This window comes from Choloepus didactylus, chromosome 3 (assembly GCF_015220235.1).
Source record: "Choloepus didactylus isolate mChoDid1 chromosome 3, mChoDid1.pri, whole genome shotgun sequence".
NCBI lineage: Eukaryota > Metazoa > Chordata > Mammalia > Pilosa > Megalonychidae > Choloepus > Choloepus didactylus.
The window spans coordinates 35170669-35242757 of record NC_051309.1 but is presented as its reverse complement, the minus strand read 5'-3'; positions in this window follow the sequence as shown (position 1 = coordinate 35242757).

Genomic DNA, 72089 nt, shown 5'->3' with positions numbered 1-72089 from the left:
ACTTCATCTCCAAGGATCTCCAAGCATTAGCAAGCATCTGGGTCTGTGTTGGCTCTTGGCTCCTCTCTTAAATACTCCAGTGAACTGATCAAGACCCACCCTGAATGGGCAGGGCCACACCTCCATGGAAATAATCTAATCAAAAGTATCACCCACAGTTGGGTGAGTCACATCTCCATGGAAACACTCAATCAAAAGATTCCACCTGAATCAAAAAACTAATAAATCTGCCCTAAGATTGCATTAAAGAACATGGCTTTTGGGGGACGTAATAGATCCAAACCGACACATCCCTGATAACCACTTTTGTTACATTTATGAAGAGTAAGATGAAATCTTTACATGCAGAAACACCAACTGTCATTTCCATATTCTGGGAAATATTCAGTTTGGTATTTTTACAACTGTAATGGCTTATTAAGAATAGACTGTCATGCATTTTACCCTTAGCCTCAGAGTTGTTCAAGTTTGCTAGAACTGCCATTATGCGAAATACTAGAAACAGATTAGCTTATATAAAGGGGATTTATTAGGTTATAAATTTATAATTCTAAGGCCATAAAAGTGTCCAAAACTAAGACATCAATAAGACGATATCTTCACTGGCTGATGGTGTCCAGAACACCTGTCAGCTGAGAAGGCATGTGGCTAGTGTCTGCTTGTCTTTTGCAGCTGGGTTCTGGTTTCAAAATGGCTTTCTCTAAAATGTCTCTGGACTTCTGTCTCTCTTACTTTCTCCAGGGCAAACTCTTGGCTTCACCTCTTAGCTTACCATTTCCAAACATCTTTCTTTCTGCATCTCCAAGCATCTGTGTCAGCTCCTGAGAGTTCTTAAGGACTCCAGTAAAGTAATCAAGACCAATCCTGAATGGGTGGGGTCACACCTCCATGGAAATAATCTAATCAAAAGATTCCACCCACAATAAGTCTGCCCCCACAAGATTGCATTAATAAAACATCATCTTTCCTGGGCTACATAACAGTTTAAAACTGGCACAGAGATCAAGAGTAGGTTTGGTTCTAAAATTCATTTTCCTTAGGCCTTCTTCTCCCATCATCAATGGTGAATGGAGAGCTACACAATATACCAACTTGATTCCTGAAGTCTCAATTCTCCCAAAAGGCAGAGTTACCCAGCATACTTGGTCTAGGACCAAGCCTCCCAAAACTTGCAACTTCATCAACAGAGATGAAGAAGAGGAAAAAGAAGCCCATCACTGTCTGCCATTCAATACAACTTTATGCATACACACCAAACTGTCTGAATTCAGCAGAACTTATCTCATTAAATCCTTTATTGCTGTTGACATTGGTCAACATTAGAATCTGCAGTCTTTCAGGTCAGCTATGCCCCTCATGCTTAGCTGCATAAGTCTTTGTAATCTCTCATGTCATTCTCTTCCAGCTCCTAAAAACTTCCATGGACATTTTGAAATTTAGAATATATCAAAAAAATCTCACACCCTGATCTTTTCTGAACCTTCTCACCACCTTTTTGTTCTAATAAAAATGTTATGCACCTCTGAGGTCTCTGCTTTCCCTGTAGGCCTCTCAAGTGATAGTTATTTTTCCTCCCACAGTTCTCACATCAAAGAACCTGAGATATTATCCATGAATGCTTTGTTCCACATTCCTTCTTTTAAGACTATTCTCCTTTTCTCATCCCTGACACTCCCAGCTTTGAAACAACTATTATCTATGTATATCATATACTATTCTTCACTGTTACTATTATATAACAACTGCCTAGACACACTGAAACTTTTGTATGTTTTTTTAAGCCCCTATTCTTGGTTGCCTTCTATAATTCTTTATCTGTGTTATTTTTTTATTATATACATGTATATATATATATATATATATATATATAGAGAGAGAGAGAGAGAGAGAGAGAACAATATATAGATGTCACTTCCAATATTTTGAATTCTTAATTCTTTGAACTCATTTCCTCTTATTAACTTCTAAGCTAGCTTAATACTCATGCAAATTACATACACTGTAATAATCATGGCTAGGAGCAACCAGGAACATGTTAGTGGGGTGGTGTGGAGCTGTATGTACTCCAGAAAAACATGTTCTTAAATTGAATCTATTCCTATAAGTGTGAACCAATGGTAAGTAGGACATTTGATGAGGTTTCTTCAGTTAAGGTGCTGCCCAATCCAATCAGGATGGATCTTAATCCTATTACTGAGGTCCTTTATAAGCAGAATAAAATTCAGAAAAAAAAAAAATATGCTACAGAGGGAGCGGCCAGAAGCTGGAGGTCAACAGAAGAGAAGAAAGAGGCCAGGAGAGGCCAACATATGCAGTGACATGTGACAGAGGGGCCCAGGACCAAAGGCCATTGGCAGCCAGCTGTGGAACACCAGTCTTCAGGAAGGAAGCATTGCTATGTTGATAACTTTATTTGGACATTATACTAGCCTCAAAACTGTGAGCTCATAAATCCCCATTGTTTAAGAAAACCTATTGCATGGAATTTGCTGAACAGCCAAGGAAACTCAAACTGTCAGTCAACTGGTCTGGGAGAGTAAAAGCCTGACTTTTAATATTTGCTTATTTCCATGATGCAAATTCTCCAACCGTGGCTGATCTTAACTCACTATGTGTGCCGGTTTGAGTGTATTGTGTTCCCCAAATGCCATTAACTTTGTGGTCTTGTGTGGGGCAGAAGTTTTTGGTGCTGGTTGGATTTGCTTGAAATGTGCCCCACCCAGCTGTCGGTGATAATTTTGATGAGATGTTCCCATGGAGGCTTGGCCCCACCCATTCGGGGTGGGCCTTGATAGGTGGAGCTATATAAATGAGCTGACTCAAAGAAGAAAGAGAGTGCAGCTGGGAGTGATGTTTTGAAGAGGAGCAAGCTTGCTAGACAGGAACGTCCTGGGAGAAAGCCGTTTTGAGGCCAGAGCTTTGGAGCAGATGCCAGCTGCCTTCCTAGCTAACAGAGGTTTCCGGAGGCCATTGGCCATCCTCCGGTGAGGGTACCCGATTGCTGAGGTGTTACCTTGGACGTTTTGTGGCCTTAAGACTGTAACTGTGTAGTGAAATAAACCCCCGTTTTATAAAAGCCTATCCATCTCTGGTGTTTTGCATTCTGCAGCATTAGCAAACTAGAACAGATTTTGGTACCAGAAGTGGGGTGCTTTTGCTGCTGAGTTTGCAAATACCAAACATGTTGGAACGGCTTTTCAAATGGATAAGGGGAAGATTCTGGAATAATTGTGAGGAGCTTGACAGAAAAGGCCAAAACTGCTTTAAAGAGACTGTTTGTGGAAATATGGACTCTAAAGATACTTCTGATGAGGCCTTGAACACAAATGATGAATGTGTTGTTGCAAACTGGAAGAAAGATGATCCTTGTTTTAAAGTGGCACAGAATTTGGCAAAATTGAGTCCTGGTGTCAGATGGAAGGAAGAATCTGGAAGCAACAACATGGAATACTTAGCTGAGGAGATCTCCAGACTATGTGTGGAGGACGTATCCTGGCTTCTCCCTGCAGCTTATAGTAAAATGCGAGCAGAGAGAGATAAACTTAGAACTGAACTCTTGGGTTCCAAGAAACTAGAAGCTGATGGCTTGGAAAATTACGAGCTTCCAGGGGGTGGAATCCCAGAAGCTACAGCCCAACGTGAGGATGTAACCAAACATGGAACCCAGCCACCATTTCAGTACAAGCCAGGATTGGAGATGGAATTATACAGAAAGGATTTGTGGAAAGTCCTATTGTCTGATGGCTTTGACCCCTGCATGCTTCATGCTAAGCCAACAGAATTTTTGTGAGATCTTTATAGACAGAGCCATTGCCGGTCTGTACTGGAGGAGACAGACAAGGAAAAAATTAAAGGAAAAATCTCTTCAAAGACAGAGCCATGGAGGTTGAGGTCTGGAGTCAGGAGGTCTCGGGCTGGGAGAGCGGAGCAGCCCACATGCATGGAAAGGGTGAGTTTGCCCTGGAGGTCGAGGGCGGGCTTTCTGCCTCGATGCTCTGGAAGAGTTTTGCCACCCGAGGTCCCAAAGAGGGTGGAGCACATTTCCAGGGAATTGGAGAGAGCCTGGCTGCCACCCCACTGTTCTGAAGGGGTTTAGCGTGTGCCCCGGAGATGGAAAGGAATCTGGGAGCTGCCCCAATGTTTGAGGGGGGTGGGGCCACGAAGGTGGTATCCCCAATGTGTGGATATGTTGGAGCACTCACCCAAGCATTTGGAGAGAAAACGGCTGCCAAAAAGGCCCTTGGAAAGGGTTAGGCTCCCGCTCTCTCAAGCCCCAAGGATGCAACATTGTTCTGTAAATGACTTTCAGACTTTGAAATCTAATGGAGTTTGTCCTGTGGGTTTTAGGAACTGTTTTGCTCCTGTTAACCCTGTTTTCCTTACTGTTTCTCCTTATGGCAATGGAAATGTTTATCCTATGAATGTCTGTCCTTTGTATATTGGGAGCACATAACTTGTTCTAAGTTCACAGATACACAGCTAAAGGAAAATTATGCCTTAGGACTGGCCATGCCTATAATTGATTTTGTTGGGATCTTGTACTTAACTATTGTTACTGAAATGATTTAAGTTTTTGTGATATTGTGATGAAATGAATGTATTTTGTATTTGGAAAGATAATGTCATTTTGGGTTCCAGGGGGTGGAATGTGCCGGTTTGAGTGTATTGTGTTCCCCAAATGCCATTATCTTTGTTGTCTTGTGTGGGGCAGAAGTTTTTGGTGTTGGTTGGATTTGCTTGAAATGTGCCCCACCCAGCTGTCGGTGATAATTTTGATGAGATGTTCCCATGGAGGCTTGGCCCCACCCATTCGGGGTGGGCCTTGATAGGTGGAGCTATATAAATGAGCTGACTCAAAGAAGAAAGAGAGTGCAGCTGGGAGTGATGTTTTGAAGAGGAGCAAGCTTGCTAGAGAGGAACGTCCTGGGAGAAAGCCATTTTGAGGCCGGAGCTTTGGAGCAGATGCCAGCTGCCTTCCTAGCTAACAGAGGTTTCCGGAGGCCATTGGTCATCCTCGGGTGAGGGTACCCGATTGCTGAGGTGTTACCTTGGATGCTTTGTGGCCTTAAGACTGTAACTGTGTAGTGAAATAAACCCCCGTTTTATAAAAGCCTATCCATCTCTGGTGTTTTGCATTCTGCAGCATTAGCAAACTAGAACACTATGTTTAGCGATCAGTTCCAAAATACCTGGAAATTTAAAATTAGTCCTTAAAAGTTGGTTATGGCTGGCTTTAGCACACCACTATAGCTACCTTTAATCTCAGATTCATCCATCCTAATTCCTAACCACTGCCTCCTATTTGTCCAACTGACTTACTTGGTACCCAAATCCAACAATTTGTTGAGATCGTCAATATATTTATGTCACCATTATTTTACTCTTCTCCATCTCTCAATGTGAATCAACTTAATGTGCTAATTCTTAGTCATTATCTAATTTAGTCAACATTTGACATGGTTGATCACTGCTTCATGCTTTATTAACTCCCATCACTATTCTTCCAAGATTATATACTTGTGTTTTTTTAGTTTTTTTTTTATGTTTCTTTTTTCTTTTCATAACACGTAGATTTCTCATTTTCAGCAATTTTACTGGCTTCTCCTAGTTGCCTCAATTCCTTAATTTTGGAGTGTAATAGGGATTATTCCTTTGTTCTCTTCTCTTCTCTGTATAAGCTCAGTTCCTTGGTGATCTCATCTACTATCAGAAATTTAAATGGAATTTATATGTCAAAGACTCAAAAATTGCACTCTCTAGGTAAGACATCTCTTCTCAATTCTAGTCTTCTATGTCCCACCACCTATTCAATATTCCCAATTAAATATTTAAAAGATATTTCAAAATTAGCATGGCAAAATGGAATTCCTCAGTTGAGGGAAGCTCTACTGTTGTTTAGGCCAACATGCTTGATGTCACTTATGACTCCTTTCACTCAAATTCCATATCCAATTCATCAGGAAAACAGGTTGGGTCTACCTTCAAATGTATCTATAATCAGCACTCTTTTCACCATCCATACTGCTTCTGCCTTAATCCAACATATGTTATCTTTTATTTGACTAGGAATACATTCATCATTATATCTTCATGCTTTGTACAGTGCCTAATCAGTAGTAAGTGTTCAATAAGTGAACACATGGATGAATAAAAGAGTAAGTATATATTTATTCTTTCTCACATTACAGTAAAGTTTCATAACATTTTATTGCTTGGCAGAAAATTTCTCTGAAAATTCTTGTTCCTGATATATTCAGTCTTCCCCAGAAAACTGAAAGCTGTTTTCATGCCACTGCATTTTCTTCCTAAAAACCAAACATCAACACCCTGCTTGAAAAAGAAAAAGTAATTTTCAAATTACCCAGAAGCTTTTTTCTGCCTTTATACACTCACCAGGGGTATTTCTTGTATTCCTAATTAGCTAGATAATTCAACTATCAATCAAATGTCTCATTTTTCCTTGCTCTGCCCCTCATGTTACTTTTTCATTATTTCAACTCTTTATCTCTTTCCCTTATTTACTGCTCTGACAGCTCTATATCACACTTAAATATCAAATTTCATCATATAGTCTTACCATGTCTTCTCTACCTCTCTTTTCTATATTTACTTACTTCCTTTTCATAACATCACATTGTCATTTCCCTATACTAAAATAGGCTTATAAAACTTTAATAATACCAAATACCTGAGTGTATTTGGCAGTCATTCAGAATATATTATGAGGAATCAAATGCCTATATTTGAAAGGAAGCAATGTGGAATCTAGAAAAAGGACAAAGGAGGGAAAGCAAGGGCATTGGGCCAGAGAGGGGGAACAAAAATTATCTTGACCTGACCTAAAATGTAACCAAAGAACTTGTATAAAATCAACTAAATCCACGTAATTCTCATCTCTAAGGAATAAAAAGTGATAAGAAGCAATTTAACAACTCTTTTAAGCATGGTAAAAGATGTGGAATAGTCCCTTGAAACATGGAAGATTTATGAAGACCATGTTTTTTAGCAGGACCAAACAGTCTGAATGATACGCTCAGGAATCAGATATCTGCTGAAAGAACATAAGTCATTTTCATTGCATTTTCTTTTCCTCTATAAAATTGCTATATCTTCCCGTCCCTTCTCCTATAAACTTTAAATGGGTATTTGTTAGAATAAGACAAAATCTTCCACAGGAAAGGCAAGTCTTACTTATGATGATAAAAATGTGGAACAGTACAACAAAACTTGTTTCCATCCTAGAAAGAAAAATTACTCATTCTTTGAATCATTCGCCAAGGGCTGAGTTGTACTATTTTTCTGCCTCAGCATTATTCCTCTCTGTCAATGTTTTAGTGCAAAACACTACAGATCATGCACTAGAGAGTCTATTAAAAGCTGCAGTAGCACCCAGAGGTGCGTGGAAAATGAATTATCAACAGAGTTTTACTAGAGATGTACTGTATTTATCATTTATTCCTATTTTGAGTTACAGAAAATTTTTAAAGATTGTGTGATATTTTCTATTCTTCTATATTCATTCACATGGGGTAGAAAAAAATTGGGTTAATGTTAATTTCCATAACAGGAATCATTCTTAGGAGAACAAAGTTGACCATTTAAAACCCCTTAGATATTGTCATATTAATACAAACACGAGCATGCATCAATGTTGGAAGAGTGTGCGTAAACAATTTTCAGAGGTTCTTTGTTTGCTGTTTTACATTTTTTTAAGTTTGCTGTCCTGATCCAATTCCTTTGGCATCTTTATTTCCTAATGTGCCTGTTGTGTTTTTCTTTATCTCATAAATTTTTCTTATTCTCTTTCAAATCTGTGTTTTCATTCATATATAGTTTTGATTGGCTAACTTATGAAAATCCTTTTTTAAATGAGGCCATCACTTATTTATCTCATTTTCTCTAGACTTTTTTAAACACCTAGTTAGAATGATCTATTGTCTTGTTTATTCTTCCATATTAAAAAAAATCTTAAAGTGTCTTTATATTTTACTTTCCATTGATTGTAACCTTTTCTTGTTAAGGATATTATGTACAGTTTTATTTTTAATACCTCTTACTATGCTGATATTGATGATTAAATGTTTGATTGGTATTTGTGAATCATTCAACAAATATTTAGAGGATCTAATATATACAAAGAAATGTACACACTCGTGATACAGAAGTGAAGAAGATAGCTGGATGGATTAAATTCTTTCCCTTTGGAGCTTACATTCTTGGTGTGAGACATAGGTGGTGGAAATAATAATCAGCACAAAACAAAATGCATGAATAAGATAATTATGATTTATTTTATGAAGAAATCAGACATGGTGTTAGGAAAAATAATAAGAAAACCATACCTCTTCAAGGAGATAGACATCTGGCATAATACCTGAATGAAGGCAGGCTTTGAGCCTGGTGGAATTGACAGGCACAAGGACCATAAAGTGTTAATCTCTGAATAGAGAGTATGCTTGGCATGTTTAAAGAGCAAATAGGGAGGCCAAGTGAATGGACAATAATGAGCAAATTAGATAGTATTGGACATGAGATTGAAGGGTTTGTTAGGGACTAAATCACACAGCATTCAGATCTTGGGAAGGATGCTGAATGTTTATTTAAGTGTAGTTGAAAGACACTGGAGTATTTAGAATGTGAGGATTACATCATCTGATTTATGGTTTAAAAGGATCTTCCTGGCTGCTGTGGCAATGGGCAGTGGGGAAGCCAGAGAGAACTGTGTTGCATTCTATGTAAGAATTATTAGTTGTTTGAGCAAGAACATTGTCAGTAAAGGTGATGAAAGATAGATTCAGGATAGGTGGTCAGATGCAGGATATATTTTGAAGGTAGATCAATAGGATTTATAGATGGATAGTTGTTAGTAACAAAGGAAAATGCAATCTGTAATGACTTATAGCAATACACAAGAGCAGTTATGCTAATATTTGTGCCATTTACAGATATGGGAAATACTTTGGAAGTAACAGATTCATATTTATTGAGAGTTATATTTGTGTGATAAATATAGTTAAGAAATGTCTATGAAACATGAATATAAAAAGGTCAGATAGGAGGTTGAATATACTACTCTTGATCTCTTGCAAAGTGCTAAGAATTAGAGATTTGAAATTTGGAGTCTTTATCATATATATATAGTCTTTAAAAGTTTTAAAACAAGGTCATATCAGATAAAGAAGAAATAATATAGAATAAAAAGTGGCCCTGCCTGTATCTCTAAGCCAACTCGGAAAATTAACTCACTACCTCCTTGCTATGTGGGATATGATTTCCAGGGGTGTAAGTCTCCCTGGCATTGTGGGACATGACTCCCAGGGATAAGCCTGGCCCTGACATCATGGGATTGAGAAGGCCTTCTTGACCAAAAGGGGGAAAAGCAATGAAACAAAATAAACTTTCAGCAGCTAAAAGATCTCAAATTGAGTCAGGAAGTCATTCTGGAGGTTATTCTTATGCATTATATGGATATTCCTTTTTAGTTTCTAGTGTATTTGAATAGCTGGAAGGAAATACCTGAACCTGTTGAACTGTAATCTAGTGGACTTGATTCTTGATGATGATTGTATGACTACATAGCTTTTCTTGTGTGATGATGTAATTGTGTAAACCTGATGACTGATGCTCACTTTAACCAGTGTATGGGCAACTGAGTAATAAAATAAAGACAAAAAACATGAATAATCAGGGGGATAAGGGGTATGGGATGTTTTGGGTGTTCTTTCTAATTTTATTTTTTTTCTTTATTTTGGAGTAATGAAAAAGTTCTAAAATTGTGCGATGAAGGCAAAACTATATTATGATACTGTGAGCAATTAAATGTATACTTTGGATGGATTATATGGTGTGTAAATATATCTCAATGATGAATTGAAAAAAAAGAAAAAAAAGTGGCCATGGGAGTCTCCATGTTTATAATTATGTGAGAAGGAAAGGTATCAGAATATGAAATTTATAAGAAAAAGGCAACTGTATAGGAAGAAAACTAGGTTGATATGGTTGAACCGAAGAGCATAATGTAGTTCAAGAAGAAGGCTATAGCATTCCAGAAAGGGTAAGTTGAGGATAGCTATATGCTATTTGTGAATTTGATTAAAGGTATTTCCAGGGAGCACTGCAGATCAACACTCAGTTAGAATGCATTACAGAAAATATAGACGAGGATAAGGAGAAAACAAGGAGAATGGAATGATGCTTCTGCTGTGTGTTTAAGATGAGGATTATGGCATGGGAATGATCCAGCAGAGCAGATAATGAAAACTATAGCCCACAGGCCACTACCAATTTTTATTGGAGTACAGCCATGTCCATTCATCTATGTTATATATGGTTGCTTTTGTGCTACAATAACAGAGTTGAATAGTTGAAACAGAGATTGTATGGATTGCATAGCCTAAAATATGCTGACCCTGCAGTAGAGGACGAAATGATAATTCAAAAAGAGAAAGAGGATAATTACAGGAGATTTGCTCTTAAGAAATTGAGAAGTGATTGGATTTAGGAAACAAGTAGAAGTGTTGATTTCATAGATCATGGGCATTTTTTCCCATTATAATGTAAAGAAATTACAGAATATAGTCAGAGATTTAGGAAGCAAGGTGTATTTTATGGTATAAAAATGACAGGTCAACCTGGCAATTGCCACTTCTGGCCAAAATGTAATTAGAATTTGTCAATACAATTGCTACTGCAAATAAAAAGAAGAGCACTTTATTAACAGTATAACAATTTGTGAATTAGGGAACACCAAGTAAAAGCAGGTGTTCAAAGCATTTGGGGGACATTGGGAATTTATAATCCAAAAAAGAAACAGAAAGGGAAATGGCAAATGTCAGGCAATTTCTGTTCTAGCAGCTTAATTAAAACATTGAGGCAGAGGCAAAAGAAAACTTTTCCAAAACTAATAGGTCAGCACATGAGCCTCTTTTTCTTGTCCAATATCCTGTAAGTCTTGTTTTCCAAGCTGCACATTCCTGAAGACTAATTGGTCAGCATATGGTGTCCACTTTGTATGCCTCCTTTGCCTGAGCCATTTCATAACCCAGGGCCAGAAGGTCAATTTAGAGTTCCTTTTACAAAGGGTTGAATTTACCCCTCTCCCTGAAACTACCCACAGAAAACAAGGAATAAAGTTTTTCAAAACACAAGATATCAGGAAACAAAGGACAATGAACCTTGGGAGCTAAGAAACAAACTAGGTGAGACCTACCGTTGTTACCACTTTCTTCCTTGAAGGAGATTACAAGCCATAGGAAAGAGAACACTGGCAGAACACAGAGGACTCTGTAACTTGAGATGAGCCTGAGAGTCTGGGGAAACCAGGAGTTTTTAGGCAGTATTGAAGAGGACACACTTTACTTAAAGTTTACAGAGAGCTTACAGAAAACAAAACAAAACAAACAAAACAAAAAACCTATAGACAGTAAACTCTGGAGATCTTTAGTGAGTCTTCCTCAGGTATTCAGAGAGTAATGATCACTGAATACACATTAAAAAAACCACCAAAACCCAAGGAAAGGAATAGAAATAATGTTGCCCAGTGCTCACACAGGACTGGGACTTGTACCATTCCCCTGCAGTCAGACTAGGAAAACCTCTTGTTTCATGAGATGTTGGGTAGATAGAATACTACCACAGGTTTTGCCTGAGTAGTGCAACAAGACTAGACTTAATAAATCTATGGTCTTGAATCACAAATCTTAAAATCAACACCTGAAAATTTCAAACTGTTTCCAGGTATCTTAATTCCATCCTAAAACAAAGTTCAAAATCATTTATAGGAATTTAACATTATTCAGCATTCCGCAAAGTAAAATTTACAAGTCTGGCATCAAATAAAAAAATATTAGGCATGCAGATAAGCAAGACAACAGGAACTAAAGAGCTAAATCAGTCAAAATAAATGTAAAATTGACACAGATATTAAATTAGCAGACAGGGATATAGAAATAAAAACAAAAAGTTGTAACTCTGTTCTGTATGTTTAAAAGTTAAAAAAAAAAAAGGAAGGTAAAAAAAAAATTAGTCAAACTAATCTTCCTAATCTACAAATGAAAACTACAATGTTTAAGATAGAGAGAAAAAGAGAGATTTTTTTAAAATAAAAAATTCCAACTGGATGGGATTCACACCAGGTTAGACATGGCAGAACAGAATATTAGTAAATTTGAAGACAAAGCAGTAGAACTATACAAAAACACATAGAGAAAATAAAATTTTTCTCTTGGGCATCAATGAACAGTGGGACAACTTCCAGCACTAAAATATATGTATAACTAGAGTTCATAAAGGACAGGAGAGAGCAGTAGAAAAAGAAAAATTATTGAATAAATCACCAACTATTTTCCGAGGTGTTCTAATATTCAGAAACCAAGCAATATAATTAATCATATTAACAATTGAAAAGGAAAAATGCATGATAATTACAAACACAGAGAAAGCACTCAACAGCCATTCCTGATAAAAACTCTCAGCAAACTAGAAATACAAGAATATGCCCTAAGCCTGATAAAGGCTTCTACGAAAACCTACAGTAAACATGAAAGTTAATTATAAAAGACTAGATTTTTAACCTTCTGAAAACAAGAATTAGACAAGCGTGTCCACTCTTACCACTTTTATTCAATATTGCACTGGAAATTTTAGCCAGTGCAATAAGGCAAGAAAAATAAAGTTTTATAAACTGCTAATGTCTTCATTTGCAGGCAACTTGATTGTCTGTAGAAAATTTGGTGGAATCTACAATAAAGCTACTAGAAACCAAAAGTGAATTTAAAAAAGGCAAGCTCAGTATACAAAAATCAATTGCATTTCTATATGTTAGCAACAAAAAAATGGAAATAGAAATCAACAAACAATACCACTTAGCTTCAAAATGTTGCCTATTTAGAGATAAACTTGGCAACATATGGGGAAGTCCTATATACTGAAAATGAAAACATATTTATGAGAGAGATTTTTATAAAATCAAAAGAGAGAAATATACTGTTTGGGTGGGTAGTGGTCTTCTGTGTAAGTGGATGGAATGGGGAGGAAGAAGTTATCTCTAGCGTGGCCCAGAACATGAGACAAGAGAGTAAAGTGTTGGAGGGATCATGTATTGTATATTGAATTTGACAAGAGTGATAACAGGAAGAGGAGAGAAGATGGCATTCCAAGTTTTAAAATTACATTGGAATGAAGGGGTACATTATGACATCTTTAAATTTCAATAAGAAGAGGGTAAGAATATAACTATACACTTTTCCAAAATGTTGAATATTTTAAAGGAAGAAGAAAGAGACATTTAATAAAAAGAGCAATAGGATACAAATAAGATTCCTACCCAATTATAGGTCTGCACATGAGGTGTGAGAAAGAGAAAGGCTGTAGAGATATCTACTAAGACCCTAGTTTTATTTACAGCAAGAAGACAGGAAGCTTCATAAAAAAGTAAATATACATTGGGATTTCTGATTTGGAGATTCTTTATAATTTGTGTCTATAAATGCCAGTCTTGCAGAGCTCATTATACCAAATAAAAAATGAGAGAATAGGAGGGGCAAGATGGCGGCATAGAGAAGAGTGGAAGCTAAGTAGTCCCCCTGGAACAGCTACCAAAAACCAGAAACAACTAGTAAATAATCCAGAATAACTGCAGGGGGACAAATGAGACCATCCACTCATCATACACCAACCTGAATTGGGAGGAATGCCCGAGAACACAGCATAAAATCTGTAAGTAAAACCTGCAGAACCAAGTCATGGGACCCCCTCCCCCATAGCCCGAGCTGCAAAGCCTCATAGTGCCAGAGAGAAGCTCTCTCCCAGCAAGCGAATATAGCTCAGCTGAGCTCCAACTGGGGTTTTAAGTAGTGAGTGTGAACTGCTCACTACAGGTACGCATCCCCAAAAAACAGACAGAGGCTTTGGGTGACGACTGACCTGGGAGAGCCGGAGGGTCGCCTTGGACTGGGTCTGAAGGGGACTATCTGTTTCTTTTTTGGCTTAGTGGAGAAAGCCCCAGTCATTTTCAGTTTCCAGGGCTGTGAAGCGGAGAAGGGTGGAGACAGCACAAGCAGAGAGAGAGACCATTGAAATGCTAATGGCCTCCACCTGGGAGCTCTGTCTTCTCTAGGAGGAAAGGGGTGGGGCCCTTTCCATTCAGAACCAGACCCCAGAGCCTGGGGGAACACAGCCATACCTCCTCACACCAGTCAAGAACTATAGGCTAACAAGCGTCACCTGCTGGGCAGAAAGCAAAGCACCGCTGTATTCACCAATCATGCTTGTGTGCGTGGCGTTAGCCCATTGGATACACGCAAGGTTTATAAGAAAGTTCCCGGGCAAAGCTCGGGGAGACAGCCCACAAGGAGCCGTACCTGACGGCCGCATCGAGGTTGTTCTCCCCCGAGGTGTCTCGCCCCGGGTGGAACCTGTAAAGATGATGATTGCCTAGTCCCATTAAAAGTTTATCTGCTTTACCACCGCGAGTCCTGAGTGATCACAAGTGCTCCGGGTAAGACGTTGTCCGCACCCTCTCTCCCCTTATTTCTCTGGTCCCCATCGCCGGCCGACCGGGGACTCAAGTGCGGGGCGGAGAGAGCGCCGGACAAGTGGTGGCCCGTACGGGGCACCTCATTCGCGTTCCCCTCGACCCGACGGAGACGTGCTCCCGGGATCCGTGGTTTGACCTCCGCGACTGATCACCGCAAGAAGGTAAGCACCCCCTTTCCATACGAGGACTAGGGCCCGTGGGCGTTCAGGTAGCCCCGGGGACTCGGAAGAGCTCTCCGAGTGATTAAGAGATAGTGCCGACTGCAAGCATGGGGCAGTCTGAAAGCTCACCCCTATTAACCCCCTTAAAGACCCTTTTGAAACAGCGGGGTATCTCAATTAAGAGAAGTTCTCTCCAGCGATTTCTTGATGATGTGGCCACTTTTGCCCCCTGGTTTCCTTGTTCTGGCAGCCTTAATCTGCCCTCTTGGCCTTATATGGGAGACTGTTAAGGGCCATATCGCTCCCTCCACGTCACAGTGGAAAGGCCCTGACCCGGTGCTCGGCTGGGCCGGAGGCTCTGTTTGTGTTTTTTTCCCCAGGAACCAGGACGTCAACCAGTGTGGGTTCCGGAAAGACTGGTGGGAACCGTGGCATCACCTGGGGAGGCCGGGGAGCAGCTGTCAGAAACGCCAACGAATATACGGCCTGGGCCATTGGACCAAGCCTCCGGCCTTCAGGGACTTGAGAACACTAGGAAATTGAAGCCTGTTAGTTTCGACCTTTCCACACTGGGCGAGACTGTAAAAAATCTGTGGGACCAAGTCACCTCTTGGTTCTCTTGGCCCAATTTGACTAATTGGATTCTCTTGATGGTGGGACTATTGGTGGGATTAGTCATTGTTAAATCTTTGCTAGAACGCCTGTTTCAAGCGCGGCAGTACCGTGTTACCACTATGATGGCTATGTCCTCCACCTTTGATACCCCCAACAGCGACCATTCTGATGGCCATACCCCATCCTGGCCGCCTCGGGCGGGGCACTCGGGAGCGAGGTTTGTAGCTAAGCGCGCAGCTGTGTCCCGGGTATAACGGGCGACGCCAGCAGTCATAATTTTTGTCTCAGGTAGGTCCCTAAGGCAGAGTCATAGTTGTGGCCAGACTTGACTCTAGCCAATGCATAGGGACGCCTAGTGACGCCTCCGACTCTGGTTAATGCTATCCCTGCCCCCGCCTTTGTCCCCCAGTTGCAAGGCAAAGCACTGCAGGGAGAGTCATGTTGTTTCCAGCTCACGGACTCTCCTGTCTCCATATGAGGTGAGCATTCTGGTCGGTGCTAGAGGCTCCGCCGCTAATGGCTGAGACCTAGTCCAGACTCCCCAAAGCACCGGAACAAATTGTGAGCCATCTGGGTTCACGGGAGCACACTCATCACTGGGGACACTGGGTCGATATAAATAATAAAGGGGGAGATGTGGAGAGCCGTCTCCCGGGACGGGCATAGCGCATGCGCTGTAAACCTGCTCCAAAGTCCCCCCGCCCATCGAGTGGTGCCAAGATGGCGCCCACATCCTGCTTCCGGCTTCTGATGTATGTAACCACCCGCTGTATTCACCAATCATGCTTGTGTGCGTGGCGTTAGCCCATTGGATACACGCAAGGTTTATAAGAAAGTTCCCGGGCAAAGCTCGGGGAGACAGCCCACAAGGAGCCGTACCTGACGGCCGCATCGAGGTTGTTCTCCCCCGAGGCATCAAAGGGTGGAGCAATTTTCTAAGACACACCCACAGGGAAACCAGATACTGAATATTTCTTCCCTCTGGGACCTGAGCCTGTTCTGGTCTGAGAAAACCTGATTTGGATAACCAAGGAAACCATACCTAGACAATAGAAAATTACAACCTACACTAAGAAAAACAAAGTTATGGCCCAGTCAAAGGAACAAACGTACCCTTCAACTGAGATACAGGAATTTAAACAACTAATGCTAAATCAAATCAAAAAGTTTAGAGAAGATATTGCAAAAGAGATAGAGACTGTAAAGGAAGCACTGGACATGTATACAGCAGAAATCAAAAGTTCAAAAAAACAACTAGTAGAATGTATGGAAATGAAAGGCACAACACAAGAGATGAAAGACACAATGGAAACATACAACAGCAGATCTCAAGAGGCAGAAGAAGACACTCAGGAACTGGAGAACAAAACACCTGAAAGCCTACATGCAAAGGAGCAGATGGAGAAAAGACTGAAAAAATATGAGCAACGTCTCTGGAAACTCAAGGATGAAACAAAGTACAATAATGTACGTATCATTGGTGTCCCAGAAGGAGAAGAGAAGGGAAAGGGGGCAGAAGCAATAATAGAGGAAATAATTAATGAAAATTTCCCATCTCTTATGAAAGACATAAAATTACAGATCCAAGAAGCGCAGTGTACTCCAAACAGAAGAGATATGAATAGACCTACGCCAAGACACTTAATAATCAGATTATCAAAAGTCAAAGACAAAGAGAGAATCCTGAAAGCAGCAAGAGAAAAGCGATCCATTACATACAAAGGAAGCTTCATAAGACTATGTGCGGACCTCTCAGCAGAAACCATGGAGGCAAGAAGGAAGTGGTGTGATATATTTAAGATACTGAAAGAGAAAAACTGCCAACCAAGAATCCTGTATCCAGCAAAGCTGTCCTTCGAATATGAGGGAGAGCTCAAAATATTTTCTGACAAACAGACAATGAGAGTCTTTGAGAACAAGACACCTGTCCTACAGGAAATACTAAAGGGAGCACTACAGGGTGATAGAAGACAGGAGTGCGTGGTTTGGAACACAATTTTGGGAGATGGTAGCACAACAATGTAAGTACACTGAACAAAGGTAACTATGAATACGGTTGAGAGAGGAAGGTGGGGAGCATGTGAGACACCACAAGAAAGGAGGAAAGATAAAGACTGGGACTGTGTAACTTGGTGAAATCTAGAGTATTCAATAATTGTGATAAAATGTACAAATATGTTCTTTTACAAGGAAGAACAAGCAAATGTCTACCTTGCAAGGTGTTAAAAATGGGGAGGCACTGGGGGAGGGATGCAATCAGCATAAACTAGAGATTGTAACTAATAGAATCATTGTATTATGCTTCCTTTAATGTAACAAAGGTGATATACCAAGGTGAATGCAGATAAAAGGGGGGAATAGGGGAGGCATGTTAGACACTTGACATTGGTGGTATTGTCTGATTCTTTATTCTACTTTGATTTAAGGTTATTTTTCCTTTTGCCACTTCCTAGCTGTCTTTTTTTTCCTCTTTCTTTTGCCTCTCTACCTTCTTTGACTCTTCCTCCTGCCTTGTGGAAGAAATGTAGATGCTCTTATATAGATAATGGTGAAGGTGGTGAACACATAAATGTATGACCATGCAGAAAACCATCGATTATTTACTTGGGATGGAATGTATGGTGAGTGAACAAAAATATATTAAAAAAAAAATGGGTTGATGACAAAACCTCGAGGGCAATATACTGAGTGAAATAAGCCAGACACATTAGGACAATTATTGCAGGGTCTCACTGATAGGAACTAATTATACTATGTAAACTCATAGACATGAAATATAAGGTACCAAGACATAGGACGAGGCTTAAGAATGGGGAGTGGTTGCTTAGTATGAGCAGAATGTTCAATTAGGATGAACTTAAATGTTTGGAAATGAACAGGGGTGTTGGTAGCAAGAAGTGAGAATAACTAACAGTGCCAAATGGTGTGTGAATGAGGTGGAAAGGGGAAGCTCAGAGTCATATATGTCACCAGAAGGAAAGTTGGAGGTCAAAAGATGGGAATGTATGAAACTGAATCCTATAGTGGGCAATGTCCATGATCAACTATAGAAATACTAGAAATCACTTCCATGAACCAGAACAAATGTTTAATAATAGAGGGGCATATAGGGAAGAACTATATACCTATTACAAACTATATACTACAGTTAGTAGTATTTCAACATTTTTTCATAAACAGTAACAAATGTACTATATCAATATTATGAGTCAACAATTAAGGGGGGTTGGTGAGGGATAGAGGAGGATTAGACTTTCCTTTTCTTTTCTTTTTATTTTTTTTTTCATCTTTCACTTTATTTCTTGTCTGGAGTAATGAAAAGTTTCTAAAAATTGAACAAAAATTAAGTGTGATGGATGCACAGCTGTATGAGGGTACCCAGGGGCAAGTGATTGTACACTTTGGATCTTTGGATAATTGTATGATATCTGAACAATCTCAATAAAAATGAAAAAAAAAATGAGAGAATAGATTGTACTGAGGGTATAACTATTTGAGTATTAGAGCAAAAAATAAAAAAATAAAAAAAAAGAGGTAATTAAAGCTCTGGGAATTAACTGTTCCACCATTTCTCAGGGTGTGTAAATTTTTATTTAATACTGAGGCTTTGTTTCCTCAAATAAAATTCATATCTGTTTTTGAATTTCTAGTCTATTGATTAATATCTCTGTCATATTATCACATTATTTTATTACTTTAACTTTAAACTAAAATTTAAAATATATAATATCTGTTGGGGCACTCTTCCTCCAATTTCCTGAACTTCCATTTATACTCACAATTATTTTCTTCTTAAAGATAAACTTTTGAAAAATGTTTGACAAGATCAAAAACAGATTTGTTGGAATATTGATTTTATGTGTACATTTAATTATGAAGAATTGAAATCTTCATACATTTTAGCCTTCCCTTCCATAAATACATCTTTTCTATTCATCAAACTTGTAAATTCATCTCTCACTAGAAATACATTTTTATATGCCAAATGCTTCATTAATAGTTTTATTGCCATATTTCCCATAAAACATGACTATTAATAATCTTTAGTTTTTTTTTAATTCTCTAGGCACTTCACTAATGAATACTATTAGCTCTTTTTAGAATCTTCAGATATTTCCATTATTAAAAAGCACAATTTGTAAATAAATAGCCATGCTACCTGCTATAGCATTATAAGTGGGGGAAAAGCATGGAGGATGCAATAGATAGAGGAGAATTCAGAAAGAAATTTAGAAATCTAGAGTGAGGAGAATTGTTTTGTAAGAGGAGGCACTGGAGTGAACAATAAGAAAAGGTCCAATAGGGAGGGAGGAAGTGCAAGGTATGACAATTAATTGAATAATATATTAGGCGAGGTGCTAGGGCAGTAGACAAGAAACAGTCAAGAGGGAGACAGCCCTCTTCAGGGGGGAGAGAGGACTAGAAAGAATAAAATGATAGCAATATTTACTGAGGAATCCATAGATGTTGGAGAATTTTGAGGAAATTCTTGACTGATGGCTGCTTTTATCATGAGGCAATAGGAGATGTGGTTATTTTCTTTGCCAAGTAAATGTTTCTGTTCCATCTTAGTTTAGCAATTTTTACAAGGTTGGATTTATATTTGGCTTCATTTTGGTAATTTTATATAACAGCCCTATACAAATTGTGTTTTCAGGCTTTTTTAAAATTGAATTTAAAATCTTATACAAGTACTGGTATTAAAATTGTTTGAAATATTTAATTTTTAAATATTTAATAGTTTTGGAAAGTTTGTCCATCCACTTTATATTCCATTGACTCCAGGACAATTTGTCAATGTTAGAATGTGTGCAGTGTATTCACAGTTGTCTCTGTACCATTATGCTTTTGAAGAATGCATTATGTTACAATATATTCAATCCCTTCAAGCAAGAAATAAGATAGTTTCCTATAGGTAAAAAATATTTATTTTACATTCAAATTGATCATTTCTGCCTTCCATCCTTGCGTTTTAGTGGTTTTCAATTGTACATGAGCTGTTAAGGAGTGAATCACAATTTTAAGCCTATATAAAAAGCAGAATGAGGGCACAGTTTGTTGAAACTGCATTGTTAATTGAGTGCTGTTATTTGATAGAATTTTACTACTTTTACATTGATTGCCGAAGGCTAAAGAGTAGTTTATCCTCAAAAATAACAGAGTAGTTCTCAGAAAAAAAGGACAAAGGGAATAATCATTCTTTTGGGAACATTTGGGCAATATTGTTAAAATAATGCAGGGAAGGAGACAAATAAGAGGATCTTTATTACATGGAATATAATCTGAAACAGCAAAAACTAATTTGAGGATTTCAAGAAATAAGGAACCGGTTTAACATAAACTCTTTACTTTCTGGTCTTTCACTTTGCTATCTGGTAAATCTTTAGTTAGCAAGAGGTATCAGGGAGTGGAACTGTTCTGCATTAATAATATTCTGGAAGTTAAATACTTAAATTCCAAGAGAACAAAGTAATTATGATCTCTCTATCTACTTACTTATTCATCAATCTCTTTCTCTCTCAACATGGTAGCAATTCAAATTTGAAAGTAGTTATTTTGCCGAATAAATAACAGACAAAATGGAAAGAAAAGACATTATAACAGCAATAACAAAACTAAATATTTACAACTCATGATCCAAGCAAGATTGCCAGTTTTTGTTATTGTTGTTGTAATCTATGTGATTATCCACATTGCACTGTCAAAATCAAGTGGACTGGATCACTATGACAGCATCACTTGATCATTTTCAGCCTGATGGATCATACCAGTATTAAAGACCAAACACAATGACAATTCTGCTTTTAATTAGTATAATTGTGTGTTATTTAAACTAAAATATATTTATTAAAATTGTTTTGATGATTTTTGACATCCCTTAGTGTGTTAATCCTTGTACTTCCCCCCTCACCTTGCTCTACCATGCCTTAATTTTCCCCTTGCATCTAAATTAATAATAACTGATGGACTATGCTACATTGTAATTGTCAGATACTACAGTAATTCCAACTTTTTCTTTATTCTAATCCTCCAGCTTCAAAATATTGACGTTTCTTCTCTTCCTCCCCTCCCTTCCACTCCTCCTTCTTCCTGTAATAACTCTAGTTGGCTACTTGTCTATTTATTCTCTGTGAACCAATGTTCATTTATCTCATTTCAGACTTGCCAATAAAACAAGTAGATTTATCAAAGGATCAAATAGTTAACTCTTCTCTTCAAGCCTTGTGCCTCTTTAGACTACTGATATTATCATATATAATTATTGTTATGCTTTGAAATTTTAATCATTTTTCACTACTTTGCTAGTTAATATTTTTATCCATAACGTATCAGCTCCTCCAGCCATTGCTATACATAAGACTAGGAGCCATACAAACTGTTTGTCATAAATATTTTAAAAGAAATAAGGCATATCATTTAATTAAGATTTAAGTTTCATGTTAATAAACCATTTAAAATAAAACTTATAAAAAGGTTTTTAAAATAAGGACTATTAATCATGAAGGAGATAATCCCATGAATTTTTATTTTCTTTATTCCATCATGTCTTTAATACTTATAAATGGAATGAGTGAATTGTATTTTTAAAGGATTGATTTGACAGAAATAGGGAGTATGGATTAGAAAAGAGAAAAAATGTCTCAAAACAGATGGTGCTACAATCACCACCATCTATTACCAAAACGTTTTCATCACCTCAACAGAAATTCTGTGCCCATTAAGCAATAACTTTAGTTCTTCTCCCTCCCCCATTCCTGGTAACCTGTTATCTACTTTCTGTCTCTATGAATTTGCTTATTTTACATGTTTCATATAAGCAAAATCATATACTTGTCCTTTTGTCTGGCTGACTACATTCAACATGATGGCTTCAGGATCCATGATGCAGCATGTAGCAGAACTTAATTCATTTTTATGACTGAATAATATTCCATTGCATGGCTATGCCATCTCTTGTTTATCTGATAGTCTGTTGATAGATATTTGGGCCGCTTCCACCTTTTGGATATTGTGAACAATGCTGCTATGAACATTGATGTGCAACATCTGCCAAGTCTCTGCTTTCAATTTGTTTGGTTTTATGCCTAGTAGTGGGATTGGTGGGTCATATGGTAATTCTAAGTTTAACTTTTTAGAAACCACCAAACTGTTTTCCATAACATCTGCTCCATTTTACATTCCTACCAACGATATACCAAAGTTCTATCTCTTTACATCCTCACCATCACCTATTTTCCATTTTTTTTAGATAATAGCTATCCTAGTGGATGAAAAGTGATATCTTACTTTGATTTTGATTTACATTTCCCAAAAGGCTAATGTGCTTATTGACCATTTGTATATCTTCTTTAGAAAATGCCTATTCAAGAAACTTGTCCATTTTTAATTGGGTTGTCTTTTTGTTACTGATTTACAGGAGCCCTTATATTAAGTTAGGTATTAAACCCATATTAGATATATGATTTCCATATATTTTTCTGTATGTTGTCTTTTCACTTTTTTATTAATGTCCTTTGATGCACATAAGTTTTCAATTTTAATGAAGCATAATTTATCTTTTTTTTAAATTTTGTAGCTCATAGTTTTGTTGTAGTGCAGATTATTTAAGTTTATTGAAACAAAATGAAAAATAAAATTATAAAATAAATAAAAAAACTGTTTAAGGTAATAAAAGAGAAACTACTAACTGTAAATATATCAAGGAAAAGTAAGAAAAAATGTGCAAAATAGAAATGAGGAGGAGTAAAAGCAAAGATAAATACAACTATTCCTTGATCATAGTAAAAACTCAAATAGGCTAGTTACTCTTCTAGTTAAACATAAATGTCTAAAGTTGTTTCAAAAAAAATGATAATCTAGTTAAATTAATATCCACACCAAATCCAACAAAAAATATTGGGACTCTTCTATGAATCAAATTTTCTGAACTAATTTCAGAGCAGAGAAAAGAAAAATTTCCAAGTTATTTTTATAAAACAGGCAGAGTTATCACTTGAAATCATGGAAAAGTCACCAGGAAATTAAATTTGTGGACCATTATTATTTATCCATAATAAAAATGAAGAAAAATCGTGTCATCTTAATAAATGTCAAAGATGTCTTTGATAAAAACAAATACTTATTTCTGATTAAGAGAAACAATATAGTTATTTAACATAATAAAATACATTGAGTCATACAATATGCTTAATGTGAAATGGCAAAAATGTTTCCTTAAAAGTAAGATTTTTTTTTAATTTTCTTATCACTATTATTTAGCAATATCTTAATAGAATTATTTGTTAATCCAGCTATACATGGTAATAAAAGGAGACAAATTATAAATTTTCATATGATATAGTTCAATACAAAGCAGGTCTAGTAAATTCATGTGAAAAGACTTTTTAAAAGAGTCTACTATATTGTCTGCTAAAAATTTACTTAAAAGGCCAATATTTTGACAAAAAAAAATATAATGGAAACATAGATGCCATTTACATTAACAAATAAACCTGAAAAATACTGGGAATAATTTTAACCAAAAATGTACAGAACTTATATGATGACTATGAGAAACCTCTTTTGACAGTCAAAAAGAAGGTTTGACTAAATACGAGGTCAGTCACGTATAGGTAAAGATAGAAATTCTTTCTGATTAAATGAAATAGAAGCTCTCTTCAAGAAATGTACATATCTGCATCACCTTATTATATGATGCTTTCCATTTGCTTTATTAAATTCTTGAAGCTATTTGGCTAGTCTTTAGTATGTCCTTGTACTGCCTATAAATTGAGTTCAGTGCTTTCCAAGTTGGTTATGTTTGCTCACAAACCTGTTTATGCCAGTTCTATGTGTGTTCATTTTATTATATATAATAACACAACTACTTTATGCATGATAAAGATGTGCAAATTATTATAAATATAATTAAAATGTTTATGTAATTTATTTTTAAGAAAATTTATATAATATTTACAGAATATGAAAGATATTATTTTTATGGAAAATAAATTGAGTGTAGTAGAAAGTACATTGCTATGATATTATCAAATAATGTATGGCTGTGACAAATGTTAAATGGCAGGGAAAGAAAACTTAGATATAGAAAGGAAATTCTGTAATCTTAAATGTGAAATGGAAATAGTATGAACTCTAGATTAACTTTTTCTCTTTCTAAAAAATACACATTTCCAAATTATGCCTATGTGATGGTTGGGTTCATGTGTCAACTTGGCTAGGTGGCCTAGCTGTCTGGTCAAGTGGGCACTGGCCTGATGATTGCTGTGAGGATATTTGAGGCTGGTTAATAAACCAACGGGCTGGTTTGTCGGATCATCAGTCAACTGACTGCAGCTGACTGATGACTCATCAAGGGGTGTGCTTCCACAGTGAGAGAATGCAATTGGCTGAATTTGGTCCGGGTGATCAGTTGGAGGCTTATAAGCCAGACGGTTAGAGAACCTTCACTACTTCTTCGGCTGCTCAGTAAAGCATTTCCTGGGGAGCTCGTCGAAGTTGCCGGTTCGTTTCCTGAGGAGTTCGTCAAAGTTGCCGGTTCGTTTCCCGAGGAGTTCGTCGGACGTCTTCCTTGGAGTTGACAGCTTGTTGACAGCCCTGCAGAATTTGGACTCGTGCGCTCCCGCAGTTGCGTGAGTCACTTTTACAATTTGATAATCAGAGACATCTCTCATTGATTCTGTTTCCAAGGAGAACCCTAACTAATACAGCCTACTATAAAGAACTAAAAGGAAAGACAACCCAATAACAATGAATAAGACTATAAACCAGATTGGAGTCTTTAGAAGTCTTCTGCTCTATAAAGAACCAGGGCTTCTTAGAAAATGGCTGATGCCAGATTGGGATTAAGAAATTTAAATGATGGGATGATTTTGCTCCAGAAAGCAAGGAGCTATCAAAGACTATAAGGTCATATCTAAAGGAAATAGGAGTCCATTTGTAAGGAGCATTTCCTGGAAAATATGGATAGTTTGAACTCCAAAAGAATAATGAATGCAGTGTATTGAAAACATCAAATGTATTCACAATACTAATAGTAATATTTTAAAAAGAAAAGCTCATTGTCACCTTTGGAGGTTAGTAGGGAAACCAACTTATTATTATTAAAATCTTATAAATAAATAAATATAAAATGCCAAGCACTATTTCCTGTCTTTCTTATATGAGCAATTCTTCAGAATAACCATAATTGATAAAGGAACTTTCTCATTTAAACAAGAATTACAGTTAACAAGTGAAGAAACAATGATAGAAGTAGAAACTCTATTGAGGTGACAGATTTAGCAATAACCACGTATCAGTAAATGTTAAAACCATTTGTTGAAAGGATAATGGGAAATATAATAGATGGATCCACTGCCAATATCTCAATCAAATGACCTGTCTGTATGTGTCAGTCAACCAGACATTGTATACTTCCTCGAGTAACATTAGAAAACACGCAGATCCATCTATAATGTGTCCTTGCCCTAATTTGAACTTGACTCTATGTAAATCTCTAAAACTATCACTCAACAGAATATGTGGAGCATAGAGGAAAAAGTTAAATGATACCATGAGGAGCCAAACAGCCAAATTCAGAATAAGGTCAAATCTCTTGACCTTTTCCACAGGACAAGTAAATGACATAAAAGAGACTGTGGGAAAAATCCATAGTTGCGGATTTTAAAAAGTTAAAAAAGGTGTATCAGTGAAATGCAGTGTATTGAAATTGTTTGTCCAATTCAAACCAAAAAAATAAAATAAAATAAAATAAAAAATAAAAAGGCAATTTTTGCCATCCAGAAAATGTAAACATGATATGGGGTTTAGCTGATACAAAAGATAATATTTTCAATCATATGAGATATACAACATTGTTGTTATTGTTAAAAATGTATTATTAGAGATACTTAGTGAAAAAAATTAACAAGTGAAATGAAATGATAACTTGGCTTTTCTTTAAAAGAGTCCAGCACAAAAAGAAAAATGCATATTGAGATATTTTTCAAAGTTCGTTCTTAAAATGTTTACAGTGATGTTTTCCTGGCAGCTAGATTTCAAATATTTTAAAATTAATTTTCTATATGTACACTTTTCTTAAATAGTCATTTTTAAACCACCAATATAAAGAATGATTTTAGAAAAACTAAGGAAGAATCTTTTTTTCAAATATTGAATTTTTAGTAGATACGTACCTGTGCTCTAAAAATTCCTACCTGGCAATCCTACTTTCTATTAGGATTTAAGCATTTGTCACTGCTTTTGATACAATTTCTTTACTTTCTCTTGATTCTGAAAACAACAAAAAGCAACAACACAAAATCAAAAGCAAAAATATATCATTGAAAATGCAACTTTATGATTTAAATCACAGTATCCCTAACACACTTATTACTATAATCTTATCCACAGAGTATCAGGTTAAATAAATAGGTAACATGATAATGTGTCAAGTTGAAGTTCTGTGTATTAGTGTTAAAAGAGACTTTCATAAAAGCTTTAACCAAACAAAAGTTGAATAAATAAATAGAGATAAGTAAAGAATGTTGGCATATTCTGAAATGACCTAAACGATTCTAGAAATCTGATGAAATATTAACTTGACCAGAGATAATGACAATTGTAGTTTCTTTATCTTTCTCTCCTTTAGGCATAAGAGAACACAAAAGTGAAACAAGCTTCATATTGCCCTCCTGGTTATCCTCTGTAACAAGCCTAGCACACAGTTCACCAAGGAGGGGTAGGCCAGTCTCCCTCATGTTTCATATTTTACTCCCAAATAAAATAACTTGGGAATAGAACTTCCTAGTACCAGAACAACACAGGTAGGACCATTCTCAGCTATCTTGCTCTCTCATGTTGTATGCTTTCCCTTTGGTTCCTCACATGCTCCCTTTGTTGTCCCCCAAACATGGTTTGCACGTTTCCATCTCCTTAGCCTGGAATGCCTTCCCTTCTTCTCTATATCTCCTCATAAGCTTATCACACTTCAATGTTCTTTCACTCTTGGAAACTGCATATTCAATGTTGTCTCCATATTCTCTCCTTTCTTCCCTCCATTTCTCTCTTTTTTATTCTCTGCTCTTCTCTCCTGCTTTTGTTTTGCTATTTTTTATCTGTATTCTTGTGTATCTCCTCTCTCTTTCACTCTCTTTTCTGGCTCATCAGACACAACGCCACCAAACGGTAGCTTCAGATCTCAGTTCAATGTCCTATTAGAGACAACATTCTCTGTGGCTCCTAGTTCAAATTTTTTAAATAATTTAACTTTCTCTAACTTTTCTAACTGAGCCGGGCCATACAATAATTGTCAAACCCTTGAGTTAGGTAACAATCACTAGTCCAGCTTTCCATGGCCTGGCTGTGAGACCCCATCATACACAGGCAGTTGGGTCAGAAGACAATGAGTGCAACAGTTTGTCTAGAGCAGGCAATAGTAGGAGCCTATTATGTTGTGTGTATGTACAAGGTTATTTGTCCATGTCTTTATTAGGCATGCACAGTTTTTATTGCCTTCTAATATTAAAAAAAAAATAAATCAATATATGCCTTAAATATTTTCATAGTTTCTCACTGGTATATGAGTTTCTAATTTTTTTACATTAAAGTAATTTCATGTTTTTAGTTTGTCCAGTGCATTTATTTATTTCAGTGCACCTTCATTCCAAAATAGATATAGCACCGCTACTGCATGTAATTCCCTTGATAATTATCCAACTGATGTTATGCATGGGAAAAATTTCCTTCTTCTGAGATCAGAAAGAAATATTCACCTTTATTTTCCACTAGTTTTGGCAGTTCCACTCTTTCACTTAAAATAGTAATCAATTTGGAATGTATCTTAGAATATGCCATGCATTTAGCTAATTCTACATATCAAAAATGTAAATAGGAGTCCTAATGATATTTATTGAATAAGTGTTCTATCTTATCTACATAATAGTGCATATTTCCTATAACAAACCTGAACATATAAAATTGTGTCTATTTCTGGGTTATCTAATCATAGCCATTAACCTATCAATTGAACCTTGGTTAAGAAAAAACTGTTTTAATCATTGAAGATTGTTTGTATTTGCCTACAGATTTGGGATAGTTCCTTCTTGGTTAGTTTTCTGTTGCTGCTTCACAAATTATCAGCACTTCCTCAGATTAAAATAACACCTATTATTACCTCACAGTTCTGTAGGTCCTAAATCTATACACGGCTCAACTGGTCGTCTGCTCAGGGTCTGACAAGGCTGATGTTAAGATGCCTGGTGGAATATGTTCCCATCTGTAGGCTTGGCTATGGAAGAATCCCTTTCCAAACTAATTTAGGTTATCAGTAGAAGTCAGTTCCTTGTAGTTGGGGTTGAAAACCCCATTTTCTGCTGGCTGTAGGCCAGATGGTTTTGAGCTTCTAGAGGGTGCTCTTAGGTCTTAGCCACATGGCCTTCTCCAAAACATAGCAGCAGGTTTCCTTAAAAGCAGCAGGAAGTACCCAGTCCCATTTTTAAGCTCTCACCTGTTTAGTTCAGACCCACCAAAGATAATTGTTTTGATTAACTCAAAATCAATTGATTTTATTCTAATCATAGAAGTAAAATCATATCATGATTGCAAGTCCTGCCCACAGGCAAGGGGAAGAGATCATAAAGCAGAAGTGCAAGAGAGGATAAAAACTTGGGTACCATCTTAGAATTCGTTCTAGCACATTTCTCATGCTTTATTCATTCAAAAACATGTATATATTGAATTCCATATGGAAGATATTCTGGTAAGACACAATCTTTATCCTCACAGAACTGAACAGACTAATCTTCAAAATTTTTTGAGCTAATTTTACACATTTATTCTCCAAAATAAACTACCTGGAGGTATACATACTATAAAAATTGTGGACACAGTTCACTAGAGGTTAGTCTGCCTGAAACTTTGGTCCCCAAATGCAAGAAATTAGGGTCCAATTGCAAAGTTAGAGGGAAGAGTCCATACAAGACCACCTTTATATCTGACATCATCTGCAAGTTTGAGTGTTTCTCCAAACTACCCCTCAGGTATGATATCTCTCTGGAAAGACTCAGGGAAACTACTGAAAACTATTATTCTACTCATTTCAGTGTATTGCAGGGAAAAGATACAGGTTAAAATTAGTCAAAAGAAGAGATGCATATGCTGGGGAAATCTTGAACATGCCTACCAGTCATCTCCCAGCCCCTCAACCATCCCACCTTATTTCTATTGTAGGCAGATATTTCAGTATCTTTGCATTCTGCAGCCTGGTAGAGATGTCAGGTCTAAGGGAGCTGCCTGACCATTTCTTAAGCCCAGAAACCAGCAACAAGCAGCATCAGCTGCTTATTAGAGCAGAAATTCTCAGTGTCAGGGCCCCTTCTCCCTGAGTTGCCTAAACACCCTGCCATCAGGCAGAACAGATTTGTCTCTCCTCTCCAACCTGAAGTGGGGCTTGCAGAGCTGCCATCCACCAACCCTGACCCAAGAAGTTGGCCTCTCTTGGAAATTGGCCATGATGGGGTCTCTTTATATGCTCTTTTGGACCCTTGGTGCTGGTCAGTGACAAAGAGGTCATTTGTTGAAAGTCTCTCTTGTGCCTGAGCCTGTGTTCCCACAACATACTATATAGCAATTCACTCCACAGAATTTTGGAGTGGTGAACAGGGTTCAGGGGAAAGTATGGAGTGGGTTGATACTTTGGTGGTTCTTTCCATTGCTCTTGAATTCTGTTTTTAAAGAAGCATCTTGGGCAGCACAAGACTTATGGCTTTGTGGGCTAGGCTGAGGAATAACCCCGCCCTACCAGCCTAGGTAGAAGTACTGACCCATGGCTTGAGACCTAGAGCATACTGTCTCCATCCTCAGGGGGAAGGATGGCAATAAATTGGACTTTGAGAATGCCTCCCTGAATTCCAGGGAGGTGGCTAGCTGGTTCCAAGCTGAGAACAATGATGTTGGTTCTTCTACCACCTGGTATACACTACCCTGGCTCATAAACTCTTATATCTGTTGTCATTCTAGAACCAGATAACCTAGACTGACTTTGAGATTAGTGTGAGGCCATTCGTTATTTAGGAAACTATAAGAACTGAAGAAGGGGACCCAGAGATGAAAAAAAGTGTGGGTTTTTATGAAGAAGAAGATATGGAATCTGAAGGAGAGGTATGAAGTGAAGTCTGGAGAATTTCTCTTATTGCTGTGCCAACTTTATGATAAGGGTTCCACTACCACCCTGATCAACCATGCTGAATGGAGAAGTCTTGGTTGCCTTGATCCAGTCCCATACTCCAACAAACCCTTAGTCATTTGGAGTTAAGTAGGAGGCACTGGGAAGTGAGGGAAAGAGCAGCTGATTGTGTAGCTTAGGGGATCATGGCCACAGCCTGTTTGGAGGAGTCAGAGAAGCATACCCCACTCTGGGTCACCTCCCTTAAATTCCAACCAAGCCTTGGATTAATGGGGTTGAAGCCATGGTAATGCTGCAAAAACTGAGTTTTTGTACATAGATATTCCACCTTCACTGAAGGGATTTAGACCACCAACAGATTCCCATTCCATAGTGGGACATTGTTGACTTTATTATAAAGAGGCCTCCTGAATGGGACAACTAACTAATTCTCCTCAACTCAGGGCTTCCCTGGGAGGTACTTGAGTTGGTTTATGTTACCCTCCCTGCTCTGGAGAAAGGTTCCTGTACTAGGTGGGTGGCCACTGTGGTGACTGACAGAGGAGCCAGTCTGATGGGAAGTAGGTGCCCACCTGTTAACTCAGGAAGTCCTGAGAACCACAGGATGGGTTTGTGACCCATTTTGGGGCCCCCATTTGCCAAGCTGTATTTTTGTGGCTACTAGTACAAGGGGTCTTGAAAGACACCATAGACAGAGTTCCAGTGGAGAAGTTAGGGTAAAATATAAATTAGAAAAAGGGTCATGGTCTTGACAGAGAAAATCTGCTCCTGTCCAACTCCCTCCCCACAATCCCTAGGTTCTGGTGGTAAAGGGGAGGAGGAACCTGAAGATCTACCTCATCTCCCTTCTATCCAAACTAAGGAGACTGGATCCCAAGAAGGATCTCCTTACCCAACCTTGGCTAAATGGAAAATGGCCTAGGGGTGAGACTAGGGGACAGAAGACCATATACTCCACTGCATGTACATTTGAGAGCAGTGAACGAACCTTTATGGTACTTCTGGTTACAGGTGCCCAGGTCACATGTTTTGGGCCTTCCACACAGGTATGGGGATAGGAGGTTATCAGTACCCCATGAGTTGGTCCCTTTGGTCATTGGCCACCTCTGTGATCACGTTTCCCACCAGAGAATACATTATAGGGATTGATATCCTGTATCACTGCACATCCCAGCAACAGCTTCAGGGATAAGTTCCTCATCCTAGCAAATTCCGGCCATCACAGTAGGGGAAGTGATAGACCACACACACCCAATTTCCCATCTTGCTGCATAGTCCAACAGTGACAATGCTGTTTTCCTGGTAGGGGAAGGACATTACTGAACTCATAAAAGACCATTTATTTGTAGGCATCCTCCATTCCACCATCTCTGCCTATAATACCCTGGCGTAGCCAGTGAAAAAGGAGAGTGGAAAGTAATGGCTAACTATAAACTATCAAAGCTTTATTGCAGAAGTGCCTCCTGTGGTACCCGCAGTCCTAAATATTGTGGTATTTGTATATTGGTGTCATCCAGTGTGCTGGTTTGAATCAATCATGTCTCCAACAAAAGCCATAACTTTTAATGCAATCTTGTGGGGGCAGATGTGTTAGTCTTTTGATTAGGGTGGGGCCTTTTGATTAGGTTATTTCCATGGAAGTGACACACCCAACTATAGGTGAGAACTTTTGATTAGATCATTTCCATGGAGGTGTGAACCCAACCATTCTGGGTGGTCATAATTGGATCACTGGACACCTTTAAGAAAGCTCATAGAGAAAAAGAGCTCAGAGAAGCTGAGAGGGACATTTTGGAGAGAAGCTAAGATATGTAATCCAGAGTTTGCACCTGGGAGAAGCTAAGAGCCAACACAGACCCAGACACTTGGAGACGCTGGGAGATGCAGACAGAAGGATGTTTGGAGATGCTAAGCTAAGAGATGAAGCCCAGAGTTTGCCCTGGAGAAGCTAAGAGAGAACCTCCCGATGTGTAGAGAGAAACACCCCAGGAGAAACAAGCAGAGAGCTGAGAGAAGCTAAGAGGGACAGAAGCCCAGAGACATTTTGTAGAAAGCCATTTTGAAATGCAACCTGGGAACAAAGGACCAGCAGAGGCCAGATACATGGCTTCCCAGCTGAAGAGTTATTCCAGACACCATCAGCCTTTCTTCAGTAAAGGTATCCTCTTGTTGATGTCTTCATTTGAACACTTTTATGGCCTTAGAACTGTACATTTTGTAGCCTAATAAATCCCCTTTACAAAGGACAATCCATTTCTGCATAATGGCAGCTTTAGCAAACTGGAACAGATAGCATGTTCCTCATATCAGTATCCTCCTGACCCTCATATATTGGGTAACATGAAAAGCAGGTACTTTCCAGCAGGGAATGGAAAAAGAACAAGCCCCACAAGAAGTAAATGGAGCCAATTCAGTCAACCTGCCTATGAGAACTTTTGATCCTAGATCTCCATTTTAGCTACAGATTTCTGCCATCTGAACCCACTCCAATTGGACTCTCTGGCAGAAGGAGGGAGCAACAGTAATTTATAGATCCCTTGGTTTGGGGACCAAGAATTCCCCAGATGCAGCCTAGCATTACTACTCATTGGAGAGACAACTTCTGACATGCTATTGGGCCTTGGTGGAAACAGAAAAGGTTACTGGAAGCTCCCAGGTTGTCTTGAGGCCAAAAATCCCCATAATTTCCTGGTTCCCACATATTCAGAACATTCAGTCAATGCACATCAACAGCATATCATCAAATGGAAGTGGTGCATTCAGGATCACACTCTCTTGGACACCTGGGTAATAACACATTTGCATCAGTTTGTGGCAGAAGCCCCCTTAAACAGTGATTCTGTTGCAATGCAAGATGAGGATCCTTCCTTCCCTGCCTTGGCATCCTATGGACACTGACTCAAAGATGCCCCACCAGATGTTCAGCTCTGGTTCACCAATGGATTACCCAAGCTGAAGTTATCTGGTATTCAATGGGGAGCAGTTGCTTTTCCCCTTCCTTTCACAGATTAAATATGAACTCTGGCATCAGAAAAAGTGCACAATGGGCTAGACTGTGAGCATTCCTCTTAGCCCTGGACCCAAGGAACCCCATGTATCTGTTTACTGACTCAGGAGCCTTCAGCCAAGGATCACTGGCAGCAAGTCTTCAGGAAGAAAGCATCACCTTGATGATGCCTTCATTTGTAATTTTCTCTGACTGAAACTGTATACTAATAAATTCCCATTGTTCAAGTCAAATCATTTCATGTTATTTGCTTTAAGCAGCCTAGGAAACTACAAAAGATATTGATACTAGCAGAGTGGGGAGCTGTTATTTCAAATACCAAAAATGTAGAAATGGATTTGGAATTTGGGTAATGGGAATAGGATGGAAAGATTGTTAGGTGCTTGATAGAAAAGACCTAAATTGCTTTTAGTAGACTGTTGGTAGAAATATGGATGCTAAAGTTAGTTCTGATGAGGCCTTAGAAGAAAATGATGAATGTGCTACTGGACTCTGGTAGAAAGGTGATACTTGTTTCAAAGTGGCACAGAACTTGGCAAAATTGAATTCTGATGTCAGATGGAAGGCAGGAGTGATGAGCTTGGAAATTTAGCTAAAGAGATTTCCCAGCTAAGTGTAGACAATGCAGCCTGGTTTCTTCTTGCAACTTATAGTAAAATGCGTGAAGAAAGAGACCAATTAAGAACTGAACTCTTAGGCATAAGGAAACCAAAACTTAGTTTTGGAAAATCCTAAATTTCTGGAAGCTTATTCCCCAGATTTGCTGGTTTGGAACTGTTATGTACCCAAGAAAAGCCTGTATTCTTTTAATCCAATCTTATTGTGGCAGACTTATTTTGGGTCAGACTTCTGATTAGGTTGTTTCCATGGAGATGTGACCCTTCCCATTCAAGGTGGTCCTAATCCCCTTCTGGAGTCTTCTATGAGAGGAGAAAAGGCAGAGATATTTTGGAGAGATGTTAGAGAAGTAAAGAAAGAACGCACACTGGGAGAAAACCTGGGTTTTGTGGAACAAGAACCCAAGAGAAGAAGGACCAGCAGATGTCACCATGTGCCTTCCCATGTGACAGAACAACTCTGGATGCCATTGACTATTCCTCAGAGAAGGTACCTACCTCTTGATGCCTTAATTAGGACATCATCATGGCCTTAGAACTGTAAATTTGCATACTGATAACTCTCCATTGAAAAAGTAAACTCATTCCTGGTATATTGCATTCTGGCAGCTTTAGCAAACTGGAACAGATTTTGGTACAAGAGAAATAGGGTGCTACAATTTGAAAACACCAAAAATTCTGGAACAGCTTTATAAATGGATAAGGGGAAGATTATGGAAGAATTGTGAGATGCTTGATAGGAAAGGCTTGGATTTCTTTGAAGAGACTGTTGGTAGAAATGTGGACTCTAAAGATAGTTCTCATGAGGAATTAGACAAAAATGATGACTGTGTCATTGCAAACTGGAAGGAAGGCAACCCTTGTTTGAAAGTGGCAGAGATGTTGGCAAAATTGAGTCCTGGTGTTGGATGTAAGAGAGAATCTGACAGCGATGAGCTGGGATATCTAGCTGAAGGGATTTCCAAAGTAAATGTGGAAAATCACAGTCTGGCTTCTCCTTGCAGCTTATAGTAAAATGCAAGAGGAAACAGATTAGCTGAGAATTGAAGTCTTGGGTATGAAGAAATGAGAAATTGATGGTGTGGAAAATTCTGGGCATCCAGAAAGTGAGACCCCAGAGGTTAACATACCATGTGAGGATTTAACTGAACATGGAAGAACAGTCAGCCATGTCAGTGGGAGTCAGGATTGGAAATGTAGCTATCAGGAAAGGATTTGTGGAAGGTCCTATAATCTGTTGGCATGGAACCCTGTATGCTACATATGAAAACAACAAGTATTTTTTCAGGATCTGTAAATGGAACCACTGCCAGTCTGGACTAAAAGGGACAGAAAAATTACTTTAAAGGCAAAACCATGGAAGCCAAGCTCTGGTGCTAAGATACTTCAGGCCAGGAGAGAAAACCCACTCATGCATGTGGAGAGAGTGAGTTTACCTCAGAGTTCACAGAGGGTGAAGCATATTCCCTAGGGATTGGGGAGATCCTGGCCGTGATCCCACTGTTTGGACAGGGAAGAGCCTGTGCCCTGGAGATGGCAGAGAGTCCAGGTGCTACCCCAATATTTGAGGAAGGTGGGGCTGAGAACAATATGGTCTCCTCAATGCTTGGATATGTTGGAGCATTCACCCAAGCATTTGAAGAGAACCGGACCACTATGCAAGCTGTTGGACATGGTGGGACTGTTGCTTTTTTAAGCCTAAGGATAAAATGTCTGCTGTAGATGACTCTCATATTTGAAATCTAATGGAGTGTGCCCTGCTGGGTTTCAGAACTGTTTGAGTCCAGTGACCATGTCTTCCTTTCAATTTTTCCCTATGGCAGTGGGAACATTTATCCCATGATTGTCCCTCCCTTGTATACTGGAAGCAAGTAATTTGTTCTAAATTTCACAGGTCCACAGCTAGAGGAGAATTTTGCATTAGGACAAATCATGCCTGTAACTGATTCTGATCAGTCTTAGTACTTAATATTGTTACTAAAATGATTTAAAGCCTCTGTGATATTGGATGGAATGAATGTATTTTGCATGTGGTAAGAACATGTCTTTTTGGGGGTCCAGAGGATGGAGTGTGCTGGTTTAGATCTGTTGTGTACCCATGAAAAGCCTATGTTCTTTTAATCCAATCTTGTGGGGGCAGACCTATTGTGAATAGGATCTTTTGATTAGGTTGTTTCCAGGGAGGTACAGTTATTCAGGAATGATCTGTAGAAAGTTCTATTCTCTGATTGTTTGTACTCCTCTGTACTACATGCAAAACCATGGTATGTCCTACACATTGGTCACAACAATGACTTGTTCAGACTATAGCCTTTCCTTTCTAGTTCATTGTGCAGACATGGTACAAGCATAGGACACCTTGGAAATGTAACTCTGCCCCTCTTTGAATACCCAGATGATATCACCACTGGCAAAATATCCCACTTTGCTATATAATCCACTCAATAATGGCTCCAGATTCATGAAATTAGATGGACCTCCCATGTCAGCCACCACCCATCTGTAGTCAACAATGTGGGAAACATTCATGACCTTCTGAAAAAGGATCATTGATATATACCCAGATAACTATCTTACTGGATGGACTGTCCACCTTACTGGCCCCCTCTGAATGTTGAACTCAGCAGTTTCCCTGGAAGGAAAACACAGCCTTATCCTTCTTGCTAAGACAGAAAGGGGACAAAGTTGGGGGAGGAATACAGGCTTTGGCTGCACACCCATCCTTACACCCATCAAGATAAAGATTGAGCCCAAAAGGGAGACCAAAGACATACCACTGTGATTCTTCTTTTCTGCCACTATCAAGGGATCAACCTGTTTTTAAACCCATTACATCCTCTACATAATTCCCAATATAGTGGGAGGTTATGACAACCAGGCAGAGGGGTGGAGTGACAGAAGCAGACCTAGATGTGCTTAACACACATGGGGTGACAATCCAGTGGGTGAGACCCACAGGCCCTGATACAAGCAAACTGGAAGTTAGTGGGTGACCCTGACCCTTGGTTGGGTCACCAGTCTCCTTGGGAATGGTTATGGGACAGCTTTGAGGAGTCCTGACAAATTCCATCTATCAGGAAAGTGTGGAGTTGGGTTGGAAGATATGGCTAAGGCACTCAGATAAATAGGAAATATGTGAGGTTATAGCTCAAAGGAAGGGACCGACATACTGGGTGGCCTTAGTGGGAAAAGATGACATTGCAAATAGGCCAAGAAAAGTGTCTCCTATGGAGAAGTGGTTGTACAACCACACCATCAGGACTAGTTGCTGCTTTCCCCCTTTTCCTACAGATTTGACTTGGCAGCAACCTCCAAGGAAAAACTTTGTCCTGCTGACCTGGACCATCATGCTGGCAGGGACCTGATCTACCACTAGATCTGCCATCGGACTCTTTGCTCCAATTCAGTGTCATTAGGCCAACTTGTCTTGCCTGTGAATGACTCAAAATCACATTGCCCGGGGAAAGATGGCAGAGTGGTGAGGTGTAGTTTTAGTTACTCCTCCAGGGCAGTAGGTAGAAAGCCAGGAACTGTGTGGACCAGACAGTGGAGAGCAATTTGACTTTGGGCATACTTCATACAACACTCACCAATGCATGGAACAGCTGAGATCAGTGAAATCTGTAAGTTCTCGCAGCCAGAGGATCTGTGCCCCTCCCTGTCAGGCTCAGTCCCATGGGAGGAGGGGCCATCAGTGCCAGGAATGAGGAGGGAGAACTACAGTTGTGGCTTTTATTGAAAACTCAGGCTGCTGACCTAAATGCCAAACATAGATAGACTGAGACCAGACACCGGAGAATCCTGGAGCAGTCAGCCCAGCAGACAGGAAATAGGGCTAGCAAAAACAGCAAAAAAAAAAAAAAAAAAAACCTCGAAAAAACAGAGAGTTTCAGAGTTCTGGTGAACATAGAATGGAGGAGCCAGGGCTCAAACAGAGTCCAGCTCATATGCAAATCCAGATGGTGAATTTTCCTTAATGGCCCTAATCGCCTTATATCTTAGCATTTTAATAGCCCATTAGAGCTGCAAGGAGGGCGCTTTTTTTCTCTATCTTTTTCTCTTTTTCTAAAACAACTACTCTAAAAGCCCATTACAGAAAGCCTAAAACACTTGTAATTTGGGCCAGATAAGAGCAGAGCTAAGAGAGCTCTGAGATGCAAGGCAATAAGTCCAGTGGCTGAGAAAATTTGCTTAGCACCACAAGTTTCCAAAAAAAGGGAGGCATCCCCTTACAGCCATCTTCCTGGTGGGCTGGGAATGCTCATGCATGGTGCCAGCGTCACAGCCCAGAGCTGTCCCAAACAACCCAGTATGACAGGAAGTGTTTCCAACAAAACACATACACACCCACCACAATATCAGGCATGGACAATAGCCTTTCTTGCACCCTCAGCTAATTGTCCTGGAGCTGGGAAGGCAGAGCTGTGTGAAAAGGGAGAAATTAGCATGCCCCAGTCAGCCATCCATTCAGCAGACTGGAAATGCCCCAACACAGCCCTGCAGCCCAGAACCTCCTTTGGGGGACATCACTCACCTGTGACATAGCACAGTCATCCCTCAGCAGAGGACCTGGGATTGAATGGCTTAGAAGAGGGACCCATGCGCAAGTCCCAGGAACCATACGCCAATACCAATAACTGGTGGGTCAGCAGCACAGACAAACTGTGGCAAGATTGAACTCAGAGATTAGACTATTGCAACAGCTTTAAATATCCAGGAACACCTGGGATATTTGATTATTAAAGCAGCCCCCTCTTTCTAACTGCTCAGACACACACCCATATGCAGGGCTGGCAACACCAATTACACATGCAAGCTTGGTGCACCAATTGGACCCCACAGACTCACACCCCCACTCACCAAAAAGACAAAGTGGGGGAGAATTTGCTTGAGGGGAATAGGTGGCTTGTGGATGCCACCTGCTGATTAGTTGAAGTATATTCCATGAAACTGTATATCTGACAAATTAGGGATAAGGGTTTGAATCAGTCTACATATCCTTAAAGAACCCTATCAAGTTAAGCAAATGTCAAGATGCCAAAAACAACAGAAAATTTTAAAGCATATGAAAAAAAAAAAACAAGACAATATGGATAACCCAAGCTCAAACACCCAAATCAAAAGATCAGCGGAGACACAGTACTTGCAGCAATTAATCAAAGAACTAAAGATGATCAACAAGAGCATGGCACAGGATATAAACGACATGAAGAAGAGCATGGCACAGGATATAAAGGATGTGAAGAAGACCCTAGAAGAGCATAAAGAAGAAATTGCAAGAGTAAATAAAAAAAAAATAGATGATCTTATGGAAATAAAAGAAGCTGTTGACCAAATTAAAAAGATTCTGGATACTTATAGTATAAAACTAGAGGAAGCTGAACAGCGAATCAGAGCCTGGAGGATGACAGAATGGAAATGAAAGAAAAAAAGAAAGAATGGGGAAAAATTGAAAAACTTAAAATGGACCTCAGGGACATGATAGAAAATATATAACGTCCAAATATAAGACTCATTGGTGTTCCAGAAGGAGACAAGAAGGGTAAAGGTCTAGAAAGAATATTCAAAGAAATTGTTGGGGAAAATTTCTCAAATCTTCTATACACCATAAATATGCAAATCATAAATGCCCAGCAAACTCCAAATAGAATAAATCCAAATAAACCCAATTCAGGACATATTCTGATCACACTTTCAAATACCGAAGAGAAGAAACAAGTTCTGAAAGCAGCAAGAGAAAAACAATTCACCACATACAAAGGAAACAGCATAAGACTAAGTAGTGACTACTCAGCAGCCACCATGGAGGTGAGAAGGCAGTGGCATGACATATTTAAAATTCTGAGAGAGAAAAATTTCCAACCAAGAATTCTTTATCCAGCAAAGTTCTCCTTCAAATTTGAGGGAGAACTTAAATTTTTCACAGACTAACAAATGCTGAGAGAATTTGCTAACAAGAGACCTGTCCTACTTGAGATACTAAAGAGAGCCCTACCAACAGAGAAACAAAGAAAGAAGAGAGAGATATGGAAAAAGGTTCAGTACCACAGAGATTCAGTATGGGTACGTTAAAGAACATTAAGAGAGAGAGGGAAAAAATATGTCTGACAAACATAAACCAAAGGATAAGATGGCTGATTCAAGAAATGTCTTCCCAGTAATAAGGTTGAATGTAAATGGATTAAATTCCCAATCAAAAGATATAGATTGGCAGAATGGATCAGGAGAAAAAAAATGAACCATCAATATGTTGCATACACAAGACTCATCTTAGATACAGGGACACAAAGAAATTGAAAGTGAAATGATGGAAAAAAAATATTTCATGCAAGCTACAGCCAAAAGAAAGCAGGGGTAGCAATATTAATCTCAGATAAAATAGACTTTAAATTCAAGGATGTTATGAGAGAGAAAGAAGGCCACCATATACTAATAAAAGGGGCAATTCAACAAGAAGAAATAACAATCATAAATGTTTATGCACCCAATCAAGGTGCCACAAAATACATGAGAAAAACACTGGCAAAACTAAAGGAAGCAATTGATGTTTCCACAATAATTGTGGAAGACTTCAGCACATCATTCTCTCCTATGGATAGATCAACCAGACAGAAGACCAATAAGGAAATTGAAAACCTAAACAATATGATAAATGAATTTGATTTAACAGACATACAAAGAACATTACATCCCAAATCACAAGAATACAGATTCTTCTCTAGTGGTCATGGAACTTTTTCCAGATTAGATCATACGATGGGGCATAAAACAAGCCTCAATAAATTAAAAAAATTAGAATTATTCAAAGCACATTCTTTGACCACAATGGAATACAATTAGAAGTTAATAACCATCAGAGACTTAGGAAATTCACAAATAACTGGAGGTTAAACAACATGCTCTTAAACAATCAGTGGGTTAAAGAGGAAATAGCAAGAGAAATTGCTAAATATATAGAGATGAATGAAAATGAGAACACAACATACTAAACCCTATGGGATGCAGCAAAAGGAGTACTGAGGGGGAAATTTACAGAACTAAATGCATACATTAAAAAGGAAGAAAGAGCCAAAATCAAAAAACTAATGGATCAACTGAAAAAGGTACAAAATGAACAGCAAACCAAACATAAACCAAGTAGAAGAAAAGAAATAACAAAGATTAAAGCAGAAATAAATGACATAGAGAACAAAACAACAATAGAGAGAATAAATAACACCAAAGTTGGTTCTTTGAGAAGATCAACAAGATTGACAAGCCCCTAGCTAGACTGACAAAATCAAAAAGAGAGAAGACCCATATAAACAAAATAATGAATGGGAAAGATGACACTACTGTGGATCCCAAAGAAATTAAAAAAAAATTATAAGATGATACTATGAACAACAGTATGCCAACAAACTGGATAATGTAGAGGAAAAGGAAAATTTCCTGGAAACACATGAACAACCTAGACTGACCACAGAAGAAATAGAAGACCTCAGCCAACCAATCACAAAGAGATCCAATCAGACATTAAAAAGCTTCCCACAAATAAATGTCCAGGGCCAGATGGCTTCACTGGGGAATTCTGCCAAACTTTCCAAAAAGAACAGACACCAATCTTACTCAAACTCTTTCAAAACATTGAAGAAAATGGAACACTACCTAACTCATTTTATGAAGCTAACATCAATCTAATACCAAAACCAGGCAAAGATGCTACAAAAAAGGAAAACTACCAGCCAATCTCCCTAATGAATATAGATGCAAAAATCCTCAACAGAATACTTGCAAATTGAATCCAAAGACACGTTAAAAAAATCATACACCATGACCAAGTGGGGTTCATTCCAGGCATGCAAGGATGGTTCAACATAAGAAAACCAATCAATGTATTACAAGACATTAACAAATCAAAAGGGAAAAATCAAATGATCATCTCAGTAGATGCTGAAAAAGCATTTGACAAAATCCAACATCCCTTTTTGATAAAAACACTTCAAAAGGTAGGAATTGAAGGAAACTTCCTCAATATGATAAAGAGCATATATGAAAAACACATAGCAGCATGGTACTCAATGGTGAGAGACTGAAAGCCTTCCCTCTAAGATCAGGAACAAGACAAGGATGCCTGCTATCACCACTGTTATTCAACATTGTGCTGGAAGTGCCAGCCAGGGCAACCTGGCAAGACAAAGAAATAAAAGGCATCCAAATTGGAAAGGAAGAAGTAAAACTGTCATTGTTTGCAGATGATATGATCTTATATATGGGAAACCCTGAGAAATTGACTATACAGCTACTAGAGCTAATAAACAAATTTAGAGTAGCAGGATACAAGATTAATGCACAGAAGTCAATAATGTTTCTATATGCTGGAAATGAACAAATTGAAAAGACACTCAAGAAAAAGATACCATTTTCAATAGCAAGTAAAAAAATCAAGTACCTAGGAATAAACTTAACCAAAGATCTTAAAGACTTATACAAAGAAAACTACATAGCTCTACTAAAAGAAATAGAAGGGGATGTTAAAAGATGGAAAAATATTCCATGTTCATGGATAGGAAGGCTAAATGTCATTAAGATGTCAATTCTACCCAAACTCATCTACAGATTCAATGCAATCTCAATCAAAATTCCAACAACCTACTTTACAGACTTGGAAAAGCTAGTAATCAAATTTATTTGGAAAGGGAAGATGCCTTGAATTGCTCAAGACACTCTAAAAAAGAAAAACAAAGTGAGAGGACTTACACTCCCTGACTTTGAAGCTTATTATTAAAGCCACAGTTGTCAAAACAGCATGGTACTGGCACAAAGATAAACATATTGATCAACTGAATTGAATTGATAATTCAGAGATAGACCCCCAGATCTATGTCTGACTGATCTTTGGTAAGGTCCCCAAAGCCACTGAACTGGGACATAACAGTCTTTTCAACAAATGGGGTTGGGAGAATTGGATATCCATATCCAAAAGAATGAAAGAGGACCCTTACCTCACACCCTACACAAAAATTAACTCAAAGTGGATCAAAGATCTCAACATAAAAGACAGTACATAAAACTCCTAGAAGATAATGTAGGGAAACATCTTCAAGACCTTGTATTAGGTGGCCACTTCCTAGACTTTCAAACTTAGAAGTTTCAGTACCTCAAAGGAATTTGTCAAAAAGGTGAAGAGGCAGCCAACTCAATTGGAAAAATTTTTGGAAACCATGTATCTGACAAAAGACTCATATCTTGCATATATGAAGAAATCCTACAACTCAATGACAATAGTACAGACAGTGCAATTATAAAATGGGCAAAAGATATGAAAAGACAGTTCTCTGAAGAGGAAATACAAGTGGCCAAGAAACACATGAAAGAATGTTCAGCTTCACTAGCTATTAGAGATATGCAAATTAAGACCACAATGAGATACCATCTCACACCAATTAGAATGGCTGCCATTAAACAAGCAGGAAACTAAAATGTTGGAGAGGATGTGGAGAAATTGGAGCTCTTATTCCTTGTTGGTGGGACTGTATAATGGTTCAGCCACTCTGGAAATCAGTGTGGCACTTCATTAGAAAACTAGATATAGAGTTACCCTTCAATCCAGCGATTGCACTTCTCGGTATATATCAGGAAGATCTGAAAGCAGTGACATCAACAGATATCTGCACGCCAATATTCATAGCAGCATTATTCACAATTGCCAAGAGATGGAAACAACCCAAATGTCCTTCAACAGATGAGTGGATAAATAAAATGTGGTATATACACATGATGGAATACTACACAGCAGTAAGAAGGAATGATCTCGTGAAACATATGACAACATGGATGAACCTTGAAGACATAATGCTGAGCGAAATAAGCCAGGCACAAAAAGAGAAATATTATATGCTACCACTAATGTGAACATTGAAAAATGTAAAACAAATGGTTTATAATGTAAAACATAGGGGAACTAGCAATAGAGAGCAATTAAAGAAGGGGGAATGATAACCCTAAAAGAACAGATAAGCTATCATGGGTAAATTTAACATTCTGGGAATTCCCAGGAATGACTATGGTCTGTTAATTTCTGATGGGTATGGTAGGAACAAGTTCACAGAAACGTTGCTATATTAGGTTATTTTCTTGGGGTAGAGTAGGAACATGTTGCAAGTAAAGTAGTTTTCTTATGTTAGTTGTCTTTTTCTTACTCCCTTGTTATAGTTAGTTTGAAATTTTTTTTTATTATTTTATTTTTTTTAAATTTTTTTATATAATTGATTTAAAAAAAGTTAATTAAAAAAATGAAAAAAAATATGCAGAGTCCCCTTGAGGAGCTGGTGCAGAATGCAGGGGTATTGGGCTCCCCCATGGTTGCTAATGTGCTCACAGACTTAGGGGACTGGTGGTTTGATGGGCTGAGCCCTCTACCACAGGACTTGCCCTTGGGAAGACGGTTGCTGCAAAGGAGAGGCTAGGCCTCCCTGTAATTTGGCATAAGTGTCTCCTCCTGAATGCGTCTGTTGCTCTGATGTGGCCCTCTCTCTCTCTAGCTAAGCCAACTTGGCCGGTGAAATCATTCCCCTCCCCCCTACATGGGATCTGAAACCCAGGGGAGTGAATCTCCCCGACACCATGGAATATGACTCCCAGGGAGGAATCTATACCCAGCACTGTGGGATGGAGAACATCTTCTTGACCAAAAGGGGGATGTGAAAGGAATTAAGCTCCAGTGGCAGAGAGATTCCAAAAGAAGCTGAGAGGTCACTCTTGTGAGCAGTCTTATGCACAATATAGACAATCCTTTTTAGGTTCTAATGAATTGGAATAGCTAGTGGTAAATATCTGAAACTATCAAACTACAGAACCCATGAATCTTGAAGACGATTGTATAAAAATGTAGCTTATGAGGGGTGACAATGTGATTGGGAAAGCCATATGGACCACATTCCCCTTTGCCCAGTGTATGGATGGATGAGTAGAAAAATGGGGGCAAAAACAACAGCAACAACAAAAACACCCAGTGTTCTTTTTTACTTTAGTTGTTCTTTTTCATTTTAATTTTCATTCTTCTTATTTTTGTGTGTGTGGTAATGAGAATGTCAAAAATTAATTTTGGTGATGAATGCAAAACTATATAATAGTACTGTAAACAATTGAATGTCCACTTTGTTTTGTATGACTGCATGGTATGTGAATATCTCTCAATAAAAATGAATTAAAAGAAAAATCACATTGCCTTCGACTTCTTCCTATCCCAACAAGGAAGCTTATGAGCTATCGTTAACACTTCCTACTATACATGGGTTAATACTTCTGAGGAGGTGGAATGAGAGGTGACTAAAATCCAATGCCAAGCCCACTGGCTGCAATATGTACAAAGGGATTCTGTGTGGGACATCTTCAATTGGACCCCTGGGGGAGTGGATAGGAGAGCACGTATGCAACCATTACTCCAGAAAAACTTATTCAACCCACTTTGAGTAATGCTATGTGTAGGTGAAGCTCTCCTAAAGTGCTGTAGCCACTGTTGTTCCCAAAATTTTACTCTCAATATTTTCGAGGACAATGGCTGGTAGGAGGTGGGCTTACATTGACTGAGGTGGGAGGTGGACTTATGCTGTGGAAACTAATGCAGAGGCGTAGGCTAGATGTGGTGAAGAGACTGAGAGGTGGAATTTGGGAGAAGACATGGACCCTCCTAGGGGCCAGCTACCAGCCCCATTTACCACTCCCTTCTCCTTTTGTTGTGTACGGTTGTTTCAACGTGTTTACATTCCACAGCTGGGGGAGATGGTAGGTCCAAAGGAGAGTATTAACTGTATGTTAAGCCCATACACCAGGAATAAGCAGCCACAGCTGCTTATCAAGGGGAACTCTCAGTGGCAGGATCCCTTCCACCTGCATTGTATAAATACCCCATCCTTGGGCAGCACAGATTTCTCTCTTCTCTCCATTGTGAAGTAGGGTATGTGGAGCTGCCAATCACTGACACTGACTCAAGCGGTTGGCCTCCCTGGATTAATGGCCGTGGTAGAATCTCTTCCTCTGCTCTTTTCTACCCTTTGTGGTGCTTATGTGATAAAGCATTCATTTACTGAAATTTTCTCTTGTGGCTGAACCTGTGTTCCTAAGACATACCATATAGCAACTGGCTCCATGCATAGGGTGGAGTCTGGAAGGGTTTCAAAAGAGAATCTTCTGCTCTTCTCAGGACACTTTCTCACCCAGCATCTGTGTGACAATATGCATGCACCATTGCCAACCAGGAAGCTCAGCCAAGCTTCAGTGTTTAGAATTTGAGGGGTGGGGTGACCTTTGTTGCATAGGCATGACTGAGTGATTGTCCAGGCAAAGCAACAGGAGAATATCTAGAATTTTAGAAATTGGCCACAAAAAGACAGGTGCATTTTAAACCACACTTAGGCAAGAAAATTTCTAAGGACTGATGGACGTGTGCTCAGCACAACAGAGCAGGAAAATATCCAGAGATTCACTTTATTTAGAAATTCCATAAAATTAGAGATGATAAAGATCCTATGAGTATGCAGCAACTATTAAAAGTCATATTTGAAATGCAAAACGGCATTGAACTTGTCAAATGGCAACATTGGAGTCTATAAAAAAATATAGCAATGTCTTTTAAATTCTGAGAAAAATGAAATCCAGCCTAGAGTTCTATTCAAAACCAAAATGAGGATAGCTAGAACATTTTCATTTATACACGTTATAAACAATTTACTTTCCCTGTTGTGTTTCTCAAGAAACTGGTGGAATGGTTACCCATTAAATGATTTATTCAACCAAGAAAAATGAAGATTGGGATCTAGGAATCACGAAGGCAATAGGGAATATAGATTCCAGGAAGTCAGTGTTTATCCAGGTTTGAAGAAGTCTTTCCAGAGATAGCAGCAAGTAGGAGAGAAAGTTCTGTTATTTTCAAGAAAAAGAGAGGACATTGACAGTCTACTTGATGTGTTACACTACGTTGAAAAGAGATTAACTTCTAGAAAAGTTTGAACATAAAATATTGAGAGGTTTATAGAAACTTCAGCAAATAGAAAAATGAGAGTATTCTCAATTTCAGAGGAAACAAATATTTATATTAAAGGGAGATTTAATCATACTATTCTATACTACTCAACTGTGAATATTTAATCCTGGCCATGTGAACACTAGTACTGAATCATCTACAAATTAAGATGTAAATATTTGGGGGGATTGGGAAAAAGGCATGATTGTGTTTGTGATCATGTATGAGACAAAGAAAGAGAAGGAAAGGTGAATAATTGAATAATGCTACACTGATCAAAATCTTGATAATTTATATTGATAAGCCATGTGTTAATATCTAATTCTAAAAGAAAAAAGTAGTAGGATTAGCTTTTTAATTATAAATATGGAGGTGATTACCAAAATAGATTATTTCACAATTTGAAAGTGGTTACCCATAAGGAATAGACAAAAATCACTAGTTTTTACAATGACTTTATGGAACTATTCAATTTCTTAAAAAAACATGTACAAACAATTTAAAATGCTTTATTTCATCATTTATTTTTATCTTTCATACTTGTGTCATGCATGCTTTTCACTTAACAATAGAGTCCATTGTAATTACTGCATCTGTGGTTTTGCTCATCAAGCCTTTCTACGTGTAATTATTTTCTGCTTAATCTACATTAATCTAACCTACATATTTGTCAAAGTCAAATTCCATTGCCATTATGTATCTTTTCCTAACTGTGTGTGTTTACGTACTTTCAATCTTTCATTCATAAATTCTTTTAAAAATAGCATTTATTAATTGCATAACTATTATGAATGAAGAACTGTGCTAAACATTCTGGCTATAAAATCCCTGGCCTTGAGAACTTAAAAGCCAGTAATGTAATGATATTAAATTACATTCCCTTTTTAAAAATTTTCTTTGAATTCCTAAGCACTTTTAATTGCTCATGCTAATGATAGTCTAGCATCTTCATTGACTTTATTTTTCAAAAGAGCATGAGTCTCAATTCCTCAACATTTTCAGCTCCTCCATAGAGAATGGTAAACTTTATCTCTAACATATACCAAAGTACTTTTTATAGCTTAGGATAGGATGATCTTAAGTGCTTACTAATTTGTTATGAAAGAAAAGCATGTCAGGAGTAAGTAATAAACTACAAAAATGCCAATGATTATCAAAAGCCCTTGGTCGTCAGCAACAATCACAAGAAAAGCACGTTGTTAAACCTGAGGGTAAAGTTTGCATATACGGAGGTGGGGCAAGATGGCAGACTGGTGAGCTGTATGTTTCAGTTACTCCTCCAGGAAAGTAGGTAGAAAGCCAGGAACTGTGTGGACTGGACACCACAGAGCAATCTGTCTTTGGGCATACTTCATACAACACTCATGAAAATGTCAAACTGCTGATATCAGTGAAATCTGTAAGTTTTTGTGGCCAGGGGACCCGCGCCCCTCCCTGCCAGGCTCAGTCCCGTGGGAGGAGGGGCTGTCAGCTCCGGGAAGGAGAAGGGAGAACTGCAGTGGCAGCTCTTATCGGAAACTCATTCTACTGATCCAAACTCCAACCATAGATAGACTGAGACCACACACCAGAGAATCTGAGAGCAGCCAGCCCAGCAGAGAGGAGACAGGCATAGAAAAAAAAAAAAACAACACGAAAAACTCCAAAATAAAAGCAGAGGATTTTTGGAGTTCTGGTGAACACAGAAAGGGGAAGGGCGGAGCTCAGGCCTTGAGGCGCATATGCAAATCCTGAAGAAAAGCTGATCTCTCTGCCCTGTGGACCTTTCCTTAATGCCCTGGTTGCTTTGTCTCTTAGCATTTCAATAACCCATTAGATCTCTGAGGAGGGCCCCCTTTTTTTTTTTTTTTTAATCCTTTTTTCTTTTTCTAAAACAATTACTCTAAGAAGCCCAATACAGAAAGCTTCAAAGACTTTCAATTTGGGCACGTCAAGTCAAGAGCAGAACTAAGAGAGCTCTGAGACAAAAGGCAATAATCCAGTGGCTGAGAAAATTCACTAAACACCACAACTTCCCAAGAAAAGGGGGGTGTCCGCTCACAGCCACCATCCTGGTGGACAGGAAACACTCCTGCCCATCGCCAGCCCCATAGCCCAGAGCTGCCCCAGACAACCCAGTGTGATGGAAGTGCTTCAAATAACAGGCACACACCACAAAACTGGGCGTGGACATTAGTCTTCCCTGCAACCTCAGCTGATTGTCCCAGAGTTGGGAAGGTGGAGCAGTGTGAATTAACAAAGCCCCATTCAGCCATCATTTCAGCAGACTGGGAGCCTCCCTACACAGCCCAGCAGCCCAGAACTGCCCTGGGGGGACGGCACTCACCTGTGACATAGCACAGTCATCCCTCAACAGAAGACCCGGGGTGCACAGCCTGGGAGAGGGGCCCACTTGCAAGTCTCAGGAGCCATACGCCAATACCAAGGACTTGTGGGTCAGTGGCAGAGACAAACTGTGGCAGGACTGAACTGAAGGATTAGACTATTGCAGCAGCTTTAAAACTTTAGGATCACCAGGGAGATTTGATTGTTAGGGCCACCCCCCCTCCCCGACTGCCCAGAAACACGCCCCACATACAGGGCAGGCAACACCAACTACACACGCAAGCTTGGTACACCAATTGGGCCCCACAAGACTCACTCCCCCACTCACCAAAAAGGCTAAGCAGGGGAGAACTGGCTTGTGGAGAACAGGTGGCTCGTGGACGCCACCTGCTGGTTAGTTAGAGAAAGTGTACTCCACGAAGCTGTAGATCTGATAAATTAGAGATAAGGACTTCAGTAGGTCTACAAACCCTAAAAGAACCCTATCAAGTTCAGCAAATGCCACGAGGCCAAAAACAACAGAAAATTATAAAGCATATGAAAAAAACAGACGATATGGATAACCCAAGCCCAAGCACCCAAATCAAAAGACCAGAAGAGACACAGCACCTAGAGCAGCTACTCAAAGAACTAAAGATGAACAATGAGACCATAGTACGGGAGATAAAGGAAATCAAGAAGACTCTAGAAGAGCATAAAGAAGACATTGCAAGACTAAATAAAAAAATGGATGATCTTATGGAAATTAAAGAAACTGTTGACCAAATTAAAAAGACTCTGGACACTCATAGTACAAGACTAGAGGAAGTTGAACAACGAATCAGTGACCTGGAAGATGACAGAATGGAAAATGAAAGCATAAAAGAAAGAATGGGGAAAAAAATTGAAAAAATCGAAATGGACCTCAGGGATATGATAGATAATATGAAACGTCCAAATATAAGACTCATTGGTGTCCCAGAAGGGGAAGAAAAGGATAAAGGTCTAGGGAGAGTATTCAAAGAAATTGTTGGGGAAAACTTCCCAAATCTTCTAAACAACATAAATACAGAAAACATAAATGCTCAGCGAACTCCAAATAGAATTAATCCAAATAAACCCACTCTGAGACATATTCTGATCACACTGTCAAACACAGAAGAGAAGGAGCAAGTTCTGAAAGCAGCAAGAGAAAAGCAATTCACCACATACAAAGGAAACAGCATAAGACTAAGTAGTGACTACTCAGCAGCCACCATGGAGGCAAAAAGGCAGTGGCACGATATATTTAAAATTCTGAGTGAGAAAAATTTCCAGCCAAGAATACTTTATCCAGCAAAGCTCTCCTTCAAATTTGAGGGAGAGCTTAAATTTTTCACAGACAAACAATGCTGAGAGAATATGCTAACAAGAGACCTGCCCTACTGGAGATACTAAAGGGAGCCCTACAGACAGAGAAACAAAGACAGGACAGAGAGACCTGGAGAAAGGTTCAGTACTAAAGAGATTCAGTATGGGTACAATAAAGGATATTAATAGACAGAGGGAAAAATATGGCAAACATAAACCAAAGGATAAGATGGCCGATTCAAGAAATGCCTTCACGGTTATAACGTTGAATGTAAATGGATTAAACTCCCCAATTAAAAGATATAGATTCGCAGAATGGATCAAAAAAAATGAACCATCAATATGTTGCATACAAGAGACTCATCTTAGACACAGGGACACAAAGAAACTGAAAGTGAAAGGATGGAAAAAAATATTTCATGCAAGCTACAGCCAAAAGAAAGCAGGTGTAGCAATATTAATCTCAGATAAAATAGACTTCAAATGCAGGGATGTTTTGAGAGACAAAGAAGGCCACTACATACTAATAAAAGGGGCAATTCAGCAAGAAGAAATAACAATCGTAAATGTCTATGCACCCAATCAAGGTGCCACAAAATACATGAGAGAAACACTGGCAAAACTAAAGGAAGCAGTTGATGTTTCCACAATCATTGTGGGAGACTTCAACACATCACTCTCTCCTATAGATAGATCAACCAGACAGAAGACCAATAAGGAAATTGAAAACCTAAACAATCTGATAAATGAATTAGATTTAACAGACATATACAGGACATTACATCCCAAATCACCAGGATACACATACTTTTCTAGTGCTCACGGAACTTTCTCCAGAATAGATCATATGCTGGGACATAAAACAAGCCTCAATAAATTTAAAGATTGAAATTATTCAAAGCACATTCTCTGACCACAATGGAATACAATTAGAAGTCAACAACCATCAGAGACTTAGAAAATTCACAAATACCTGGAGGTTAAACAGCACACTCCTAAACAATCAGTGGGTTAAAGAAGAAATAGCAAGAGAAATTGCTAAATATATAGAGACGAATGAAAATGAGAACACAACATACCAAAACCTATGGGATGCAGCAAAAGCAGTGCTAAGGGGGAAATTTATAGCACTAAACGCATATATTAAAAAGGAAGAAAGAGCCAAAATCAAAGAACTAATGGATCAACTGAAGAAGCTAGAAAATGAACAGCAAACCAATCCTAAACCAAGTAGAAGAAAAGAAATAACAAGGATTAAAGCAGAAATCAATGACATAGAGAACAAAAAAACAATAGAGAGGATAAATATCACCAAAAGTTGGTTCTTTGAGAAGATCAACAAGATTGACAAGCCCCTAGCTAGACTGACAAAATCAAAAAGAGAGAAGACCCATATAAACAAAATAATGAATGAAAAAGGTGACATAACTGCAGATCCTGAAGAAATTAAAAAAATTATAAGAGGATATTATGAACAACTGTATGGCAACAAACTGGACAATGTAGAAGAAATGGACAATTTCCTGGAAACATATGAACAACCTAGACTGACCAGAGAAGAAATAGAAGACCTCAATCGACCCATCACAAGCAAAGAGATCCAATCAGTCATCAAAAATCTTCCCACAAATAAATGCCCAGGGCCAGATGGCTTCACAGGGGAATTCTACCAAACTTTCCAGAAAGAACTGACACCAATCTTACTCAAACTCTTTCAAAACATTGATGAAAATGGAACACTACCTAACTCATTTTATGAAGCTAACATCAATCTAATACCAAAACCAGGCAAAGATGCTACAAAAAAGGAAAACTACTGGCCAATCTCCCTAATGAATACAGATGCAAAAATCCTCAACAAAATACTTGCAAATCGAATCCAAAGACACATTAAAAAAATCATACACCATGAACAAGTGGGGTTCATTCCAGGCATGCAAGGATGGTTCAACATAAGAAAAACAATCAATGTATTGCAACACATTAAAAACTCGAAAGGGAAAAATCAATTGATCATCTCAATAGATGCTGAAAAAGCATTTGACAAAATCCAACATCCCTTTTTGATAAAAACACTTCAAAAGGTAGGTATTGAAGGAAACTTTCTCAATATGATAAAGAGCATATATGAAAAACCCACAGCCAGCATAGTACTCAATGGTGAGAGACTGAAAGCCTTCCCTCTAAGATCAGGAAGAAGACAAGGATTCCCGTTGTCACCACTGTTATTCAACATTGTGCTGGAAGTGCTAGCCAGGGCAATCCGGCAAGACAAAGAAATAAAAGGCATCCAAATTGGAAAAGAAGAAGTAAAACTGTCATTGTTTGCAGATGATATGATCTTATATCTAGAAAACCCTGAGAAATCAACGATACAGCTACTAGAGCTAATAAACAAATTTAGCAAAGTAGCGGGATACAAGATTAATGCACATAAGTCAGTAATGTTTCTATATGCTAGAAATGAACAAACTGAAGAGACACTCAAGAAAAAGATACCATTTTCAATAGCAACTAAAAAAATCAAGTACCTAGGAATAAACTTAACCAAAGATGTAAAAGACCTATACAAAGAAAACTACATAACTCTACTAAAAGAAATAGAAGGGGACCTTAAAAGATGGAAAAATATGCCATGTTCATGGATAGGAAGGCTAAATGTCATTAAGATGTCAATTCTACCCAAACTCATCTACAGATTCAATGCAATCCCAATCAAAATTCCAACAACCTACTTTGCAGACTTGGAAAAGCTAGTTATCAAATTTATTTGGAAAGGGAAGATGCCTTGAATTGCTAAAGACACTCTAAAAAAGAAAAACAAAGTGGGAGGACTTACACTCCCTGACTTTGAAGCTTAGTATAAAGCCACAGTTGCCAAAACAGCATGATATTGGCACAAAGATAGACATATAGATCAATGGAATCGAATTGAGAATTCAGAGATAGACCCTCAGATCTATGGCCGACTGATCTTTGATAAGGCCCCCAAAGTCACTGAACTGAGCCATAATGGTCTTTTCAACAAATGGGGCTGGGAGAGTTGGATATCCATATCCAAAAGAATGAAAGAGGACCCCTACCTCACCCCCTACACAAAAATTAACTGAAAATGGACCAAAGATCTCAATATAAAAGAAAGTACCATAAAACTCCTAGAAGATAATGTAGGAAAACATCTTCAAGACCTTGTATTAGGCGGCCACTTCCTAGACTTTACACCCAAAGCACAAGCAACAAAAGAGAAAATAGATAAATGGGAACTCCTCAAGCTTAGAAGTTTCTGCACCTCAAAGGAATTTCTCAAAAAGGTAAAGAGGCAGCCAACTCAATGGGAAAAAATTTTTGGAAACCATGTATCTGACAAAAGACTGATATCTTGCATATACAAAGAAATCCTACAACTCAATGACAATAGTACAGTCGGCCCAATTATAAAATGGGCAAAAGATATGAAAAGACAGTTCTCTGAAGAGGAAATACAAATGGCCAAGAAACACATGAAAAAATGTTCAGCTTCACTAGCTATTAGAGAGATGCAAATTAAAACCACAATGAGATACCATGTAACACCGGTTAGAATGGCTGCCATTAAACAAACAGGAAACTACAAATGCTGGAGGGGATGTGGAGAAATTGGAACTCTTATTCATTGTTGGTGGGACTGTATAATGGTTCAGCCACTCTGGAAGTCAGTCTGGCAGTTCCTTAGAAAACTAGATATAGAGCTACCATTCGATCCAGCGATTGCACTTCTCGGTATATACCCGGAAGATCGGAAAGCAGTGACACAAACAGATATCTGCACGCCAATGTTCATAGCAGCATTATTCACAATTGCCAAGAGATGGAAACAACCCAAATGTCCTTCAACAGAAGAGTGGGTAAATAAAATGTGGTATATACACACGATGGAATACTACACGGCAGTAAGAAGGAACGATCTCGTGAAACATATGACAACATGGATGAACCTTGAAGACATAATGCTGAGCGAAATAAGCCAGGCACAAAAAGAGAAATATTATATGCTACCACTAATGTGAACTTTGAAAAATGTAAAACAAATGGTTTATAATGTAGAATGTAGGGGAACTAGCAGTAGAGAGCAATTAAGGACGGGGAACAATAATCCAAGGAGAACAGATAAGCTATTTAACATTCTGGGGATGCCCAGAAATGACTATGGTCTGTTAATTTCTGATGGATATAGTAGGAACAAGTTCACAGAAATGTTGCTATATTATGTAACTTTCTTGGGGTAAAGTAGGAACATGTTGGAAGTTAAGCAGTTATCTTAGGTTAGTTGTCTTTTTCTTACTCCCTTGTTATGGTCTCTTTGAAATGTTCTTTTATTGTATGTTTGTTTTCTTTTTAACTTTTTTTTTCATACAGTTGATTTAAAAAAGAAGGGAAAGTTAAAAAAAAAAAAAAAAAGAAAGAAAGAAAAACAAGGAAAAAAAAAGATGTAGTGCCCCCTTGAGGAGCCTGTGGAGAATGCAGGGATATTCGCCTACCCCACCTCCATGGTTGCTAACATGACCACAGACATAGGGGACTGGTGGTTTGATGGGTTGAGCCCTCTACCATAAGTTTTACCCTTGGGAAGACGGTTGCTGCAAAGGAGAGGCTAGGCCTCCCTATATTTGTGCCTAAGAGCCTCCTCCCGAATGCCTCTTTGTTGCTCAGATGTGGCCCCGTCTCTATGGCTAAGCCAACTTGAAAGGTGAAATCACTGCCCTCCCCCCTACGTGGGATCAGACACCCAGGGGAGTGAATCTCCCTGGCAATGTAGAATATGACTCCCGGGGAGGAATGTAGACCCGGCATCGTGGGACGGAGAACATCTTCTTGACCAAAAGGGGGATGTGAAAGGAAATGAAATAAGCTTCAGTGGCAGAGAGATTCCAAAACGAGCCGAGAGGTCACTCTGGTGGGCACTCTTACGCACACTTTAGACAACCCTTTTTAGGTTCTAAAGAATTGGGGTAGCTGGTGGTAGATACCTGAAACTATCAAACTACAACCCAGAACCCATGAATCTCGAAGACAGTTGTATAAAAATGTAGCTTATGAGGGGTGACAATGGGATTGGGAAAGCCATAAGGACCACACTCCACTTTGTCTAGTTTATGGATGGATGAGTAGAAAAGTAGGGGAAGGAAACAGACAAAGGTACCCAGTGTTCTTTTTTACTTCAATTGCTCTTTTTCACTCTAATTATTATTCTTGTTGTTTTTGTGTGTGTGCTAATGAAGGTGTCAGGGATTGATTTAGGTGATGAATGTACAACTATTTAATGGTACTGTAAACAATCGAAAGTACGATTTGTTTTGTATGACTGCGTGGTATGTGAATATATCTCAATAAAATGATTAAAAAAAAAAAAAGTTTGCATATACTAATTCTAAAGTCCTAATACCAGGTTGTGATTGGCCTATATAAATGTTCTGACATATGTAATATGTTTATATACTACTATTTCTAAACAAACACGAGTTACATATTTCTCCTATCAAGTCCAAAAACCAAAATAACTGAATTAGAATATATATGTATAATGTATGGATAGCTATATCTACATATTCAAATTACATTCTATGTTGATCCTACATACAGGTAGAAAAGATGCTTGCTTGCAGGGCTTGATTTCAGGAGTACTTTTATATTCTCCACTGAGGATTATCTTCTAAGCATCAGACCATCCTCATGTGTTTCATCTTGGATTATAGCTCTGGTAATGTTTAAAATCAAATACCTTTAGATCTTATTTATTTATAATATCTTAGAGGATCTATATATAACATACTATATCTTATATTTTACTAATATATATTGTAATAAATATGAGCTTATTAGATAAATGTCTTCATAGAATAAAAGCAGAGAACACAGCTAGATGTGTAGAAGGAAGGAAACTAACACTTACTGACTACCAAGAGCTTTATAAACATTTTATGTAATTTTTGAAATATTTCTGTGAGGTCTATTTTACAGGTGAATAGACTAAGGCTTAGTGATTTGCTATAGTCGTAAGCCAAAGAGCTTAGGCATTGAAATTTAAGCTCTTATCAATCAAATACCAAAACCCATACTTTTTTCATAGATGATAGATATGGGTAGAATGAGCTCAAGGTCTGTGTAAAACAGAAGAACTTTCATTCTTAATGTGTCTTTTCAAGCTACTTAATAATGGAGAAACATCCCGGAAGTTGAAAGCAGACACTATGAATATCAAAGGAAAAGTTTTCCATATTTATCATTTTCCAAAGTCCAATATGATGCAAATCCTGATAACAACCAACTCTATTTATGTAAATATACATATAAAATACATCTACATATACAGATACACACACACACACACACACACACACACAATACATAATACCAAATAAGTAAGGAGATAATTTAATTCAAGGCATTGAAATAGGGAGAATATTCATTAATGAGAATCATCTCAAAGAAAAGGAAAAATTCTTTAGAGGCAGGTAAGCAAAGGAGTTATCAGTAAGTCTTATGGTAATCATGGGGAAAGATGGGTCTTATTTAAAATGTTTCCCTGGAACCCAAAAGAGTAGGGTGGGAGGATATTGGAGAACAAAAAAAGGTGTGCATGGTGTAAACTTCAAATCGCTTATCTATGTATGTATAAATCCACACCTATATACATATATACACATGTATATATATTTATATACATATATACACAACTAATTTAAATAACATATTTAAGTTGTTTCAAACAGAAAGGTGTCTGAGTTTTCCTTATTCTTTAGCACTTTATTCTCTTGTTGTTTGAATATGGTAACTTTTATGACCATATTTCTTTTCTGAGAGCTCTAGAGAAAACTGAAGTGGTAGCAATGTGGCAGTGGCAGCAGTGTTGATAATATTTTACAAATTGTGTCAATGACAGTACATTTTCAAGAGATTTATTTGGATAAAATATAAGTGTTTTCAGGAGTCTCTCAGTTCCAGGAATTTCTGTTTTCTGTTTTGTTGTCAAGTAGTCTGTATTTCTTCTCTCAATTGTTTTTGTAATATTCTAACTAGATTCTCCTTAGACAAAGAAAGTTATTTCTTGTTCTCATTTTCTTTGCATGCTCTATCCCCAGTCACTGTGATCATTTTGGGATGATATGCACACAGTATCTTAGTATGATGGTTCACAGAGATTGAAAGGCAACAGATGTATAAAGAATATTAAATAATCCCATAAACAATATTTAAGAAACCAAAACCAAAACAAAACAAGAAAATGCTTTTAGCTTATCATTTGTATATTTATTAATTTTTTTTTTTTTTTAGTATTTGAATGTAATTTTTCAGAACAGAAACTATCTGTACCACCATTAGCTCAGACACTTGAATTAGAATCACAACTTCTTTCTACATTAACATGACTTTATTATTGCTCTGTTTACAGTGGCATGACTTTATTTTTCCAGGGTGTCCTGCCTAGAAAAATGATTTGATTTTTCATTAAAAGAACTTCCTGAAAGATGCATCAACAGTTTGCACCCTAAGACTTTTGAATCTCCCACCCCAAATTCCTCATCTTGTACCCACCATTCCTGGACTTTTGCAGTGTGATTCTTACCTAATCCTAATCAAGTACTTTCTTTGAAAGATCTTCCATAAACCAAACGTATAATTCTCAGTTAGTTCTGACCTGATCTTTGCTCCTCTGAGACACTGCCGAAACTTTGCCATGTGGCATTCTCCCTTGCCATGATAAGAAATAAATTCAGCTTTGTTTTATTGATAGGTTGCATTGATGATATTTGGGAAGCCAGCTTTTGACTGTTTGATCATGCATGAAAACGTTCTTGGAAAAAAGTTAAGTTGTGCTTCAGAACTTACATGGGAAGTTTTATAGCATCTCCTACCTCTACTTGACCATAATATTCTGTACTCCAAAATAGCTCTTAGAAAGACAAATTTCAGGACTAATCATTCATTCAGTTAAATTACAGAAGATTTAATTACATTCTTTCCCAGAAAACACTGTGATATAAGGAAGTGGAAATATGTGAAGGCATAAGGAAATTAATAGTCTGAACCAAAAAAATGATTTTCATCTGGACTGCCCACTATCATCTCAAACCTATTTTCCTTTTACTTAATGGTTGTGCAAATATAGAAATGTTATTCAGTTTTCTAAGCATCATTTTTATTACACTTAAAATGAAAATAATAATATTTTTAGCTTGCAGGATTACTGCTAGAATTAACCCTCTGTTTTTCACATGGAGAGCATGTTTCATATTTGAATCTCTTTTAAAAATATTTTACCTTGTGTTACATGACCTTTCCCATTATTTTTTTTAAATTTTCACAAAGAAGGAAAAAGTTGCAGAATCCGTAGAGAAAAAAAAAGACAAATATCTTTCTTTTATTATGTAAGAGCTAAGATCTAGAAATAATACGGTAAATCTGGAAAATTATATTCCTCACTAGGGAGAAAAACAGAAAGTAATCAGAAGGGAAGTAATGAAAAAGAGATAAGAAGCTAATGGTTTACTCTGCTGTTGAACACGTCCTACATGCATAATACACACATATGTTGACTAAAGAGAGTTGACAGAACATCTAAAATACTTTTGGAAAACTTAGAGGGAATAAAAGGAGATATGTTTCCAAACTGTAATGATGTGAAAATAGAAGAAATGTTTAAAATATGGTAAACATTACTTTTCAAGAAAAGTAAACTCATGGCTCAACTACAGATATAAAATAATCACATTAAGGATTTATTTAACTCATTAATGAGCTGAAAGAAGAATTTTAAAAATTAGACAAGATTATAGTTCAAGAGCATTAAGATGAGCATGCAATTGGAGGGGAAACTGGCTTTTTCCACAGTGGCATGGGAAGTCAATGGAACCTCTACCAGACAGAATGTCTTTAGACAGAATTTTGCATTGCTTTCAATTATCTACAGCAAACAGTGCATAGCATTTATTTTTTTTTTATTTAAGCACATGTTTTCCCATAGCTCCTCCCTTGTTTCATAATTTCAAAGAAAGTTTATTCTAGATAACAAAATATAGCTGATTTCATCAGAATTGGCCTGGTTAATTCTGTAGGTGCAGCGAAAGTCTTAATCTACCTACCATATAAGCCTTCTTAAATTTGCTTTGCTACAAGTTTTCAAAAGGAATTTCAGATTAGACTTAAAGCCTCTGCTAAATGCTGTCTTGAGCTTTGGAAGCCAAGTCTAGAAATTTTCTCCCTGAGAATTAACCTACAGTACCTATAATTTGGGTGATTTCCTTTCTTCTTGAGGTCCTCAAAATATTCTAAGGTGCCTGGCCTACCAGGAAGTGACTCTGACCACTTACAAGGCTGTTGCCTTGTGCTGTGTATCAGGCCAGTTTTCCTGGGAGGGCTGTTTAAGCATTGACCTCATAAATAGAACTTTAGTGCTTTAAAAGTGGCTGATTATAGCTAATTAAATAAGAATCATTCTGAAATACCACATTCCAGGTAAGGCATGGTTTCATAACCAACTTTTCCAATTATAGAGTGGTAAATAGTTATACCTTTGTCAACAGGAGGTCAGATTCTTAGTGGACTTATGCAAATAACTATATTGCCATGTAAAGTAAGGAAGCTCAAAAGAGTTTCTGAATTCTTATGGAGGGAGAGGAATCAGGAGATCAGATACAATTTTAATATTTTTTATTTCTGTTTGCAAAAGCATGTTTACCAAACTGTTATGGGTAACAGTTATCATAAAAAGAAAGGGCTTCCTTGTGCAGAAAACAGTACACAAAAACAGCTTCATCCGTATTTCAAACAAATATCATAATAAAATTTCCTTAACAGTTTATTCAGTCCTTATGAAAATCACATGCTTTTGGATTTTGAGTTAACAATTCTAGGAAGAATTCTGGAAACCCTGATTCAATCTACTCTTATGAACGTGACGTCACAGAAGTCTAAAACCAAAAGTCTATTCTTTGAAGTGAAAACATTTTAAGCACCTGGTACAGTCCTTTTCCATGAGGCACTGAGACTGTCCTCTGAGGAAGATGCAAGAGCAGACCTGTAACCCAGAATAAACCCTTCAGGCAAGTGGCAGAGTAAACTACCTGTGCATTATAAAGACTTAAAATGGCTGTAGTTAATTTATTAGTAATAATTTCAAAATTTGGAAGGTTTGACAAGAGATCATAATAAGAAAAATGCAACAAACAAGAACATTCATTTGTTTCTATGGCATGCTAAGCAAGATAAACAAAAAAAAAAAAAAAAATCAAAACCCAAGTATTAGACAAAATGTCTATAAACAAAACAAGTCTGTTTAAAAGTAAGTAGTGAATGTTAAAGCAGATATTTTAATTGGGTGAACATAAATTTTAGAGGGAAAATATTGGAATAAAACCTATAATAATCATGAGACATAAAATACAGATAATATGACATGAATATCCCAAACAGATATTAAAAACTGTTAAGTAAAATAAAATGACCACCTCCATTGGGCATTGCTGGGAGAAGACCCTCTCTGAGAAGGATTTGTCCAGAAGAAAAAAACAATTGACCTGCAGGGGTTTTCCAAGAAAAATGGAACACACCCTACAGAGGTGCTGATAAGCAACATCTGATGATAAAACTAGTTTTTGTCCAGTAGAGAGAGTTTATTAGAATGGACAAGCACACCATACTAATCAATGTATACCTGCTCCGTACTCTGTAAGACTCCCCCTCTGGAAAATGGAAACTTATAATCAGAAAATCAGAATATTTCCTCACGTGCTTCACTGAGGAAATGTTCTCTATATGAGCTTCCCTTTTCCACCCCCTTGGTGGATCTCCCTTCTACCTTCTAAATGGGATGCTTCCTGATAAATGAATTACTCCATAAAGCAGTGAGATCCTAAAGTGCATGATAAGTTTTTCTTTTATCAAAATATACCAATAATATCAAGTCTATAGAATCAATAAGTCTGGAGCAGGTGTTAGACAATTCATTGAGTAGAAAAGTGAAGTCATTGCCAAATCTCCAGGCATTTCAAAAAATGAAATTAAATTTAAATATTACCTATTTAAATTAAACTACGGAAAGTTGGTCATCTCTTCTGAGATGACAATTCTTCCCATGCAAATTATCAGTAGTAGCATACCAAGTACCACTGATTATTTCTAGCCCCTCTCTTTTTTAAGGTTAAAGAATACACCTTTGTAATTGTCCAAAATACTCTGAAAAATCCTAAAGATAGTTTTAGGTGCAAAAGATATTCTCAAAGTTTTATCTTATTTTATATGTTTAGGATTCAATTTTGGGAAGCAAAAATCAACATTGGGGAAATTCTAGTATTTGATTATTGTATGATCATGGGTGTCTTAGAAAAATTTATCTAGTTTACCTAGTCAATCAAATGTCAGTAAAACATTTACAAATAAACACAGAAGGAAACATGATGGTAAAGAGAGCTCTTTCATAAGTGAGGAATCACTTTGTTTTCTTAAATAATCAAAAACTTAATAAAATCAACATAAAGTACCGAAAATTATTCTGATAAAACACCAAATCTTTGCTATCCAGGCAAATTACATAGAAAAAAGAGTGTAGGCTTTCACATTGCAGGCAAAGGCAATTAACAGCAAACCAAGGAAGGATTACACTTCTTAGTAATATCATTTCTGGTCCTACAGTCTGCTTGATTGACAATGCATATGGCCAAGGCAATCATGTAGCACACGCCATCTTTAAATAAAAATATATGAACAGCTAATTTTCAGCATTATTTCAAGAAACCTTTAATGACCTGAAACATGGAGGTATGGTCTTTTGGAAGAAAATTTAAACACAGCCATCAAATTCCAGGAGAAAGGATATTATCAGATACTAGTTCAGCAGTAAAGTTCGAAGATGGTGGATACTAAAATCCATGTCTCCAAATTAAGGAGACACAAATTATTTTAGAATGACTAGAAGATCACACCAAATGAAGTACCTAAATGAAAGATATTTAAAGAATACTTTGGAAAAAGAAAAACTTCAGAAGACTGCTAAGTCAAGGCCTTTGTATGAAGCTGATGATAGCACAAATTAAAGAGCTTCCACCAAGATCTTTGGAGCAACAGCATCCATATGCAAAGCCACAGATTTTCATGCACTCCTTCTTCTAACACTTTAACTTTTTAGTCAATTTCTTTCCAGTTTATCACTTTATGGTATTAGATTGCTGATAATTCAGTTTTTATTCCTTGACCTTGAGGATACTTTCTTTAACTATTGTCATCTTCTTCTTTATTCTTTCTATAAAGTGTATCAAGGGATTTTCACAGATTATAACTACAGATTTACATATTGCTGACTGTTAATTTTTAACATTAATTGCAAGGTTTCTTTGGATAAAAATCTAGTGTCCATTCCCCTAAACACTGTAGAGGGTCAATTTCCTTCCACTGGACACTTCTGATAAATAACATATCTCCACATTATTAATGGCACCATACAGTCATGATAAAATTGGACAAGGAACATCAAAGTATATCTGGACAAAATACTGTATTGTTCCCAGGGGCCAAAGGTATGTTGGGAACACATATCATGCCCATTATTTTTGTAGTTATCCACTTTTTTTTTTTTTTGGTAGACATTCCCCAACTCGAATGAGGGAATTTGCCCTCATCAAGAAATAGACAAATGGAATAATCCAGTCACAGTAAGTGGCACTTTCACTTAACACAGTTTGTAAGTCATTAGAATATTTTGTAATATGTACACCTCAAGACTTCACTTGTTTACCATACACAAAACTTACTTGTGCAGTTATAATTAGGAATTTTCCAGGCAATCATGATCCCTCTCCTCTTCCAATTTCCATTGTTATACTGTGGCCAAAAGTCACCACAGGCCACTCTGGGGAATTACTCAGAGTAATGAATAATTAACTTTTTAAACTCTTTAAAGTACACTGACATGATGATTCTTACAGTTGGACATATTCAAATGTGTAAAAGGTGATCAGAAATTTATCAGCAACCTCACTGAAATTATAAATGTTCATTTGACCAGAACCTTAAGAGATAAGTCCACACCCATCATCCATCTTGTCTTGGACAGTAAAATAGCTTTGCCTTTCTATTTGCTAGCCAGAGTTTATCTTTGCCATTACCAATATTCTGTGTTGTACTCAGATAACTCCCATTGATCCAGAAGAAAAATAAGCCTCTATACTGAAGCAGATGGTTATCTGGCTTTCCAAGGTAGAGCAGAATGGACTCTGGGAGATGTTTACTGGCCTGGGTTCATCAATTTAGTATCATGGCTTTGAAGAATTCTACAAAATATAATCATTCTACCCTTAGATTATGTGTAAATTTCAGTCATTAATTGTATACTCATTTGTCCCAAGAAAAGTAGATTTTACCCGCTGAAGATTTTACAACAATCATTTCCTTAAGATGAACCAATCCAAAGACTCTTCATGCTTCTGATGTTCCATACTAACAACTCCTGATTCCAATCCATAGCAGTATAATATCTGCATTCACTTTCTCCTACAAGACATCTTTTTAGAACTGTTTCTGTTGTGTTCTTCCTTGCTTGTGTAAGTAATTAAATTCAGTTAGCTTATATCAAAGCTGTTTTGTTTATTTAAACTAGGGTGCTTTCCACAGATGATATCATCATAGCTAAAGTTATCAAGAACAGATGTTGTTAGTTACTTGTTTAAAAGCTGCAATCTTGTCTAGAGAAACATGTGGCCTGTTAATGACTACTTCATTTAATAATAGAATGACATCATCATCATCTCATTTGTTTGCCAATTCCAGAAGGAATACATAATAAACTTCTATAGACTCTGCATTTGTGGTGATATTATTTACAATCATAAGAAATGAGATTTGGTGTTTATTATTTTAATAGTCCACATTTGGATAAGAAATCAATAATAATGGTAAGCCACATAAAAAATGTCATTTTTATCAATAACAGATCTACTAAAATCTGATATTAAGAATGATAAAAATTTTAATTTACAAATGTATATTATGCTATACATACAAAGGAAAAATATGTATGCCTGCATAGGATAGTAGGAATCAGGGTTATGTAGAATGAATAAAATAATAGGATCCAAATCAGTTCAGAGGCAAAATTACACCTTTACCCTTGTATGGAAAATGTTTATCTATTTTTATAGAAAAACCAATATAAGCTCTTTGTCTTCAAGTGCCATTTAAAACACCAAAAATTCCTGTGTAAGCAGGAAATGCCATTACTCATTTTTTTATTTATGAAGATTTAACTATTCATTTTGTTGAATCTTTTATCTGTGGAACAAATTAGTAAAAAACACCATTGACGTCAGAGTGCCAAAAAGACAATTTTTACACATAGAAAAGCAATGAAGTCCTGTGAATTCAAGCAGATTTTTCTATGCATAATTACACACTGAGAATCAAGCAAAAAGATAGTAACCCTTATTAGAGATGTACAGATCATAGTAAATAATTCTTAACACAATTTTAACCATTTAATGAAGACTTCTTTTAGCTCATTTCTGTCATTACACCTCATCCCTATAGAAGAGTTCATAGTCCAACAGGCCATAGTCTGCTTTATCACATAGCAGCTAGGTAATGTTGAAAAAGTTATTGAACCATTTCGAGTTTTCATTTATTCATCTATAAAATGTGTGTAAATATATCTTCTTTATATATTTAGTGTGAAGATTTATGAAATAAAGATAAAACATATTTGACAATGATGCAACTTATTTGGTATTTAATAAATTTAATTTCACTTTACCCTCTGCTTCTTTCCAACCTTTCTGTATTCTAAACTTGACTTGGTCCCTGTTTTAGTTTCCTGGGTTGCTCAAGAAAATACCCTGCAATGAGTTGGCTGAAACAATGGGAATTAATGAGCTCACAGTTTTGAGGATGGGAAAAAGTCCAAATCAAGGTGTCATCAAGGCAGTGCTTTCTTCCTGAAGACTGCCGGTGATCCTTGGTCCTGTACTCCTCTGTCATTTGGTAATGTACATGGTGGCCTCACCCAGCCTCTCCCTATTATTCTGGGTTCCACTGAACTTCAGCTTCTTGTTCTCAGTGACTTTCTCTCTTTGTGCCTGCGTTTCATTCTGCTTATAAAGGACTCCAGTAATAGAATTAAGACCCATCCTGGACCACACCTTAACTGAAGTGATCTCATCAAAATGTCCTTTTTATGATGGGCTCACACTCACAGCAATGGATAAGTTTAAGAACATATTTTTCTGGGGTACATACATTCCAAAACAACATAGCCTTAAATCAAAGAGCAGCTGATTATAATCTTATTTAGTAAACCTTCTCACTTTAAAGAACATTGGAGCACCCTAACTTAAGCTTTTCTTCTATAGAATAAAAAGATAGTTTCTAGTTCCATAATTTAAAGGATATTTGTGATTTCAGCCATACAAAAGACTAAATTGTTTAGTTGCAACTTTATATAAAATATCTTCCTCTTAAACTATAAAGCCTAGTTTACAGTATAAGAAAAGTATAAGATGAAATTTCCAATTTGCTACTCTTTGGCCAGATCTTTTCCAAAATATGTAAATTAGAACATTCCTGTAATAGAAGATTTTGAATCAAATCTATTAAATATTTCTAGGAATTGGTTCTATCTGTTCAGGTTCACAAGATGCATTTATCATTTTAAATATATTTCACTTCAATTATATGATTAGGTCATCATATTCAGCATTAAGGAAAATGCCCAAATCTCTGATTGCGGCATCCTGCTAAAAGAAAAATTACTTATAAATGTATAATTGCTTTCTCAGCTGAAAAACACATACACATTACCCTTTACTAAATTTGCATGGTAGGTGGTTATTCTTCCTTCTATTTGTGCTTGGAGCTGTTTGCAGACAGTAATAGAGATAAACTGTTAGTAATTGCTACTACAATCAGCTATTTAATTTGATTTGATAGTGATGAAAGTTTGATGAGCTATTTTGAGGACTTTTCTTGTTGGACAAGTGATAGGAAAAAAAACAACCTAATGAAACCGCATGTATATATGGCCAAATCTAGTGCCAATTGATAATATATTGATGGAAAAGTATTGACTTTGTTTTAGAAAGAGTGTGGGGAGCTAATTAATGAATGATTGTCTGGAAAAGAACTTTTACACAAGGTTGTTTTTTTTGTTTTTGTTTTTCAAATAAAACATTACCTCATTTAATCATGAATTTATATATAAACAGTTTAACCATATTGGATGAAAATGTAATAGACTCTTTAGTAGAAAATGAGATATATATTTAAATAAATATATTTAAATATATATTTAAAATATAGCCAAATAGCCTTCTTTTAAACTCTTAGCTATGCTTTTATAAATTTGTTCTAATTTTCTTTCTTTTTCAAATAGATTATGACTGCTAATTTCTAGTAGCTTCTCTTCAAAGGATTTGAATTTCAAATAGAAATCAAAATATAATTTTGCTTACTATAAAGAACAGTTGGTTTTAGATGTGTGACTGAGGAGATTCCCAGGCTTACTGAGCATGTCATAGTGCATGGACTTGGGGATTCCTTTTCACTTCTCTGGGTTATTTTGAATATTTTCATGCTTACCTTTGTTAAAGGGTGAATTGTGCCCCACCCCTCAAAGACATGCTAAAGCCCTGATCTCCATTACCTCAGATTGTAAATCTATTTGGACATAGGGTCTTAGAGATGGGATTAGATAAATTAGAATAAGGTTATATTGGAATAGGATGGGTCATTAATCCAATATGTTGTCCTTATAAGAAGGGGAGAATTGGACATAGAGAGAGGGGAGAACACCATTTGAAGATAGAAGCAGAGAACACACAGATGGCTGACAAGCTTCTAACAGAAGCCAGGAGAAAAGCATGGAACAGGTTCTTCCCTACAGATTCTTCACTTCAGAGGAAGCATGTCACTGCAGATATCTTGATGTTGAACTTCTAGTTCCAGAAGTGTGTGACACTGATTTCTGTTATAAGCCACTTAGTTTGTGGTACTTTGTTATAGCAGCCTTAGGAAATGAAAGCAGGATCCAAGTTCAGTGGCAGCTGTTCCCACAGTGAGATCTGACCTACAGAGAACATCAACCACAGAGCACTTCAGGTATGAGGGAGCTGTCCTCACAAATTTGTTCCTCCGAGTCCTGGAGAAAGTCCTGGTGACCTTCAGACATTCCTGGGGTACATGAGCATTTCTAACATGATAGAGCCACTCTAATATTCCAATCTCTCTAAGCCTTTGGATACTTTCATCCATTAGAACCAGGGCAGTTCTGATGTTTTATCATCAAGCAACACAGGAGAACTTCTTGTCCATTCTTTAGTCAACCACATGAGTCAACTGTTAGATCCCTTTTTAACTTCTTATGCTACAACACTGAATCCAGAATTTCTGCTTAATGGGTCCTTCTCAATAATTCAGCCTGATCCAACTTCATGTTTCTTCCACCATTATTTCTCACTGTTAATATCTATTCCCTCACATATTCCCTTGATTTATGTCTATATAAATTGGAAAAATCTGCGGTTCTTTTGTTGTGTAGCTCAATTCCTTATGGGTCACATTTCGTTCCTCATCTTTTGGGGCCTCTTGGGACTTCAGTCTGGTTAAAGGGCTGGGAGAAAAAGGTGTGTTGTGGGTGAGTAATGAAAGGAATTATCATTGTCTAGTTAGCCAACTACCTCATGGCATTCTATTATAGTTTCATAAGGTGGTTAATCTGTTTAGACACGGGCATAAGAACTGTTCTTCACGGGAGGAAGTTGCAGGTTCACCAGGCATAATAAGTTTAATCTCTTCAGATGGAGGGGGGGAATGACATTCCTCAGGGAGTTTGGACTGGAATTTGGATAGCTCATTCCTCAAGGGAGACCGGACTTTGGGTGGCCAATTTCTCACGGGAAACAGTTACAGGTTTATCTGGCAAAGAAGACTCAGAATCTAAGGTTTCAGTGTCCCCAGTGTCATCCTTATTAGTCCATATTACCCCATTTCAATTCAGAATCCCATTCCTTCCCAATCAATGCCCTCACTTTAAGAACAGATACCCTGCAAGATAAGGAATTCAATTTTCATTGTAATTCAGCTACTCACACCATGAGAACTGGGTTTAGTTTTTAGAAATCTCAAGTCTGTGACTACAAGAAATAAGAGTTTCTTCCAGGGCATGCATAGATACTTTCATGGCATTTATGTAGCACTTAAGCTGGGAATTTGAAGCTCTGAGCTCCCTCTTTTCTTTAACAACTGTATCCAGCTTACTTAGGAAAAACCAGCCAACATGATTATACTCTGCATGTGTGTTAAGGTATCAAATATTCTGTCACACACAGCCTTGCTTCTTATCAACATTTGAGTAGTAGTATCCAATGGTGCTATTTTATGTATCCCTGTAGCCCATTCATGCCATGGACTATCAGTGCCCCTTGATCATTAGAAATAGAGTCATTAGTGCCTTTTAATCTAATCAGATCAGAGAACCAATTCCAGAAGCCCCAGTACCAACATCTTTATTAGTCAGGTTTCTTTATAGAAACAGAAATGTCAGGATCATATATATATATACATATATACACACACACACACACACAAATATTAAGAGATTTATTATAGAAATTGACGCACATGACCATGAAGATTGCAAGTCCAAATTCTGTAGGTCAGTTTGCAAGTTGGGAAATCAATGGTGATGCTGAATTCTCCAGGAGTAGCTGAAAATTGGGAACTCTGATGAAGGTTATAATATATTGCTCAGGAGAAGCTGACTGACTGAAGTAGAGATAGAAATTCTTTTTTCTCACTGCTAGAATCATCAGTTCTCCCTTTAAGGCCTTCAAATGATTGGATGAGACTGCTCTTGTTGCTGAAGTCAGTGTCCTTTGTTATTTGTAGATGTAATCAGTCAAATATTTAATCATCTGACTAATAATTTAAATCCACAAAACATCCTCATAATAACAATCAGGCCAGTGCTTGCTTGACTAAATAACTGGATACCACAACCTAGCCAAGTTAACACATGAAATTACCCAACCATAGGTCCCTTGTGGTTTGAGGGCAATTGTCATTTGGTGTTCAATTATTCTTTGGGTTTTTATACAAACATCTATAAAATAAGGGAAAAACAACAATCAATTTCATTATCAATATGGTTGACATTGCATATGGGTGTTTACTTAATTTAAAAATATACTTATTGAAATTATGTATGTATATTAGTTATCCACACAGTGACTCATACTCTCTCTCCCTCACTCTCTCTCTCTCTCTCTCTCACACACATACACACACACACACAAAATTGGAAGAAATCCTCTTAATTTCTTGTTTCATAAAATAAATTTATTTCATTATTGTTTTGTTTTCTCTTTTTATTTGGTGAATTAAAAAATTACATGAAAGTATGGGAAGCCTATTTGAAAAAAATCATTTGCTTTCAGTGTTCAGGCAGGATCTACTATAAAGGGAGGAAAGAACTTATAAATAGACTATGTCAAGTGTGAGAGAGAGAGAAAATAGCTACTAAAAAGCAAAAACCACTAACACTTAGAGACCTTAGGGATGTATCTAAATTGAAATGGTTTTTGGTTCAGTATGCTGAGGGCTAAATTAATGATTTCTTGAAGTGATTCAATCAACAAGGGTTCTAACATTTCTTATATAGATCAGACTTTAACTCTTTGGATTTAGCAGCACTAATCTGAAACTTACTAGGTTTTATCAAGAAAAGTATTGGCTGTATATGTTTAACATATAGTTTATTATGTTTCAGATCATGTGGGAAAAATATATTGCATTTGTTTGCATTCTTCAAATGGTAGGACAATGAAATGATAATTTAGAGATGAGATCCTCTTTATTAAGTTACTCATATATGAAGAGAAGTTCTGAATTATAGAAGCTGTGGGTTTTACAGAACAATCATGCATAAAATACAACTTATATCTGTTTTGGATAATTCTTATCCACAGTAAAATTGAGTATGTGATCTTCCTATATTACTTTCTACATTATGTATGTCTATCACATTTTTTCTGAAGGACAAATGGTCCTTTCCTTTTGTTCCAAGTTTTGAGTTTTTCCATGTCCTGTTTTTTAGTTTTTTTTTTTAATGCTCCATTATGTTGATTATGCTTTGTTTCTTTTTGAAGCCAATTTGCAATATTTTGTAGACACAGGTAAGCTAATGCTCCTTTATAATAATACTTAAGTTTCTAAATTATAAGATCATTTCACAAATACAAGAACATTTTATCAAACTTTAGAAAATGGAATGGGAAATGCAAACAAGTTTAATTGATCAGCTACAGCTTTCATTGGTGAAGACAAAAGATTTAGCTTATTTCTCTCTTGGAATATTCTAAAAAATATGCCACACTTTATATATGCAAAAAAAAATTGTAAGAGAAAATATGCACCTCTGAATGGCTTAAAATCAAAGAGAAGCAGATAGATATAAGGACAATGTCATATAGGAAGTATTGAGGTTGAATTAAATTATGAAAGAGGAGTGCTGAGTGGAATGAAATTTAAATTAAATCAGTTTCAAATTAATAAAGTTTGTGTTTTCCTAAAATTGGCCCCTGTCAACTCTTGGAACTTCATATTTTATGAGCTGTATTGGTTTATGTGTTTTTCTTCCCTGCCAAACTATGGATTTCTTAAGGGCCAAGGCCCTGTCTTATTAATGTGTGCACCTTTACATTTCTACACATCTGCCACTTGGGAGAATAGGAGAGCTTCAACGAGTTTTAAGAAGGAATGAATCAATGCAGACTATATCTAGTTGAAATTTAATAATTAATAATGGGAATAGTAAGATCATTTTACATTTGCATGAATTTTTGCTTTACTTTTTCCTTTTTAGATACACAGAGTAGAATTATCTTTCTCTCATTCCAAAATTATTTATAGAAATCAGAAATTTTAGGGAAAGCAGTGTGTCACTTCAATAGTTTTAGAAAGTATGATGCTTTCAATAACCCTCATTTACTATTGCTTTTGGTGTTAATGGAAGACATGATTTAAATAACTATAAAATTTTGCTTTTTGGCCTTCCAATTTTAGATTATATGCCATCTGAAGCTAAGGGAAGGTCAAATGAAGAGGCATTATGCTCTATTCAAGTATATATGGTTTGCAAAATCATAACACCGGAAGACCTAAGTTCCTAACACAGATTGAGCAAAAAAGTGTTTTCTTTTTAATTTCTTTCTGTATTTTTTGCAACTCTTAATGAAAAGACTGGGATAGAGAGGAAGACATAAATTTGCTTAAATTACTTATTCAATAAATATTTCTATGTGTGCAGTGCTGTTCTAG